This window comes from Takifugu rubripes, chromosome 17, assembly GCF_901000725.2.
Source record: "Takifugu rubripes chromosome 17, fTakRub1.2, whole genome shotgun sequence".
Lineage (NCBI taxonomy): Eukaryota > Metazoa > Chordata > Actinopteri > Tetraodontiformes > Tetraodontidae > Takifugu > Takifugu rubripes.
The window spans coordinates 247,795-316,377 of NC_042301.1; the positions used below are offsets into that span (position 1 = coordinate 247,795).

General features: G+C 49.6%; 7 protein-coding genes across 12 annotated transcripts in view; 4 read left to right on the forward strand and 3 right to left on the reverse strand.

The window, feature by feature from the left end:
* The window catches only part of LOC115253236 (stonustoxin subunit beta-like), a 4,408-nt gene extending 1,459 nt beyond the window's left edge, over nt 1-2,949 (forward strand). The window contains exons 2-3 of the mRNA XM_029850592.1: nt 1,449-1,718; nt 1,829-2,949. Of these exons, the coding sequence (XP_029706452.1) occupies nt 1,449-1,718; nt 1,829-2,394 (836 nt within the window). The 3' untranslated portion in view covers nt 2,395-2,949. The remainder of the gene's footprint in view (nt 1-1,448; nt 1,719-1,828) is intronic.
* A 6,764-nt stretch (nt 2,950-9,713) lies between these two features.
* Nucleotides 9,714-42,879, forward strand: LOC105419903 (NACHT, LRR and PYD domains-containing protein 3-like). The gene is made up of 7 exons (XM_029850217.1): nt 9,714-10,044; nt 32,112-33,975; nt 34,715-34,888; nt 37,599-37,772; nt 40,959-41,132; nt 41,609-41,655; nt 41,766-42,879. Exons 1-7 carry the CDS (start codon nt 9,771-9,773, stop codon nt 42,350-42,352), a joined length of 3,294 nt encoding a protein of 1,097 aa, XP_029706077.1. The 5' UTR covers nt 9,714-9,770; the 3' UTR covers nt 42,353-42,879.
* A 1,756-nt stretch (nt 42,880-44,635) lies between these two features.
* Nucleotides 44,636-46,899, forward strand: LOC115253189 (sodium-dependent phosphate transport protein 2B-like). Its single transcript, XM_029850334.1, has 2 exons — nt 44,636-44,918; nt 45,118-46,899. The coding sequence occupies exons 1-2, from the start codon at nt 44,880-44,882 to the stop codon at nt 45,646-45,648; spliced, it is 570 nt and encodes a 189-aa protein (XP_029706194.1). The 5' UTR covers nt 44,636-44,879; the 3' UTR covers nt 45,649-46,899.
* Nucleotides 46,900-47,088: 189 nt separating this feature from the next.
* bglapl (bone gamma-carboxyglutamate (gla) protein, like) lies at nt 47,089-51,928 on the reverse strand. 2 transcript variants are annotated; one of them, XM_029850333.1, is made up of 4 exons: nt 51,796-51,928; nt 47,500-47,814; nt 47,313-47,403; nt 47,089-47,224 (listed from the first exon to the last, which is right to left on the reverse strand). In XM_029850333.1, exons 1-4 carry the CDS (start codon nt 51,800-51,802, stop codon nt 47,122-47,124), a joined length of 516 nt encoding a protein of 171 aa, XP_029706193.1. In that variant the 5' UTR covers nt 51,803-51,928; the 3' UTR covers nt 47,089-47,121. The 2 variants fall into 2 exon arrangements, with proteins under 2 accessions (XP_029706193.1, XP_029706192.1); XM_029850332.1 differs by lacking the exon at nt 51,796-51,928 and adding an exon at nt 48,013-50,844.
* Nucleotides 51,896-56,573, reverse strand: erp27 (endoplasmic reticulum protein 27). The gene is made up of 7 exons (XM_029850325.1): nt 56,418-56,573; nt 55,830-55,915; nt 54,838-54,975; nt 53,222-53,338; nt 52,914-53,039; nt 52,636-52,833; nt 51,896-51,985 (listed from the first exon to the last, which is right to left on the reverse strand). Exons 1-7 carry the CDS (start codon nt 56,473-56,475, stop codon nt 51,944-51,946), a joined length of 765 nt encoding a protein of 254 aa, XP_029706185.1. The 5' UTR covers nt 56,476-56,573; the 3' UTR covers nt 51,896-51,943.
* Nucleotides 56,574-59,036: 2,463 nt separating this feature from the next.
* On the forward strand, nt 59,037-60,107 carry LOC101074909 (retinal cone rhodopsin-sensitive cGMP 3',5'-cyclic phosphodiesterase subunit gamma-like). Its single transcript, XM_011621639.2, has 3 exons — nt 59,037-59,124; nt 59,609-59,732; nt 59,835-60,107. Exons 2-3 carry the CDS (start codon nt 59,623-59,625, stop codon nt 59,950-59,952), a joined length of 228 nt encoding a protein of 75 aa, XP_011619941.1. The 5' UTR covers nt 59,037-59,124; nt 59,609-59,622; the 3' UTR covers nt 59,953-60,107.
* Nucleotides 60,108-63,523: 3,416 nt separating this feature from the next.
* rbfox2 (RNA binding fox-1 homolog 2) overlaps nt 63,524-68,583 on the reverse strand; it is a 23,071-nt gene continuing 18,011 nt past the window's right edge. For 3 of the 5 annotated variants that reach the window (XM_029850275.1, XM_029850274.1, XM_029850277.1), the window contains 6 exons: nt 68,432-68,488; nt 68,212-68,359; nt 67,679-67,724; nt 65,392-65,480; nt 65,197-65,281; nt 63,524-64,881 (listed from right to left, as the gene is read on the reverse strand). In XM_029850275.1, the coding sequence (XP_029706135.1) occupies nt 64,837-64,881; nt 65,197-65,281; nt 65,392-65,480; nt 67,679-67,724; nt 68,212-68,359; nt 68,432-68,488 (470 nt within the window). In that variant the 3' untranslated portion in view covers nt 63,524-64,836. Of the gene's footprint in view, nt 64,882-65,196; nt 65,282-65,391; nt 65,481-67,251; nt 67,289-67,678; nt 67,725-68,211; nt 68,360-68,431; nt 68,489-68,583 lie in introns of those variants that run through there. The other 2 variants (XM_029850276.1, XR_003891460.1) reach the window with 2 other exon arrangements.

Genomic DNA, 68,583 nt, shown 5'->3' on the forward strand with positions numbered 1-68,583 from the left:
TGGATCAACTGGAGGCTTCTTAAAGAGTTGTTTGGACACCCTGATAATAAAGAGTTACAGTAGTCCAGCCTGGAAGTAACAAAAACATGAATTAACACTTCTAGAGACTAATTTAATGTGTGAGTTGAAGGAGAGATTTTGATCAAAAGTTACTCCTAGATTCCTCACAGAGAGACTAGATGTTAATGAGATACCATCTAGAGTGATCATGTGATCTAATCTGTCCCTGAGAGGTTCAGGACCAAACACCATGACCTCAGTTTTTCCTGGGTTAAGGAGGAGGACATTTGAAGACATCCAGGACTTTATGTCTTTAAGACAGGTCTGGAGCTTCACTAACTTCTCTGTCTCCTCTGGTTTCATGGATAAATAAAGCTGAGTGTCATCAGCATAACAATGAAAATTTAGCCCATGCTGCCGAATAATGTTCCCTAAGGGAAGCATGTACAAGGTGAAGAGGATTGGTCCAAGTACAGAACCTTGAGGAACCCCGTGGCTAACCCTACTGTATGAAGAGGGAACACCATGGACATGAGCAAACTGGTATCTATCAGATAAATATGATCTAAACCAGTCTAGTGCTGTCCCTTTAATCCCAATCACATGTTCCAGTCTATGTAACAGGATGCTGTGATCAACTGTATCAAAACCAGCACTGAGGTCCAGCAGAACCAGCATAGAGACCAGTCCATGATCGGAAGCTATGAGAAGATCATTAGTGACTTTAAGAAGTGCTGTTTCTGTGCTGTGGTGAGCTCTGAAGCCTGACTGAAACATCTCAAACAGGCTGTTCCTCTGCAGGTGCTCCAGTAACTGAGTCACCACCACCTTCTCTAGAACTTTAGAGATAAAAGGAAGGTTGGATATTGGCCTATAATTTGCTAAGACATCAGGATCCAGTGATGGTTTTTTAAGCAACGGCTTAATCACTGCCACCTTGTAGGACCGGGGTCCATAACCTGACACTAAAGAACCATTGATCTGGTCCAGGATAGAACTGCCTATCAATGGTAAAACATCCTTCAACAGGTGTGTTGGGATGGGATCTAAAGGACACGTGGTGGTCTTGGATTTCTGAATTAGCAAAGACGCCTCAGAAAAATGTATAGGGCTGAAGGAGTTTAAGGGCTCGTTGGAGACCCTGTATGTTCCCACAGTCGGCACATCTGGTGATGGTCCAGTTGTTGGGATGGCCTGGTTAGCTTTCTCTCTGATAGCTAGAACTTTATCAGTGAAGAAGCTCATGAAGTCTTCACCACTAAGGGAAGAAGGGATACGTGGATCTAAAACACTGTGACTCTTGGTTAATTTGGCCACAGTGCTGAAAAGAAACCTGGGGTTGCTCTTATTTTCCTCAATCAAAGAAAAATAAGCTGTTCTAGCCTTGCGAAGGGCCTTTTTGTAAACTAATAGACAGTCTTTCCAGGCTTCCAGCCACTGCCTGTGAGGGAATCCTGAGAGAGAAATAGGCAAAGTTCTCCTCCATGACGTTTGCATATGGAGAAATGTCACAAATCCAGCTCTGAGGTTCACAAATCGAATCAAGAGCAAACCGGTTCAGGCCGACCCAAAGTCAGGGACGAACAGTGTAGAGCTCAAGGTTGAGGTGGCATCTGTTGAACCTCTGTCCTGCCTTGGATTTCATTTCCTCTGTGTCTTCTCCCAATCCAGACTGGACCATTGTGGGAAAGAGAGACTTAAGTGTGGTGTGAAGAAGTGTAAGTGATCAACTTGATGCGTCAGCACGTCACGCTCTGAAAAAAGCAGCAGTTAGTGGACTCAGTTGTGTTTCATGAGCTGGTTCCTGGTTCCTCCTCTCTCCCTTTAGATCACTGTCAGCTCAGCGTGGACATCAACACCGTCCACAGGTCAATCCAAGTGTCCAACAACAGGGTGATGAGGAGAGTGGCCGAGGACCAACCATATCCAGCCCATCCAGAGAGGTTTGAGGACTGTCCCCAGCTGCTGTGTAGCAACAGCCTAACTGGTCGCTGTTACTGGGAGGTGGAGTGGACAGGATTTGTTTACATTTCTGTGGCATACAAAAAGATCTGGAGACATGGAAGCAGTCCCCAAAGGTGGTTTGGAAGGAATCAGCAGTCTTGGAGCCTTGTGTGTTCTGACAGCGGTTACTCTGTCCTCCACGATGACAAAAGGTTACACCTCCCCGCCTTATCATCCACTGATCCTCAGAGAGTTGCCGTCTATCTGAACTACCCCGCTGGCACTGTGACCTTCTACAGATTCACCACCAACACCCTGGTCCACCTCTATACCTTCAAAACCACATTCACTGAACCGCTGTTCCCCGGCTTTGGCTTTGGTTCATGGTCTTGGTTCTCGCCTGGTTCCTCGGTGCATTTGTGTTCGACCGCAGGAGAAGCTTCCGTCTGAAGAAACACGAGGGTTGAGCTCACGGCCTGAATATGATTTCTAGACCTGCTGGATGTTCATCATGAAGGTCCCGTCTGTCCAACCAACCTCATCTTTCCTATTGCTGATTCCACAGGTTGTCAGGAGACAGCAACGTGATCCTAGGAAAACTGGCTGTTTTTCTACACCTTTGTCCTTTATTTTTAATTTTCCTGTTGAGATTAAACCTCTTTTTCCAAAGCGACTCAGCCAAGTTGGCCTCATCCTTCATGATCACCATGAGAACTCACAGATGTAAACAGTAACATAGATCCCAAGAGGAGACAGAGAGCTTAGAACGGAGAAGAGACAAAATTAACATCCAACATAAGAAAAGCAATGTCAATTCTCACTCAGATACATTTTTAAGGGTCTTGAATTGTCCAAGCGTGAACTATGGGGTGTTTAGAATGTTATTCCACAGTCAGCTAAATAATCATAGAGCTCTGGAAAGGCTGCCATCTAGTGGAGCAAATGTTGTAGGCACCATATAACACAACTGTGATCATCAGTATAAATCTGTATTCTAAAAAACAAGCATCTTCAGAGTCGCCCTTGACTTAAAAATAATCTCATGGTGAATCACAATACAAGAGGAAGCAGCATCTGCATGTTGTCAAGAGGACATTTCTGATATTCCAATATTTATGTTTTTAACTGTCGTGCTGATCATGGCCATGCTGGGGGGGGTGAGGGTCTAGAACGGCACCAGACTCGTGACTAAAGACGACACAAAAGCAGTCCGGGATGTTTGACCACAATTCCAATGAAGCAGGAATCAGAAATCAACTGGATCACAGTGGGATTGTGGAGCACGTCTGAGATGTTCAGCCATCGTAGCTCTGGTGCAGTAAAGATGAAGTATTCTACATATACGGCTGAATATATAGTTAGAACTAAATGCATCAGTGAGGCCTTCCTTCCTCTCACAGCATCATTAACAGCTTCACAGGCTGAAACAGGCCATTGATATTTAGACTATTGATCAACGGCTGCTCCTATTAGGAGAATCAATAGAAAAATCAGGTCGTCAACGCTGTGCCGCTCCGCCCCCATGGTGACGGCGTCCGCGGTCTGCAGCCTCCACCCGTCTCAACGCTGTGCCGCTCCGCCCCCATGGTGACGGCGTCCGCGGTCTGCAGTCTCAACGCTGTGCCGCTCCGCCCCCATGGTGAGGGCATCCACGGTCTACAGCCTCCACCCGTCTCAAAGCTGTGCCGCTCCGCCCCCATGGTGAGGGCGTCCGCGGTCTGCAGCCTCCACCCGTCTCAACGCTGTGCCGCTCCGCCCCCATGGTGACGGCGTCCGCGGTCTGCAGCCTCCACCCGTCTCAACGCTGTGCCGCTCCGCCCCCATGGTGACGGCGTCCGTGGTCTGCAGTCTCAACGCTGTGCCGCTCCGCCCCCATGGTGAGGGCGTCCGCGGTCTGCAGCCTCCACCCGTCTCAACGCTGTGCCGCTCCGCCCCCACGGTGAGGGCGTCCGTGGTCTGCAGCCTCCACCCGTCTCAACGCTGTGCCGCTCCGCCCCCATGGTGACGGCGTCCGTGGTCTGCAGTCTCAACGCTGTGCCGCTCCGCCCCCACGGTGAGGGCGTCCGCGGTCTGCAGCCTCCACCCGTCTCAACGCTGTGCCGCTCCGCCCCCACGGTGAGGGCGTCCGCGGTCTGCAGCCTCCACCCGTCTCAACGCTGTGCCGCTCCGCCCCCACGGTGAGGGCGTCCGCGGTCTGCAGCCTCCACCCGTCTCAACGCTGTGCCGCTCCGCCCCCACGGTGAGGGCGTCCGCGGTCTGCAGCCTCCACCCGTCTCAACGCTGTGCCGCTCCGCCCCCACGGTGAGGGCGTCCGCGGCCTGCAGCCTCCACCCGTCTCAACGCTGTGCCGCTCCGCCCCCACGGTGAGGGCGTCCGCGGTCTGCGGCCTCCACCCGTCTCAACGCTGTGCCGCTCCGCCCCCATGGTGAGGGCACGCCGTCCCATCTAGAGCGGAGCGTGAACATCTGTGAGGGCTTTGAAGAGTTCCTGTGTGAGACACCTGGTGATGTGACCAGCGTCACCACTGTGTCCTCCACAGCCTTGATGGGGCTGAAGATCAGGTGACCCGACAGCATGGATCCGCTACACCTGCCTCAGGTAACCGTCTTGGTGTCGTCGCTCTAGAACGGAACCGTTTCATTCAGGGTGGCGCCGACGGCGATATGAAGCTGTTCAAACTGTCGACGGCAGAGCGGAGTGTGTTTGGGTCATGGTGGTGGAATTTTACTGCTGCTGGACCCTCGAGTGATCGATATCCTAGTGAGTGTGTGTGTGTGTGTGTGTGTGTGTGTGTGTGTGTTAGCTGTCCTCAGTCTGCGCTCCACTGTGGTGTTGATGGAAGCTGAGACGCAGGAGTCCGACCGGTGGGACGTCCCAGAGCTGCAGGACGCTGGTGTCCCCTGGTCAGGTATCACTTGGAACCTGCACAGGTGTTTTCAGGGATCCGACTACGGAATCGTAACAACGTGCATTTCCAGCATTTCCAAAACTTTCCAGGGTGACCCACAATTCTTCTTAATAAAGAAGAATTTATGCCCCAAAACAAAGGACGTAATCATCACTTTCTTTTACAGGAACTTTCCTCCCTTTCATACTCAATAGTTGTAATCTGAGGACAGAACCCCATAATAATCCATCCGAAGGACCACCGTGAACCTATTAATAATCAGCTATTCCAGGACTATTCCTTAAATCTCAAGATCTGGAATTGTGCCCCTGAAGCCTGACACAAAATGGCGCCCAGAGCAGTCGCCTTGGCGTCTCGCTGCGTTCTTGTTTGTCTATTTTTGTTTGTTAATTGTGTGTCTGCCTGCTCTTACACCCATGAAGAGCTATTAAACATCAGAACTCTCACCCCCACGGACTTACTTCCAGTTTTTCTGGCTCCTGCAGCCGACCTGGTTCACTTTTTGGCCCAAAAGGTGAGACGGCGGAGGAGAGGAAGACGGGCCGGTGCCCTGGCGAGACGACGCAGGAGAGGCTCGCGCACGGCGCTGCCTGGGATCTTTCTGTCCAACGCCAACTCACTTTGGAACAAAATGGACGAGCTGAAGTTGCTGATGCGGATCAAAGACTTCTCCACCTCGTGTGTTGTCTGCTTCACTGAAACCTGGTTCAGGAAAGAGACACCGGACAGCGCGCTCCTCCTCGGGGGGTTCCGGCTGCTCCTCCTCGGGGGATTCCAGCTGCTCCTCCTCGGGGGATTCCAGCTGCTCCTCCTCGGGGGATTCCAGCTGTTCCTCCTCGGGGGATTCCAGCTGCTCCTCCTCGGGGGGTTCCAGCTGTTCCTCCTCGGGGGATTCCAGCTGCTCCTCCTCGGGGGGTTCCAGCTGCTCCTCCTCGGGGGATTCCAGCTGTTCCTGGCGCTCTCTGGGGAGAGAGCAGGCGGTGCAGTCTGCTTCTCCATCAGCAGCGACTGGTGCACTGATGTGACCGTGATCTCCCAGCACTGTTCTCCTGCTGTGGAACACCTCTTCATCAACTGCAGACCCTTCTATTCTCCGCGTGAGTTCGCTTCATTCATTCTGGCCTCTGTTTACATCTCGCCAGACGCGGACGTGCGCGAGGCTCAGCGCACGCTCGCGGACTGTATTCAACAAGTGGAGCGGACCCATCCCGACGCTCTGGTTATCGTGCTTGGCGACTTTAATCAGAGCAACCTGAGTTACGAGCTCCCCAGGTACAAACAGTTTATCAAATGCCCCACCAGAGCAGAGAACACGCTGGATCACTGCTACACCACGGTGAAGGACGCGTATCGGGCCGTCCCCCCTGCTGCACTAGGACTGTCTGATCACGTGATGGTCCACCTGATCCCCACATACAGACAGAAACTCAAACTAACAAAGCCATCCGTGAGCACCACGAAGAGATGGACCAGTGAGGCTGTGGAGGAGCTGCGCACGTGCCTGGATACAACTGACTGGGACATGTTTAAAGGGGCCACACATGATCTGGATGAGTACACGGACACTGGGACCTCATATATCCACTTTTGTGAGGAGCGCATTCTACCAACGCGCACTAGGGTGAGTTACTCCAATGACAAGCCCTGGTTCACTCCCAGACTCAGACAGATCAGGAAAGAAAAGGAAGCAGCGCTGAAAAGTGGAGACAGAGACTGCTACAGAGAGGCCAAATACCGGTTTAGCAGGGAACTGAGGAGAATCTGTGTGTTGGGAGAGACTCCAGCAGCAGTTCACTGCTAACGACTCTGCTTCTGTGCGGAGGCCTGAGGCAGATCACCGACTACAGGCCTCAGGCTTCAGAGGGTCAGGACGAGGAAGCCCTGTCAGAGCCTGTCCCTCCACTATGCCCAACACCTCCCCTCCCCCCAGTGCCACTGCCCCCATGGACCTCACTCCATCAAAGGCAGTTCCCCCCTCCTCCCCCCCTTCATTCACCATCAGTGAACAGGATGTGCGCAGGCAGTTCGCCAGGTTGAACAAGGCCCCTGGCCCGGACGGCGTGTCTCCCTCCACCCTGAGGCACTGCGCAGAGGAGCTGACTCCTGTCTTCACAGACCTCTCCAACTCCTCCCTGGAGTCGTGCCAGGTGCCAGCCTGCCTCAAAACCTCAACCATCGTCCCTGTCCCCAAGAAGCCACGGATCACCGGGCTTAACGACTACAGACCTGTGGCGCTCACCTCTGTAGTCATGAAGTCCTTAGAGCGCCTGATCCTGCCACACCTCAAGTCCATCACCACCCCCCTCCTGGATCCACTGCAGTTCGCCTACAGAGCCAACAGATCTGTGGACAACGCGGTCAACCTGGCCCTTCACTCCATCCTGCAGCATCTGGACTCCCCGGGAACCTACGCCAGGATCCTGTTCGTGGACTTCAGCTCTGCGTTCAACACCATCCGCCCCGCTCTGCTACAGGACAAGCTGTCCCAGCTTAGTGTGCCTGACTCCCTCTGCAGGTGGATCACTCACTTCCTGACGGATCGGAGGCAGCATGTGCGGCTGGGGAAGAGTCTCGGACTCTGTCTCCATCAGCACTGGATCACCCCAGGGCTGTGTACTTTCCCCCCTCCTCTTCTCCCTGTACACAAACTGCTGCACCTCAAGCCACCAGTCTGTCAAGCTGATCAGGTTTGTGGATGACACCACCCTCATCGGGCTCGTCTCCAATGGAGACGAGACTGCCTACAGGAGGGAGGTGGCTCGACTGGTGTCCTGGTGCGGACACAACAACCTGCAGCTGAAGGCTCAGAAGACAGTGGAGATGATTGTGGACTTCAGGAAAGTCACAGCCCCTTTGCCCCCCCTTGCCCTCATGGACTCCCCCATCACCATCGCGGACTCCTTCCGCTTCCTGGGCACCACCATCACCCGGGACCTTAAGTGGGAGCCAACCATCAGCTCCCTCATCAAGAAGGCCCAGCAAAGGATGTTCTTCCTACGGAAGCTGAGGAAGCTCAAACTGCCTCCCAGGATGTTGGCGCAGTTTTATACGGCCATCATGGAGTCCATCCTTACCTCCTCCATCCTCACCTCCTCCATCCTCACCTCCTCCATCCTCCCCTCCTCCATCCTCCCCTCCTCCATCCTCCCCTCCTCCATCCTCACCTCCTCCATCCTCCCCTCCTCCATCCTCCATCCTCACCTCCTCCATCCTCACCTCCTCCATCCTCCCCTCCTCCATCCTCACCTCCTCCCTCCTCCATCCTCCCCTCCTCCATCCTCACCTCCTCCATCCTCCCCTCCTCCATCCTCCATCCTCACCTCCTCCATCCTCCCCTCCTCCATCCTCACCTCCTCCGTCCTCACCTCCTCCGTCCTCCCCTCCTCCATCCTCACCTCCTCCATCACCGTGTGCTATGCTGGTGCCACCATCAGGGACAGACTGAGGCTGAGGTAGGTGATGGGCTGCAGGCTTCCATCCATCCAGGACCTGTATATCTCCAGGACCCGGAGGTGTGCAGGTCGGATCACGGCCGACCCTTCCCACCCTGGTCACGGACTGTTTTCCCCCCTCCCCTCAGGCAGGAGACTACGGTCCATTCGGACCAAAACCTCCCGCTACATGAACAGCTTCTTCCCCTCTGCCATCAGGCTGCTGAACACCAAGTGACTCATCACTAAGCACCATGAACAGCAGCCAGTCGGACCCATGAACAATACATCACATTACTCCTGCACTATTTCTTACCATTTATGTATGTACTGTATATATGTCTTATTTTATTTATCTTATTCTTGTGTTGTCTTCTTTATGTTGAATGTCGCAGCGTCACACCAAGACAAATTCCTAGCTTGTGTAATACTGTGTATTACATGAACAATGGCAATAAATCTGCTTCTGATTCTGATTCTGATTCTGACTGATCCTCAGAGAGTCGGCGTCTATGTGAACTACCCCGCTGGCACTGTGACCTTCTACAGATTCACCACTGACACCCTGGTCCACCTCCATACCTTCAAAACCACATTCACTGAACCGCTGTTCCCCGGCTTTGGCTTTAGTTCATTGTCTGGGTTCTTCCCCGGAGTGAGTGAGTGTGAGTGTGAGTGTGTGTGTGTGTGTGTGTGTGTGTGTGTGAGTGTGTGAGTGTGTGTGTGTTTGTGTGGTGTGTGTGTGTGTGTGTGTGTGTGTTAGCTGTCCTCAGTCTGCGCTCCACTGTGGTGTTGATGGAAGCTGAGACGCAGGAGTCCGACCGGTGGGACGTCCCAGAGCTGCAGGACGCTGGTGTCCCCTGGTCAGGTATCACTTGGAACCTGCACAGGTGTTTTCAGGGATCCGACTACGGAATCGTAACAACGTGCATTTCCAGCATTTCCAAAACTTTCCAGGGTGACCCACAATTCTTCTTAATAAAGAAGAATTTATGCCCCAAAACAAAGGACGTAATCATCACTTTCTTTTACAGGAACTTTCCTCCCTTTCATACTCAATAGTTGTAATCTGAGGACAGAACCCCATAATAATCCATCCGAAGGACCACCGTGAACCTATTAATAATCAGCTATTCCAGGACTATTCCAGAAGCTACTCCTGCTGCTCGCCTTCCTCTACGTCTTCATCTGCTCCCTCCCTTCCTCTCCCTCCCTCCCTCTCTCCCTCCCTCCCTCTCTCTCTTCCTCCCTCCCTTCCTCTCCCTTCCTCCCTCCCTCCCTCCCTCTCTCCCTCCCTCCCTCCCTCCTTTCATGTCCCGTTACTGACAACCAACTTTGAACCATCGTAAATGACTCATTCAACCTTTAAACCATCTCCTGTACGATGGTGTTTGGTGACGGAGACTCTAAAGAGAAGGTGCGAAGTTCACTCCTGAAATGTTCCTTCACTCACTTGATTGCAGGTCTACTGCCAGCAGGACGCTACAATGGCCCGAGAGATCCTACTGAATGTTCTGGAGGATTTAACTGAGGAAGAATTCGCTAAATTCAAATTTTACCTGAAAGATCCTGGAATCATGGGAGGCTTCAACCTGGTTAAAAACTACCAACTAGAGACCAGAGAGAGGACGGTCGTTGTGGATTTGATGGTGAAGGCTTACAAAGATCAAGGAGCCGTGGAAGTCACCAAGAAGATTTTAGAGAAGATACCTCGGAACGACATTCTGCAAAATCTTTCAGCTGTCAGTTCAGATCCAGAAGGTCAGTTTCTGTTCTAAAGCCTTTAATACAGGAGAGGTTAAAGGTTAAACTGTTTCTCTAGTTCGTTATCAGTGTTGCTGAGAATAAAGTGCTGAACGGAGAACAGAAAGCTCAAAACACGTCGGGTAAAACATCTTTACACTAAAATGTTTCAGAGAACTCTAGAGTTGTTTCATGATGATATATTCATAAAGCACTTTAAAAACAATCATCCATCCATCCATCCATCCATCCATCCATCCATCCATCCATCCATCCATCCATCCATCCATCCATCCATCCATCCATCCATCCATCCATCCGTCCTCTACCACTTATCCGGGGTCGGGTCTCGGGGGCAGCAGGGCCTCTCCCGAGCTACTTCTTCCAGCTCGTCCGGGGGGATCCCCAAACGTTCCCAGGCCAGTCGAGAGACATAGTCTCTCCAACGTGTCCTGGGTCTTCCCGGGGGTCTCCTACCGGAGGGACATGCCCTGAACACCTCACCAGGGAGGCGTCCAGGGGGCATCCTAACTAGATGCCCAAGCCACCTCATCTGGCTCCTCTCAACGTGGAGGAGCAGCGGCTCTACTCCGAGCTCCTCCAGGATGCCAGAGCTTCTCACCCTCATCTCTAAGGGAGAGCCCAGCCACCCTACGGAGGAAGCTCATTTGGGCCGCTTGTACCCGTGATCTTGTTCTTTCGGTCATTACCCAAAGCACATGACCATAGCTGAGGGTAGGAATGAAGATCGACCGGTAAATCGAGAGCTTCGCCTTTTGGCTCAGCTCTCTCTTCACCACTACGGACCGGTGCAGAGTCCGCATTACTGCGGACGCCGCACCGATCCGCCTGTTGATCTCCTGCTCCATTCTTCCCTCACTCGTGAACAAGAACCCGAGGTACTTGAACTCCTCCCCTTGGGCCAGGATCTCCTCCTTGACCCGGAGGAGGCACTCCACCTTTTTCCGGTTGAGAACCATGGCCTCGGATTTGGAGGTGCTGATTCTCATCCCAGCCGCTTCACTCTCGGCGGTGAACCGATCCAGTGATAGTTGGAGGTCACGGGCCGATGAAGCCAACAGGACCACATCATCTGCAAAAAGCAGAGACCCGATTCTGAGGTCACCAAGCCGGACCCCCTCAACACCATGACTGCACCTAGAAATTCTGTCCATAAAAGTTATGAACAGAATCGGTGACAAAGGGCAGCCCTGGCGGAGACCAACCCTCACCGGAAACGAATTTGACTTACTGCCAGCAATGCGGACCAAACTATGACACCGATCATACAGGGAGCGCGACGGCCCGTATCAGCAGGCCCGACACCCCATACTCGCGGAGGACCTCCCCACAGGACCCCCAAAGGGACACGGTCGAATGCTTTCTCCAAGTCCACAAAACACATGTGGACTGGTTGGGCAAACTCCCATGCACCCTCGAGGACCCTGCTGAGGGTGTAGCGCTGGTCCACTGTTCCACACCCAGGACGAAAACCACATTGCTCCTCCTGAGTCTGAGGTTCGACTATCCGGTGGACCCTCCTCTCCAGTACCCCTGAATAGACCTTAACAGGGAGGCTGAGGAGTGTGATCCCCCTATAATTGGAACACACCCTCCAGTCCCCTTCTTAAAAAGATGGACTACCACCCCAGTCTGCCAATCCAGCGCCACCGCCCCCGATGTCCACGTGATGTGGCCGAGTCGAGTCTACCACGACAGCCCTACAACATCCAGAGCCTTAAGGAACTCCGAGAGGATCTCATCCACCCCCGGGGCCTTGCCACTGAGGAGTTTTTTGACTACCTCAGCAACTTCAGCCCCGGAGATACGAGAGCCTGTACCCAGGTCCCCAGGCCCTACTTCCTCATTGGAAGGCGCGTTGGTGGGATTAAGGAGGTCCTTGAAGTATTCCTTCCACCGATCCACAACATCCCGAGTTGAGGTCAGCAGCACACCATCGCCACTTTACACAGCGTTGACAGTGCACTGCTTCCCCCTCCTCAGACGCCGGATGGTGGTCCAGAACCTTTTCGAAGCCGTCCAGAAGTCGTTCTCTGTGGCCTCACCGAACTCTTCCCATGCCCGGGTCTTTGCCTCAGCAAATGCCGTAGCTGCACTCTGCTTAGCCTGCTGGTACCTATCTGCCTCCTCAGGAGTCCCACAGGCCAGTAAGGCCCGATACGACTCCTTCTTCAGCCTGACGGCATCCCTCACCGCTGGTGTCCACCAGCGGGTTCGGGCATTGCCGCCACGACAGGCACCAACCACCTTGCGGCCACAGCACTGGTCAGCCGCCTCAACAATGGAGGCACGGAACATGGTCCATTCGGACTCAATGTCCTCCGCCTCCCCCGGGACATGGTCAAAGCTCTCCCGGAGGTGTGAGTTGAAGCTCCTTCTGATGGGAGACTCTGCCAGGCGTTCCCAGCAGACCCTCACAATACGTTTGGGTTGGCATCTGTCCGGCATCCTTCCCCACCATTGGAGCCAACTCACCACCAGGTGGTGATCAGTTGACAAAACAATCATTAGAATTATAAAGTACCTCAGATAAAAATAGGTAGGTATAAAGGTATAAAAGAACACGGAAGAAAAACAACACAATAAAAGCAGGATCAAAGTCTCATAGCTGGAAAATGGTGCATTTTAAGAGGGCTTTTAAAAATGTGGAGTAAAGGGGGCTGTCTAACGTCCGATGGCAGATGGCTTCATGATTTAGGAGCAGCACTCCAGGTGGTTCTGCTGAGATTCTGGTGCCTCCGGGAGCCGATCAGCCGCCCTGAGGCTGAGAATATGGGAACGGGCAGGAGACTACAGACGGGCTTTACAGTAATCCAGCTGATAGAGGTGTAATAAAGGCATGGATAGAAGTGTGATAAAGGCATGGATGGAGGTGTGATAAAGGCATGGATAGAGGTGTAATAAAGGCATGGATAGAGGTGTAATAAAGGCATGGATGGAGGTGTTATAAAGGCATGGATGAGAGCTTCAAAGTGCAGCCGTGAGATGTTTTCACCGCCTGCAGCCAAGCACCATCATAACCACTAACGTCATTAAAATGTCATAAATTTAGAGTTAACTGTTACCAAGACACACAGGAAGTGGTCTGACTGAGGAGGCATGCTTAGGGTTAGGGTTAACCCATCCTTCCAGATGAAGCTGCACCGCCTTTTCTTGGAATGGAGGTTTGTCTCCTATCAAGTTCAGAACTCATGATCAACCCTTCGGACCTGCTGAGACCCACCACCACTTTCATTGTTTTTCCTGATGTGGAATCAGTGAAACTTGATCCAGTCTGAAACTTTGAGCGTCAGATCTCAACAGCAGCATCAACAGCAAATTGCTGCAGCGTCAGTCTGAAAGAATTCCAGTCGTACCTGCTTTAAAAGCTCTTCTGAGTTCCTTACTTAAGTTTTTGGGATTGTTTTACTCCAGTGATGCTGTTCTTGTCTTTTTGAAATGTGAAGCCCAACTGGACCTGAGAAGAAGATAAACTGTAAAACATCAGCTCAAAGCACTCTGGAATAAATATATAATATATTCATATCTGCTGGATATATCGACTAACACATGTGCATGTATATTTTGCTTTAAGGTCCCACATGTGAACACGACCCCATCGGCTCTTATCAATCAAACCTTCAGTCAAACCTGAAGAGCAGGTTTATGTGTGTGCAGGAAGGCTGCGATGAGAAGGCAGACGAGCAGCGGCTGGACGACGTCTACACACAGCTGTACGTCACCACCGGTGGCGACATACACATCAATGCTCAGCACGAGGTCACTCAGATTGACATGGTTGGGAACCCTTCAGACACAGAACAACCCATTAGTCCCAGTGACCTGTTTACACCTCCAGCTGGGAAATATAAACCCATAAGAACTGTTCTGACCAACGGAAATGCAGGAATTGGCAAAACCTTTCTAATCCACAAGTTTGTGTTGGACTGGGCAGAACAACGAGCCAATCAAGACGTGCATCTCATATTGCCGTTCACCTTTCGCCACCTGAACCAGTTGAGGGGGACACGCCTATCCTTGGCTCAACTCACTCATGAGTGCATCCAAGAGTCCAGGTCCATTCAAATAGAGGCTCTTAACAGCATCTTTACAGCTCTGCAGTCATCAGGAGTCACCAATTTTGACAATTGTAAATTCAAGCTTCTGTTTATCTTGGATGGGCTGGATGAGAGCCGACTAAAAATGGACACCAGAACCAGTAAATTCCAGGAGGCGGATATAGATGTGAAGGCACCGTGCTCGGTGGAGGTCCTGCTCACAAACCTCATTAACAGAAGTCTTCTCCCCTCCGCTCGACTCTGGATAACCACGAGGCCCGCGGCAGCCAATCAGATCCATCCGGATTTTGTGGACATGAGGACAGAGGTGCGAGGGTTTACTGACGTGCAGAAGGAAGAGTACTTTAGGAGGAAGTTCAAGGAGGAGGAGCAGGCGCGCAGAATCATCTCTCACATCAAGGCATCTCGAAGCCTCCATACCATGTGTCACATCCCAATCTTCTGCTGGGTCACTGCAAAGGTTTTTGAGGATGTGTTGAAGATGCGAGAAGAGCTGCCCAAGACTCTCACAGCGATGTACATCTCCTTCCTGGTTGTTCAGTCCACACCGAAAAACAAGAGAGGAGACGGGAAAGCTCCACAATGGAGTCCAGAGAGCTGTGAGATGATTCCAATTCTGGCAAAGCTGGCATTTAAACAACTGCAGAAAGGCAATGTGATCTTCTACGAGTCCGATCTAAGAGACTGTGGCATCACCGTCAGGTCGGCTGATGCCTACTCAGGAGTGTTCACGCAGATCTTCAGAAGGGAGCGAGGACTGTTCAAGAAGGAGGTGTTCTGCTTTGTCCATCTGAGTGTTCAGGAGTTTCTCGCTGCTCTTCATGCACATTTGAAATTCACTAATTCTGGCACCAACATACTGTCACAAAAAACAACCTTATTACATTATTTAGGCTCTAAATTGTGCAAAACCAAAATCAAACAGGCTGATTTTTACCAGTGTGCGGTGGACGAGGCCTTGCAAAATGAAAAAGGACACCTGGACCTGTTCCTGCGGTTCCTTTTGGGTCTTTCTCTGCCGACCAATCAGGCTCTTCTACAAGGTCTAATTTATGGTGAAGGTAGCTCAGAGCCCAATCAGGAAATCATTGGCTACATCAAGGAGAAGATTGGAGAGAATCTGTCCTCAGAGAGAATCATCAACCTGTTCCACTGTCTGAACGAGCTGAACGATAGTTCACTGGTCCAGGAGGTTCAACAGAACCTCAGATCCGGAAAACTGACAACAAACTTGCTCTCCTCTGCTCAGTGGTCAGCTCTTGGCTTCATATTACTGTCCTCAGGACAAGACCTGGAGATGTTTGACCTGAAGAAATACTCTGCTTCAGCGTGGGTTCTTCTGAGGCTGCTGCCAGTGGTCACAGCCTGCAGAAAAGCCCTGTAAGTGTTCTGCAGGTGTTCTGCAGGTGTTCTGCAGGTGTCTGCAGGTGTTCTGCAGGTGTCTGCAGGTGTTCTGCAGGTGTCTGCAGGTGTCTGCAGGTGTTCTGCAGGTGCAGGTGTTCTGCAGGTGTCTGCAGGTGTTCTGCAGGTGTCTGCAGGTGTCTGCAGGTGTCTGCAGGTGTTCTGCAGGTGTTCTGCAGGTGTCTGCAGGTGTTCAGCAACACGCATCACATCTGGCAGCGTTTTAGGCAGTCGCAGTAGTTACTCCAAGAACTGATTTCATTCCGTATCATTGCACCTTCCGTCCTCATAAAGGTCAACTAAAGAAATAAGCCTGCGTCCCTGATTGTGCAGGAGAGAACCAGAAGGATTTTCTCCTTTCTTCTTCTTTTCTTTTTTCAGGTTGAGTGACTGCAATCTGACGGAGAGGAGTTGTGAAGCTCTGTCCCCTGTCCTCAGCGCCTCCTCCTCTAGTCTGCTAGAGCTGGACCTGAGTAACAATGACCTGAGGGATTCAGGGCTGAACCAGCTCTCTGTTGGTCTGAGGAGTCCAAACTGCCGGCTGGAGATCCTCAGGTTAGTACTCCTTATCAGCATCATCAGTTTTTCTAAATGGCAGCTTGAAATTTTGGTTATCTTCCAAAAGAGGAAATATCTTTACCAAAAATGCCGACCAGCCGACCACTGTTCACTCCCACAGCTTTTAAAATGACTTAGTCTGGTTCTGGTTCCTGTGCTTCGCTCCCCAGTCAGGTCCAGGCCCCGACACAGGACCCAGAACTTTGCATAAATGAGCTGTTAATTAGTGAGGAATGTGTGTGTGTGTGTGTGTGTGTGTGTGTGTGTGTGTGTGTGTGTGTGTGTGTGTGTGTGTGTGTGTGTGTGGTGGATGTGCTTGCATGCAGGTTATCGGGCTGTCTCATCACAGCAGAAGGATGTTCTTCTCTGGCCTCAGCGTTGAGGTCCAACCCAACCCATCTAAAAGAACTGGACCTGAGCTTCAACCATCCTGGAGATGATGGAACAAAGCAGCTCTCTGCTGTTCTGGAGGATCCAGAGTTGAGCCTGGAGGTTCTCAGGTAGATGCAAACACCCTCCCTAAAATGAAGACCTGATACTATTTATTGATGAGCATGGAGACCTTCCAGACGTTCGGTGGTTCAAGCAGCACATTGTGAGATCTGAACCACCTCTGAGCAGAGAGATGTGATGCTTTCTGGACCTTCAGGGTACGAGAACCCACATAAGGGAGAATAAAAGGGTCACGTCAGAGATACAAAAAGATCAGGTGATGCCAGCACAACCATCTGGCTGCAGCCACTGCCTGTAAGGGAATCCTTAGAGAGAAATAGGCAAAGTTCTCCTCCATGACGTTGGCATATGGAGAGATGTCACAAATCCAGCTCTGAGGTTCACAAACCGAATCAAGAGCAAACCGGTTCAGGCAGACCCAAAGTCAGGGACGAACAGCGTAGAGCTCAAGGTTGAGGTGGCATCTGTTGAACCTCTGTCCTGCCTTGGATTTCATTTCCTCTGTGTCTTCTCCCAATCCAGACTGGACCATTGTGGGAAAGAGAGACTTAAGAGTGGTGTGAAGAAGTGTAAGTGATCAACTTGATGCGTCAGCACGTCACGCTCTGAAAAAAGCAGCAGTTAGTGGACTCAGTTGTGTTTCATGAGCTGGTTCCTGGTTCCTCCTCTCTCCCTTTAGATCACTGTGAGCTCAGCGTGGACACCAACACCGTCCACAGGTCAATCCAAGTGTCCAACAACAGGGTGATGAGGGCAGTGGCCGAGGACCAACCATATCCAGCCCATCCAGAGAGGTTTGAGGACTGTCCCCAGCTGCTGTGTAGCAACAGCCTAACTGGTCGCTGTTACTGGGAGGTGGAGTGGACAGGACGGGTTCACATTTCTGTAGCATACAAAAAGATCCGGAGACATGGAAGCAGTCCCCAAAGCTGGTTTGGAGAGAATCAGCAGTCTTGGAGCCTTCTGTGTTCTGACAGAGGTTACTCTGTCCTCCACAATAACAAAAGGGTACACCTCCTCACCTTCTCATCCACTGATCCTCAGAGAGTCGCCGTCTATGTGAACTACCCCGCTGGCACTGTGACCTTCTACAGAATCATCACAAACACCCCGGTCCACGTCCATACCTTCAAAGCCACATTCACTGAACCGCTGTTCCCCGGCTTTGGCTTTGGTTTATGGTCTTGGTTCTTGCCCGGTTCCTCGGTGCATTTGTGTTCGACCGCAGGAGAAGCTTCCCTCTGAAGAAACACGAGGGTTGAGCTCACGGCCTGAATATGAGTTCTAGACCTGCTGGATGTTCATCATGAAGGTCCCGTCTGTCCAACCAACCTCATCTTTCCTATTGCTGATTCCACAGGTTGTCAGGAGAGAGCAACGTGATCCTAGGAAAACTGGCTGTTTTTCTACACCTCTTTGTCCTTTATTTTTAATTTTCCTGTTGAGATTAAACCTCTTTTTCCAAAGCGACTCAGCCAAGTTGGCCTCATCCTTCATGATCACCATGAGAACTCACAGATGTAAACAGTAACATAGATCCCAAGAGGAGACAGAGAGCTTAGAACGGAGAAGAGACAAAATTAACATCCAACATAAGAAAAGCAATGTCAATTCTCACTCAGATACATTTTTAAGGGTCTTGAATTGTCCAAGCGTGAACTATGGGGTGTTTAGAATGTTATTCCACAGCCAGCTAAATAATCATAGAGCTCTGGAAAGGCTCCCATCTAGTGGAGCAAATGTTGTAGGCACCGTATAACACAACTGTGATCATCAGTATAAGATTAAGATGTACTTTATTCATCCACGTGGGGAAATTGAATTATATTATAGTAGCAACCTATACAAAGTATAGAAACAGAATAAATAAATACGGATAAGATTAGAACGTTATAAGCATATATACAGCATATATTATAAGCATATATATATAATATATACATAATATAATGTATACATATTATAAGCATTATAAGCATATAGACATAAATATAGAATAAAATAGAAATAAAATTACAACATAAACATTACACAGTTACTGTTACTGGCTTGGTTAGGATGAGTTATACAGTCTGATGGCGGACGGCAGGAAGGACTTCCTGTAGCGTTCCTTAGAGCAGCGAGGCTGCAGGAGTCTGCTGTGTTATGGGGGGGGGGGGGGGGGGGGGGGGGGGGGGGGGGGGGGGACTGTCCATGATTGTCCATAGTTTCAACACCATCCTGTCCCTCACCACCTCGTCTAAGTTTGCAGGTCTACAGCCAACAACAGACCCTGCCTTTTTAATGAGTTTGTTGAGTCTGTTAGCATCCTTAGTTTAGCCTGCTCCCCAGCACACTACAGCACAGAAGATGGTGCTAGCCATGACAGACTGGTAGAACATCTGGAGCATCCTGCTGCAAACACTGAAGGACCTGAGTCTCCTGAGGAAGTAGAGTCTGCTCATGGCCTTCTTGTAGACAGCATCGGTGTTTGTGGACCACTCCAGTTTATTGTCCAGCTGAACACCCAGGAACCTGTAAAATGAAACTATTTCCACATCTTTCCCACTGATGCAGACTGGGGAGGGTGGGGACTTGCTTTTACTAAAATCCACCACCATCTCCTTCGTCTTGGTCACGTTGAGCTGCAGAAGGTTCTCCCTGCTCCACCTGACAAAACTCTCCACAAGGTCCCTGTATTCATCCTCCTGTCCATTCTCCACACACCCGACTATGACTGTGTCATCCGAGTACTTCTGGAGATGACATGTCTCAGAGTGGTACTGGAGGTGACGTGTCTCAGAGTGGTTCTGGAGATGACGTGTCTCAGAGTGGTTCTGGAGATGACGTGTCTCAGAGTGGTACTGGAGATGACGTGTCTCAGAGTGGTACTGGAAGTCAGCTGTGTAGGTGGTGAACAGAAAGGGGGAGAGCACAGTTCCTTGAGGAGCTCCTGTGTTGCTCATCAGGGGGTCGGACACACAGCTCCGCAGTCTCACAACCTGTGGCCGACCTGTCAGGTCGTCCTCGATCCAGGAAACAAGGGGAGCATCCATCTGCATCTTCTCCAACTTCGCCCTCAGCAGTCTTGGCTGGATGGTGTTGAAGGCAGAAGAGAAGTCGAAGAACATGACCCGCACTGTGGTGTTTAGTCTGTCCAAGGAGGAGTAAGCCCTCTGTAGCAGGTATATCACTGCGTCATCAACCCCCACCTTGGGCTGATAGGCAAAATGCAGAGGGTCCTGAAAGGGGCTCACCAGAGGTCTGAGGTGTGACAGCACCAGCCGCTCCATGACCTTCATAATGTGGGAGGTCAGTGCTATTGGCCTGTAGTCACTCGGTGCCACAGGATGGGTCTTCTTCGGCACCGGGACCAGGCAGGATGTCTAAATCTGTATTCTAAAAAACAAGCATCTTCAGAGTCGCCCTTGACTTAAAAATAATCTCATGGTGAATCACAATACAAGAGGAAACAGCATCTGCATGTTGTCAAGAGGACATTTCTGATATTCCAATATTTATGTTTTTAACTGTCGTGCTGATCATGGCCATGCTGGGGGGGTGAAGGTCTAGAACAGCACCAGACTCGTGACTAAAGACGACACAAAAGCAGTCCGGGATTTTTGACCACAATTCCAATGAGAAGCAGGAATCAGAAATAAACTGGATCACAGTGGGATTGTGGAGCACGTCTGAGATGTTCAGCCATCGTAGCTCTGGTGCAGTAAAGATGAAGTATTCTACATATACGGCTGAATATATAGTTAGAACTAAATGCATCAGTGAGGCCTTCCTTCCTCTCACAGCATCATTAACAGCTTCACAGGCTGAAACAGGCCATTGATATTTAGACTATTGATCAACGGCTGCTCCTGTTCGGAGAATCAATAGAAAAATCAGGTCGTCAACGCTGTGCCGCTCCGCCCCCACGGTGAGGGCGTCCGCGGTCTGCAGCCTCCACCCGTCTCAGCGCTGTGCCGCTCCGCCCCCACGGTGAGGGCGTCCGCGGTCTGCAGCCTCCACCCGTCTCAACGCTGTGCCGCTCCGCCCCCACGGTGACGGCGTCCACGGTGTGCAGCCTCCACCCGTCTCAACGCTGTGCCGCTCCGCTCCGATGGTGAGGGCGTCCGCGGTCTGCAGCCTCCACCCGTCTCAACGCTGTGCCGCTCCGCCCCCATGGTGAGGGCGCGCCGTCCCGTCTAGAGCGGAGCGTGAACATCTGTGATGGCTTTGAAGAGTTTCTGTGTGAGACACCTGGTGATGTGACCAGTGTCACCACTGTGTCCTCCACAGCCTTGATGGGGCTGAAGATCAGGTGACCCGACAGCATGGATCCGCTACACCTGCCTCAGGTAACCGTCTTGGTGTCGTCGCTCTAGAACGGAACCGTTTCATTCAGGGTGGCGCCGACGGCGATATGAAGCTGTTCAAACTGTCGACGGCAGAGCAGAGTGTGTTTGGGTCATGGTGGTGGAATTTTACTGCTGCTAGACCAGGGGTGGGCAAACATTTTGATTCGTGGGCCACAATGGGTTCTAACATTTGACAAAGGGGCCGGACCAGGAGCAGATGGATGGATGGAGTGCTTTGGTAACCTCACCTCATTGGAGAAAAAATACACATCTTGGGATATGGAGAAAACATGTGCTTTCATTTCAAATGAAAATGAAGAGAAGCATTACAACAAAATATCTGACTTTGGAATGAGTCTTAAAACACTTAAAATCAAATGAATAAAATGTGCCATTTTCAACCATTTCTATTTTAAAGCACTGAAAGTTCTGTTATCCTTCAGGATATCACCATCACTCTCCTCCTGACTGTCTTTTTTCTAGTGGGAAAACACCAGAATTGCAGTGAAAATTTAACATTAACAAGGTTTATTCATTTAATTTTTCAAGTTTGGCGGGCCGGATTAAAACGTTTAACGGGCCGCGTGTGGCCCCCGGGCCTTAGTTTGCCCATGCCTGTGCTAGACCCTCGAGTGATCGATATCCTAGTGTGTGTGTGAGTGTGTGAGTGGTGTGTGAGTGTGAGTGTGTGAGTGAGTGTGTGAGTGAGTGTGTGAGTGTATGAGTGGTGTGTGTGCGTGTGTATGAGTGGTGTGTGTGTGTGAGTGTATGAGTGGTGTGTGTGTGTGTATGAGTGGTGTGTGTGTGAGTGTATGAGTGAGTGTATGAGTGGTGTGTGTGTGTGAGTGTATGAGTGGTGTGTGTGAGTGTATGAGTGAGTGTATGAGTGGTGTGTGTGAGTGTATGAGTGAGTGTATGAGTGGTGTGTGTGTGTGTGTGAGAGTGTGTGTATGAGTGGTGTGTGTGTGTGAGTGTATGAGTGAGTGTGTGAGTGGTGTGTGTGTGTGAGTGTATGAGTGGTATGTGTGTGAGTGAGTGTGTGAGTGGTGTGTGTGTGTGAGTGTATGAGTGGTGTGTGTGTGTGAGTGTGTGTATGAGTGGTGTGTGTGAGTGTATGAGTGAGTGTATGAGTGGTGTGTGTGAGTGTATGAGTGAGTGTATGAGTGGTGTGTGTGAGTGTGTGTGTGAGTGTGTGTATGAGTGGTGTGTGTGTGTGTGAGTGTATGAGTGGTGTGTGTGAGTGTGAGTGTGAGTGTGTGAGAAGAATTATTGTTATTGTTGTGATTAGTATTATCTTTAAATGCTATTGTATGCAGATTTTGAGTGTTTGAGGAACGTTGACAGGAAAAGCAGAACATGAGAGTGTTTCGTAAAAGTGCTGAAGCTGCTGACCAGCACCCAGATGTGTCCTGTTGGTCAAGATTAGAGAAGTTTGTTAAGATGGGAGCAGAGGTCAGAAGACAATGAGTGATGAGATCCTGTTTGCACCAATAAAAGAGGTGAGCGAGCAGCAGACGAACAGAGTTGAACTGCTGCTCGACTCTCTAGCAAGGAACTCCTGTTGTTTGTGTGGTTGATCTGAGTCTGGTGAACGAACAGCGCGGGTGAGCAAAACTTCACCCTCACAAGTCTGAGTATGAGTGTGTGTGAGTGAGAGTGTGAGTTAGTGTGTGAATGTGTGTGTGTGTGTGTGTGTGAGTGTGTGTGTGAGTGTGAGTGTGAGTGAGAGTGTGAGTTAGTGTGTGAATGTGTGTGTGTGTGAGCGTGTGTGTGTGTGTGTGTGAGTGTGAGTGTGAGTGAGAGTGTGTGTGTGTGAGTGGTGTGTGTGAGTGTATGAGTGAGTGTATGAGTGGTGTGTGTGAGTGTATGAGTGTGTGTATGAGTGGTGTGTGTGTGTGTGTGAGAGTGTGTGTATGAGTGGTGTGTGTGTGTGTGAGTGTATGAGTGAGTGTGTGTGTGAGTGGTGTGTGTGTGTGAGTGTATGAGTGGTGTGTGTGTGAGTGAGTGTATGAGTGGTGTGTGTGAGTGTATGAGTGAGTGTATGAGTGGTGTGTGTGAGTGTATGAGTGAGTGTATGAGTGGTGTGTGTGAGTGTGTGAGTGAGTGTATGAGTGGTGTGTGTGTGTGTGTGTGTGAGTGTGTGTATGAGTGGTGTGTGTGTGAGTGTATGAGTGAGTGTATGAGTGGTGTGTGTGTGTGTGAGTTTGCGTGAGTGTATGTGTGAGTGTGTGAGTGGTGTGTGAGTGAGTGTGTGAGTGAGTGTGTGTATGAGTGTGCTGTATGAGTGGTGTGTGTGCGTGTGAGTGTGTGTGTGGGTGTGTGAGTGTGTGTGTGAGTGTGTGTGTGGGTGTGAGTGTGTGAGTGTGTGTGTGGGTGTGAGTGTGTGAGTGTGTGTGTGTGTGCTGTACATTCTAATATCAATATCAGATCGATGTTTTTGTTTGTTCCTGTTTGTCATCAACAATGCCGCCTTGTCTCCAGATCCCTCAGAACTACTTGAGTCGCCCTGATCACAACTGTTTCATGCAGCTTTGTTCTTTTCTTTGATTCTAGACAACGTGCTCGTGTTCTTTGATGATCTGTGCTACTGTATCAGAACCTGCTACTAATCACGACCCTGGAAAGATGCAGCTCAATGGCACATGTGCTGCCTTTGTTCCTAAAGTCTTTGATGTCTTCTGTCATATGTTTCTTTAGGCTGATTCTGAAACTTTGGCTTTTGTCCACTTTCGTTGGTCCACGTTACTAATATGAGTATTATGGGCTGTCCCAGTCCCGGTCGTTGGCCTGTCAAATGTCACTTTTGAGCGTGTGATCTACCCACCACAAAAATGCAAAACATTAATTATTTTCAAATGTATTGAGGATTATTTGTATGTACAGTTGATGTACTTTGCTTAACTGAATGAGCCAATATGGCAAAACACACATAATAATTAACTATTAACCTTTTTTGTAATTACCTAAGTTCACTTTGCTGACGTGCACTGAACTGAACCAGCCAGGGAGGCACAGGGACCGTAGCTGCTGACAGCCTCACCCACACCTCCAGATGTTCATCAGTCACCGTGCAACGCTTTTTGGACTTCATCATCTTCATGTAGAAAGTAGATGTTTGCACTGGCCGATATGAAAGTGATCTGTTTTTGTCTTCTTACTTGGTCCCGCTCCCTCAGTCATTTTGATGACCATCAGCTTTAGCGGTGGCTTAAAATCAGAGGTAATTGGCTGGATAGTTTAGCGCTTCTGATTGGCTGCCCTGTATGTCAATCAAGTCACGGGACTGCTGATAGGCTGACGTCGTTCTGCTGCACTTAGCGCTGTTGTTTGCACGTGATTGGTCGCCTGATTGTCAACTTCAGTTGTCATCTCACTGGCTGCCCTGTACATCAATCACGTGACGGGATGAATGATAGGCTGATATTTTTAAATGTCACACCGCGATCGACGTAATGAGCACTCCTGCTCTAAAGAGAAGACGGACGCTACAATGGCTCAAGAGACCCTGCTGAATGTTCTGGAGGATTTAACTGAGGAAGAATTCAATAAATTCAAATTTTACCTGAAAGATCCTGGAATCATGGGAGGCTTCAACCCGATTAAAAGCTACCAACTAGAGACCAGAGAGAGGACGGTCGTTTGTAATTTGATGGTGAAGGCTTACAAAGATCAAGGAGCCGTGGAAGTCACCAAGAAGATTTTAGAGAAGATACCTCGGAACGACATTCTGCAAAATCTTTCAGCTGTCAGTTCAGGTCCAACAGGTCAGTTTCTGTTCTAAAGCCTTTAATACAGGAGAGGTTAAAGGTTAAACTGTTTCTCTAGTTCGTTATCAGTGTTGCTGAGAATAAAGTGCTGAACGGAGAACAGAAAGCTGAAAACACGTCGGGTAAAACATCTTTACACTAAAATGTTTCAGAGAATTCCAGAGTTGTTTCATGATGATATATTCATAAAGCACTAAAAACAATCATTACAATTATAAAGCAGCTCAGATAAAATAAGTATAAAAGAACACGGAAGAAAAACGACATAAACGAAAGCAGGGTGTTGGAGAGGAAGTGATGAGTTTCCTTCCTGTGCTGTTGCCATCAGAGGAAGCTGCGGTTTACTTGCTGCTAGGGCCACTGCACGTCTGCAGTGTAGCTACCAGTGTGGGCCCTGGGGAGGTTCATTTTTTATACTAGCACACGAACATGTAAGATTACAATACGCGTAAGGGTAAGCATCATATGATAAAGCATAAGCGTCACAAGATAAAACAAAGCATGATATACAGAAAGGAACATATAAGAAAATGGGGGATGGATGGTCAGGTTGTCTCCTGCTATCCTGAGGTGATAGAACATCAGCTAAAGCAGGTCAGGGTTCTGGTCAGGAGTGACAATAAGTAGTTACAGCATTTTTAAATGAACAGTTTGAACCTGACACAGGATCAAGGTGCATTTTGAGATGGCTTTTAAAGATGTGGAGTAAAGGGGGCTGTCTAACGTCCGATGGCAGATGGCTTCATGATTTAGGAGCAGCACTCCAGGTGGTTCTGCTGAGATTCTGGTGCCTCCGGGAGCTGATCAGCCGCCCTGAGGCCCAAAATCACCAGATTGCTGCATCAGAGGACTTTACAGGCTGCACAGGTGTGACGTCCTCCGTCCTTAGGCCCTCAAACCAGGTCAGGAAAAACCTGGAGAAACCTGGAGGAGATCCACAGCTGAGGGATCCGTCTCCCTGGGACGGGCAGACGTGCAGCAGAGGCCACGTGCACAGAGCACATCAGCATTAACAGTAATATACCAGGTCCAGGTGCATCTTCAGACGTCCTCATCAGAGATGTGGCCCACCTTCATCCTCCGGGTCCTGATGGAGCGAATCCAGGATCAGCAAGACCAGAGAAAACCAAGACCGGCAATATGTGCATTTATGTAGGAGAATATGGGAACGGGCAGGAGAGGACAGACGGGCCATGCTGTAATAAAGGCATGGATAGAGGTGTAATAAAGGCATGGATAGAGGTGTAATAAAGGCATGGATAGAGGTGTAATAAAGGCATGGATAGAGGTGTTATAAAGGCATGGATAGAGGTGTGATAAAGGCATGAATAGAGGTGTAATAAAGGCACGGATAGAGGTGTTATAAGGCATGGATAGAGGTGTTATAAAGGCACGGATAGAGGTGTAATAAAGGCACGGATAGAGGTGTTATAAGGCATGGATAGAGGTGTTATAAAGGCATGGATAGAGGTGTAATAAAGGCATGGATAGAGGTGTAATAAAGGCATGGATGGAGGTGTAATAAAGGCATGGATAGAGGTGTAATAAAGGCACGGATAGAGGTGTTATAAGGCATGGATAGAGGTGTTATAAAGGCATGGATAGAGGTGTAATAAAGGCATGGATAGAGGTGTAATAAAGGCATGGATAGAGGTGTAATAAAGGCATGGATGGAGGTGTAATAAAGGCATGGATAGAGGTGTAATAAAGGCATGGATGGAGGTGTAATAAAGGCATGGATAGAGGTATAATAAAGGCATGGATAGAGGTGTTATAAAGGTATGGATAGAGGTGTAATAAAGGCATGGATGGAGGTGTAATAAAGGCATGGATAGAGGTGTAATAAAGGCGTTGATAGAGGTGTAATAAAGGCATGGATAGAGGTGTAATAAAGGCATGGATAGAGGTGTAATAAAGGCACGGATGGAGGTGTAATAAAGGCATGAATAGAGGTGTAATAAAGGCACGGATAGAGGTGTTATAAGGCATGGATAGAGGTGTTATAAAGGCATGGATAGAGGTGTAATAAAGGCATGGATAGAGGTGTAATAAAGGCATGGATAGAGGTGTAATAAAGGCATGGATAGAGGTGTAATAAAGGTATGGATAAAGGTGTAATAAAGGCATGGATAGAGGTGTAATAAAGGCATGGAGAGAAGTGTAAAAAAGGCATGGATAGAGGTGTAATAAAGGCATGGATACAGGTGTAATAAAGGCATGGATACAGGTGTAATAAAGGCATGGATAGAGGTGTAATAAAGGCATGGATAGAGGTGTAAAAAAGGCATGGATAGAGGTGTTATAAAGGCATGGATAGAGGTGTAATAAAGGCATGGATAGAGGTGTAATAAAGGCATGGATAGAGGTGTAATAAAGGCATGGATAGAGGTGTTATAAAGGCATGGATGGAGGTGTAATAAAGGCATGGATGGAGGTGTAATAAAGGCATGGATACAGGTGTAATAAAGGCATGGATAGAGGTGTAATAAAGGCATGGATAGAGGTGTAATAAAGGCATGGATAGAGGTGTAATAAAAAAATAAAATAAAAATAATAATAGATTTTATTTCAAAGCACCTTTCAAGACACCCAAGGACACTTTACAGTACATCTATGCAACAGTTAAACACTATTTAATTTTGTACAGTGCTGTATGTGCTGTACGTTTTTTTGGAGATGCTAATTTCCCTAATGGACACCCCCTAAAGAGATCAATAAAGTACTCTGATTCTGATTCTCTGATTCTGATTCTATTTACAATTTAAAATCATAGGTCGGCTTCACAGTTAAGATTTCAATAACAATTTCAATAGCAGCAATTACAACAAAAAATAGTCAGTAGGTGAAACATACATACATACATAAGATCAACAAAGCAGCATGTAATCATAAACCTAAACAAAGAAAACAATTAAGGGTGGTGCAGTGAGTAAGCCAGACGAAAAAGGTGTGTTTTGAGGTTTGATTTAAATACGGGGAGAGAGTCGGTATTTCGAATGTCTGGTGGTAAGGAGTTCCAAAGGTGAGAGGCAGAGCAACTGAAAGCTCTGGCCCTCATGGTCCTGAGGTAGACAGGGGGCACAGTGAGGTTGGGGGAGGAGGAGGATCTGAGGGGGCGTGTTATGGCAATGTGGAGGAGGTCAGGCGAGTTTATGGATGGCTCTGAAGGTGAGTAGAAGGATTTTGTACTGGATCCGGAAAGTGATGGGAAGCCAGTGGAGTTGTTGTAGGATGGGGGAGATGTGGTGGGAAGATGGGGTTCTGGTGATGATGCGGGCAGCTGAATTGTGGACCAGTTGTAGCTTGTGGAGAGATTTTTGAGGGAGACCGAAGAGGAGGGAGTTGCAGTAATCTAAACGTGAGGTGACAAGACTATGGACGAGGATGGAGGTGGTGTTGGGGGAGAGGGAGGGACGAAGTCGATTTATTTGTCGGAGATGGAAATAGGCGGCCCGAGTGGTATGGCTGATGTGGGATTTAAATGAGAGAGTGCTGTCGAGGATGACGCCCAGTCTCTTAACTTGAGGGGAGGGGGAGACCAAGGAGGTGTCAATGGGAATGGAGAAACTGGCAACTTTTGAGAGTGATGATTTCGTCCCTACGAGGAGCACTTCAGTTTTATCACCGTTTAATTTAAGGAAGTTGGACGAGAACCAGGCTTTGATTTCAGCTAAGCAGGTGGGGAAGGAGGAGGGTGGGAGTGAGGAGTTAGGCGAGCTTGAAAGGTACAGTTGAGTGTCATCTGCATAACAGTGATATTGGATGTTGAATTTGCGGAAGATGGCGCCAAGGGGAAGAAGATAGATGATGAATAGCAAGGGTCCCAGGACTGAGCCCTGTGGCACGCCTGAAGTGACTGGGGAGAGGTTGGACTTGAATGATTTGAGCTGGATGAACTGTGTGCGGCCTGAGAGGTACGAATGGAACCACTGAAGGGGGGTCTTGGCAAGGCCGATGGAGGAGAGTCTACGGAGTAGAATGGGGTGGGAGATGGTGTAATGCTGCAGTAAGGTCGAGGAGGATAAGGATGGAAAGTGAACCAGAGTCAGCTGCTGTGAGAAGGTCGTTGGTTATTTTTATGAGAGCAGTTTCAGTGCTGTGGCGGGGGCGGAAAACAGATTGGAAGGGGTCATAAAGGGAGTTATGTGCTAGGTGGGTGTGTAGTTGAGAGGCGACTACTTTTTCAAGGATTTTGGAAATGAAAGTTAGATTAGAAATGGGACGATAATTATTGGGGTTTGTTTTTTTCAGGATTGGGATGATGGCTGCCGTTTTGAGGGATGAGGGAACAGTTCCAGTCGAAAGTGACGATTTAATGGTGGCAGAAATGAGGGGGAGCACAGCAGGGGAGATTTGACCAGATTGGTGGGTAGGGGATCCAGCTGACATGTTGAGGGTTTGGATTTCCGGATAAGAGCATCGATGTCAGGATTTTTAGGGAGAAGAAAACTGGAGAATTGATGGAGGTGAGGCAGATTAGTTGGTGGGCTGGGAGGAGGTCCGGGTTGGAGAGCGGGAAGTGAGCCGGTGTCTAGGTGATGGTGAATGTTTAGGATTTTGTCCTTGAAAAACTGCATTAGGGAGTTACAGGTGTCAGTTGAATACAGGTGTGGAGGTAGGGAGTCAGGTGGCTGGATCGTTTTGTTGAGAAGTGTGAAAAGAGATCTGGTGTTTCCTTTGTTGGAGGAGATCTGGGCAGAGTAGTATTTTGTCTTGGCTTGGTGAATTGCGTCCTTGTATTGGTAGATGTGGGCAATGTAGTACATTTCCTTGTGGATCAAAAGTCCAGTTTTCTTATAAAGTCTTTCCATTTGACAGCCTTTGGTTTTCATGGAGCGGAGATGAAGGGTAGTTGAGGATGTTCTTTAAACTAGTATTGTAGTGGGATGTGATTTCGTCGGTGGTAGTAAAACAGTCTGGGATGATAATATCATTAATGTGGGAACTAAGGGTGTCAATGTTGATGTTTTTCAAATTGCGGAATGAGATAAAGCATGGTGACTTAACTCTGAAGTGGCGGAGTGCAGTGCTGAAAGAGATGAGGAAATGGTCGCTGACATGGAGATCATCAGCAGTGCAGTAGAGGGGGATGAGACCAGAGCAGCAGAGAAGGTCTAGAGTGTGTCCTTTAGTGTGCGTTGGGAAGTTGATAAAATTACGCAGTCCAAAGCTCTCGAGGCATGATAAGAAGTCTCTGGTGAGAGGCAGATTGGTATTGTCCATGTGGAAATTGAAGTCCCCTAGTATTGTTATGTTTGGAGATAGTGTACATAGATGGGTGAGCAAGACAGCAAAGTCATTTAGGAAGTCGCTGTGGGGCTTGGGGGGGCGCTAAATAGTGGCAATGATGGTGGGAGTGGGTCCAGAGAGTGTAAGTGCCAAATGTTCAAATGAGGATGATGGAAGCAACAACAGCGGAAGGATCTTCCACTTCTGGTGGTGAATCACTGCGATACCACCACCACGGCCGTGGGACCGGGGGTGGGAAAATATGTATAGTCCGGTGGGGTGGAGTCGTTGAGTGAGGAGAAGTCATTTGGTTGTTGCCAGGTTTCCGTAATACAAAGAAAGTCGAAATTGCGGTCAGTTAGGAGATCGTGGATGAGGTGTTCCTTGTTCGTGAGTGAGCGGATGTTAAGAATCCATTAAGTAATAAAGGCATGGATGGAGGTGTAATAAAGGCATGGATAGAGGTGTAAAAAAGGCATGGATAGAGGTGTAATAAAGGCATGGATGGAGGTGTAATAAAGGCATGGATGGAGGTGTAATAAAGGCATGGACAGAGGTGTAATAAAGGCATGGACAGAGTGTAATAAAGGCATGGATGGAGGTGTAATAAAGGCATGGATAGAGGTGTAATAAAGGCATGGACAGAGGTGTAATAAAGGCATGGACAGAGTGTAATAAAGGCATGGATGGAGGTGTAATAAAGGCATGGATAGAGGTGTAAAAAGGCATGGATAGAGGTGTAATAAAGGCATGGATGGAGGTGTAATAAAGGCATGGATGGAGGTGTAATAAAGGCATGGATAGAGGTGTAAAAAAGGCATGGATAGAGGTGTAATAAAGGCATGGATGGAGGTGTAATAAAGGCATGGATAGAGGTGTAAAAAAGGCATGGATAGAGGTGTAATAAAGGCATGGATGGAGGTGTAATAAAGGCATGGATAGAGGTGTAAAAAAGGCATGGATAGAGGTGTAATAAAGGCATGGACGGAGGTGTAATAAAGGCATGGATAGAGGTGTAATAAAGGCATGGACAGAGGTGTAATAAAGGCATGGATAGAGGTGTAATAAAGGCATGGGCAGAGGTGTAATAAAGGCATGGATAGAGGTGTAATAAAGGCATGGAAAGAGGTGTAATAAAGGCATGGACAAAGGTGTAATAAAGGCATGGATGGAGGTGTAATAAAGGCATGGATAGAGGTGTAATAAAGGCATGGACAGAGGTGTAATAAAGGCATGGACAAAGGTGTAATAAAGGCATGGATGGAGGTGTAATAAAGGCATGGATAGAGGTGTAATAAAGGCATGGACAGAGGTGTAATAAAGGCATGGATAGAGGTGTAATTAAGGCATGGACAGAGGTGTAATAAAGGCATGGATAGAGGTGTAATAAAGGCATGGATGGAGGTGTAATAAAGGCATGGATAGAGGTGTAATAAAGGCATGGATGGAGGTGTAATAAAGGCATGGATAGAGGTGTAATAAAGGCATGGATGGAGGTGTAATAAAGGCATGGATAGAGGTGTAATAAAGGCATGGATGGAGGTGTAATAAAGGCATGGATAAAGGTGTAATAAAGGCATGGATAGAGGTGTAATAAAGGCATGGATAGAGGTGTAATAAAGGCATGGATAGAGGTGTAATAAAGGCATGGATGAGAGCTTCAAAGTGCTGCCGTGAGATGTTTTCACCACCTGCAGCCAAGCACCATCATAACCACTAACGTCATTGAAATGTCATAAATTTAGAGTTAACTGTTACCAAGACACACAGGAAGTGGTCTGACTGAGGAGGCATGCTTAGGGTTAGGGTTAACCCATCCTTCCAGATGAAGCTGCACCGCCTTTTCTTGGAATGGAGGTTTGTCTCCTATCAAGTTCAGAACTCATGATCAACCCTTCGGACCTGCTGAGACCCGCCACCACTTTCATTGTTTTTCCTGATCTGGAATCAGTGAAACTTGATCCAGTCTGAAACTTTGAGCGTCAGATCTCAACAGCAGCATCAACAGCAAATTGCTGCAGCGTCAGTCTGAAAGAATTCCAGTCATACCTGCTTTAAAAGCTCTTCTGAGTTCTTTACTTAAGTTTTTGGGATTGTTTTACTCCAGTGATGCTGTTCTTGTCTTTTTGAAATGTGAGGTCCAACTGGACCTGAGAAGAAGATAAACTGTAAAACATCAGCTCAAAGAACTCTGGAATAAATATATAATATATTCATATCTGCTGAATATATCGACTAACACATGTGCATGTATATTTCGCTTTAAGGTCCCACATGTGAACACGTCCCCATCGGCTCTTATCAATCAAACCTTCAGTCAAACCTGAGGAGGAAGTTTATGTGTGTGCAGGAAGGCTGTGATGAGAAGGCAGACGAGCAACGGCTGGACGACGTCTACACACAGCTGTACGTCACCACCGGTGGCGACATACACATCAATGCTCAGCACGAGGTCACTCAGATTGACATGGTTGGGAACCCTTCAGACACAGAACAACCCATTAGTCCCAGTGACCTGTTTACACCTCCAGCTGGGAAATATAAACCCATAAGAACTGTTCTGACCAACGGAAATGCAGGAATTGGCAAAACCTTTCTAATCCGCAAGTTTGTGTTGGACTGGGCAGAACAACGAGCCAATCAAGACGTGCATCTCATATTGCCGTTCACCTTTCGCCACCTGAACCAGTTGAGGGGGACACGCCTATCCTTGGCTGAACTCACTCATAAGTGCATCCAAGAGTCCAGGGACATTCAAATAGAGGCTCTTAACAGCATCTTTACAGCTCTGCAGTCATCAGGAGACACCAATTTTGACAGTTGTAAATTCAAGCTTCTGTTTATCTTGGATGGGCTGGATGAGAGCCGACTAGAAATGGACACCAGAACCAATGAATTCCAGGAGGCGGATATAGATGTGAAGGCACCGTGCTCGGTGGAGGTCCTGCTCACAAACCTCATTAACAGAAGTCTTCTCCCCTCCGCTCGACTCTGGATAACCACGAGGCCCGCGGCAGCCAATCAGATCCATCCGGATTTTGTGGACATGAGGACAGAGGTGCGAGGGTTTAATAATGAGCAGAAGGAAGAGTACTTTAGGAGGAAGTTCAAGGACGAGGAGCAGGCGTGCAGCATCATCTCTCACATCAAGGCATCTCGAAGCCTCCATACCATGTGTCACATCCCAATCTTCTGCTGGGTCACTGCAAAGGTTTTTAAGAATGTGTTGAAGATGCGAGAAGAGCTGCCCAAGACTCTCACAGCGATGTACATCGACTTCCTGTTTGTTCAGTCCACACAGAAAAACAAGAGAGGAGACGGGAAAGCTCCACAATGGAGTCCAGAGAGCTGTGAGATGATTCCAATTCTGGCAAAGCTGGCATTTGAACAACTGCAGAAAGGCAATGTGATCTTCTACGAGTCCGATCTAAGAGACTGTGGCATCACCGTCAGGTCGGCTGATGTCTACTCAGGAGTGTTCACGCAGATCTTCAGAAGGGAGCGAGGACTGTACAAGGAGGAGGTGTTCTGCTTTGTCCATCTGAGTGTTCAGGAGTTTCTCGCTGCTCTTCATGCACATTTGACATTCACCAAGTCTGGCACCAACATACTGTCAAAAAAAACAACCTTATTACATTATTTACTCTCTAAACTGTTCAACATCAAAATCAAACAGGCTGATTTTTACCAGTGTGCGGTGGACGAGGCCTTGCAAAATGAAAAAGGACACCTGGACCTGTTCCTGCGGTTCCTTTTGGGTCTTTCTCTGCCGACCAATCAGGCTCTTCTACGAGGTCTAATTAACGGTGAAGGCAGCTCAAAGCCCAATCAGGAAATCATTGGCTACATCAAGAGGAAGATTGGAGAGAATCTGTCCTCAGAGAGAATCATCAACCTGTTCCACTGTCTGAACGAGCTGAACGATAGTTCACTGGTCCAGGAGGTTCAACAGAACCTCAGATCCAGAAGATTGACAACAGAATGTCTCTCCCCTGCTCAGTGGTCAGCTCTTGGCTTCATATTACTGTCCTCAGGACAAGACCTGGAGATGTTTGACCTGAAGAAATACTCTGCTTCAGAGTGGGTTCTTCTGAGGCTGCTGCCAGTGGTCAGAGCCTGCAGTAAAGCCGTGTAAGTGTTCTGCAGGTGTCTGCAGGTGTTCTGCAGGTGTCTGCAGGTGTTCTGCAGGTGTTCTGCAGGTGTCTGCAGGTGTCTACAGGTGTTCTGCAGGTGTCTGCAGGTGTTCTGCAGGTGTCTGCAGGTGTCTGCAGGTGGTCTGCAGGTGTTCTGCAGGTGTTCTGCAGGTGTCTGCAGGTGTCTGCAGGTGTCTGCAGGTGTTCTGCAGGTGTCTGCAGGTGTTCTGCAGGTGTTCTGCAGGTGTCTGCAGGTGTCTGCAGGTGTTCTGCAGGTGTCTGCAGGTGTCTGCAGGTGTTCTGCAGGTGTTCTGCAGGTGTCTGCAGGTGTTCTGCAGGTGTTCTGCAGGTGTCTGCAGGTGTCTGCAGGTGTCTGCAGGTGTTCTGCAGGTGTTCTGCAGGTGGTCTGCAGGTGTCTGCAGGTGTCTGCAGGTGTCTGCAGGTGTTCTGCAGGTGTCTGCAGGTGTTCTGCAGGTGTCTGCAGGTGTTCTGCAGGTGTCTGCAGGTGTCTGCAGGTGTCTACAGGTGTCTGCAGGTGTCTGCAGGTGTTCAGCAACACGCATCACATCTGGCAGCGTTTTAGGCAGTCGCAGTAGTTACTCCAAGAACTGATTTCATTCCGTATCATTGCACCTTCCGTCCTCATAAAGGTCAACTAAAGAAATAAGCCTGCGTCCCTGATTGTGCAGGAGAGAACCAGAAGGATTTCCTGCTTTCTTCTTCTTTTCTTTTTTCAGGTTGAGTGACTGCAATCTGAGGGAGAGGAGTTGTGAAGCTCTGTCCCCCGTCCTCAGCGCCTCCTCCTCTAGTCTGCTAGAGCTGGGCCTGAGTAACAATGACCTGAGGGATTCAGGGCTGAACGAGCTCTCTGTTGGTCTGAAGAGTCCAAACTGCCGGCTGGAGATCCTCAGGTTAGTGCTCCTTATCAGCATCATCAGTTTTTCTAAATGGCAGCTTGAAATGTTGGTTATCTTCCAAAAAGAGGAAATATCTTTACCAAAAATGCCGACCAGCCGACCACTGTTCACTCCCACAGCTTTTAAAATGACTTAGTCTGGTTCTGGTTCCTGTGCTTCGCTCCCCAGTCAGGTCCAGGCCCCGACACACGACCCAGAACTTTGCATAAATGAGCTGTTAATTAGTGAGCAGTGTGTGTGTGTGTGTGTGTGTGTGTGTGTGTGTGTGTGTGCGTGTGTGTGTGTGTGCGTGTGTGTGGTGGTTGTTTGTGTGTGTGTGTGTGTGTGTGTGTGTGTCTGTGTGTGTGGTGGATGTGCTTGCATGCAGGTTATCGGGCTGTCTCATCACAGCAGAAGGATGTTCTTCTCTGGCCTCAGCGTTGAGGTCCAACCCAACCCATCTAAAAGAACTGGACCTGAACTTCAACCATCCTGGAGATGATGGAACGAAGCAGCTCTCTGCTGTTCTGGAGGATCCAAAGTTGATCCTGGAGGTTCTCAGGTAGATGCAAACACCCTCCCTAAAATGAAGACCTGATACTATTTATGGATGATCGATGTACATCGACTTCCTGGTTGTTCAGTCCACACTGAAAAACAAGAGAGGAGACGGGAAAGCTCCACAATGGAGTCCAGAGAGCTGTGAGATGATTCCAATTCTGGCAAAGCTGGCATTTGAACAACTGCAGAACGGCAATGTGATCTTCTACGAGTCCGATCTAAGAGACTGTGGCATCACCGTCAGGTCGGCTGATGCCTACTCAGGAGTGTTCACGCAGATGTTCAGAAGGGAGCGAGGACTGTACAAGGAGGAGGTGTTCTGCTTTGTCCATCTGAGTGTTCAGGAGTTTCTCGCTGCTCTTCATGCAAATTTGAAATTCACCAAGTCTGGCACCAACATACTGTCAGAAAAACCAATCTTATTACGTTATTTACGCTCTAAACTGTTCAACACCAAAATCAAACAAACTGTTTTTACCAGTGTGCGGTGGACGAGGCCTTGCAAAATGAAAAAGGACACCTGGACCTGTTCCTGCGGTTCCTTTTGGGTCTTTCTCTGCCGACCAATCAGGCTCTTCTACGATGTCTAATTAACGGTGAAGGCAGCTCAGAGCCCAATCAGGAAATCATTGGCTACATCAAGAGGAAGATTGGAGAGAATCTGTCCTCAGAGAGAATCATCAACCTGTTCCACCGTCTGAACGAGCTGAACGATAGTTCACTGGTCCAGGAGGTTCAACAGAACCTCAGATCTGGAAGATTGACAACAGAAAGTCTCTCCTCTGCTCAGTGGTCAGCTCTTGGCTTCATATTACTGTCCTCAGGACAAGACCTGGAGATGTTTGACCTGAAGAAATACTCTGCTTCAGAGTGGGTTCTTCTGAGGCTGCTGCCAGTGGTCACAGCCTGCAGAAAAGCCCTGTAAGTGTTCTGCAGGTGTTCTGCAGGTGTTCTACAGGTGTTCTGCAGGTGTTCTGCAGGTGTCTGCAGGTGTCTCCGGGTGTCTGCAGGTGTTCTGCGGGTGTCTGCAGGTGTTCTGCAGTTGTTCTGCTGGTGTCTGCAGGTGTTCTGCAGATGTCTGCAGGTGTCTGCAGGTGTTCTGCAAGTGTCTGCAGGTGTCTACAGGTGTTCTGCAGGTTTCTGCAGCTGTCTGCAGGTGTATGCATGTGTATGCAGGTGTCTGCAGGTGTTCTGCAGGTGTATACAGGTGTCTGCAGGTGTTCTGCATGTGTATGCAGGTGTCTGCAGGTGTTCTGCAGGTGTTCTGCAGTTGTTCTGCAGGTGTCTGCAGGTGTTCTGCAGGTGTCTGCAGGTGTTCTGCGGGTGTCTGCAGGTGTACTGCGGGTGTCTGCAGGTGTTCTGCGGGTGTCTGCAGGTGTTCTGCAGGTGTTCTGCGGGTGTCTGCAGGTGTACTGCAGGTGTTCTGCGGGTGTTCTGCAGGTGTTCTGCAGGTTTCTGCAGATGTTCTGCAGGTTTCTGCAGGTGTTCTACAGGTGTCTGCAGGTGTCTGCAGGTGTCTACAGGTGTCTGCAGGTGTTCTGCAGGTGTTCTGCAGGTGTCTGCAGGTGTTCTACAGATGTTTTGCAGGTGTCTGCAGGTGTTCTACAGGTGTTCTGCAGGTGTTCTACAGGTGTCTGCACGTGTCTGCAGGTGTCTGCAGGTGTTCTGCAGGTGTCTGCAGGTGTCTGCAGGTGTTCTGCAGGTGTCTGCAGGTGTTCTGCAGGTGTTCTGCAGGTGTTCTACAGGTGTCTGCAGGTGTCTGCAGGTGTTCTGCAGGTGTCTGCAGGTGTTCTGCAGGTGTTCTGCAGGTGTCTACAGGTGTCTGCAGGTGTCTGCAGGTGTCTGCAGGTGTTCTGCAGGTGTCTGCAGGTGTTCTACAGGTGTCTGCAGGTGTCTGCAGGTGTTCTGCAGGTGTTCTGCAGGTGTCTGCAGGTGTCTGCAGGTGTCTGCAGGTGTCTGCAGGTGTCTGCAGGTGTTCAGCAACACGCATCACATCTGGCAGCGTTTTAGGCAGTCGCAGTAGTTACTCCAAGAACTGATTTCATTCCGTATCATTGCACCTTCCGTCCTCATAAAGGTCAACTAAAGAAATAAGCCTGCGTCCCTGATTGTGCAGGAGAGAACCAGAAGGATTTCCTGCTTTCTTCTTCTTTTCTTTTTTCAGGTTGAGTCACTGCAATCTGACGGAGAGGAGTTGTGAAGCTCTGTCCCCCGTCCTCAGCGCCTCCTCCTCTAGTCTGCTAGAGCTGGACCTGAGTAACAATGACCTGAGGGATTCAGGGCTGAACAAGCTCTCTGTTGGTCTGAAGAGTCCAAACTGCCGGCTGGAGATCCTCAGGTTAGTGCTCCTTATCAGCATCATCAGTTTTTCTAAATGGCAGCTTGAAATTTTGGTTATCTTCCAAAAAGAGGAAATATCTTTACCAAAAATGCCGACCAGCCGACCACTGTTCACTCCCACAGCTTTTAAAATGACTTAGTCTGGTTCTGGTTCCTGTGCTTCGCTCCCCAGTCAGGTCCAGGCCCCGACACACGACCCAGAACTTTGCATAAATGAGCTGTTAATTAGTGAGCAATGTGTGTGTGTGTGTGTGTGTGTGTGTGTGTGTGTGCGTGTGTGTGTGTGTGGTGGATGTGCTTGCATGCAGGGTATCGGGCTGTCTCATCACAGCAGAAGGATGTTCTTCTCTGGCCTCAGCGTTGAGGTCCAACCCAACCCATCTAAAAGAACTGGACCTGAGCTTCAACCATCCTGGAGATGATGGAACGAAGCAGCTCTCTGCTGTTCTGGAGGATCCAGAGTTGAGCCTGGAGGTTCTCAGGTAGATGCAAACACCCTCCCTAAAATGAAGACCTGATACTATTTATTGATGGGCGATGTACATCTACATCCTGGTTGTTCAGTCCACACTGAAAAACAAGAGAGGAGACGGGAAAGGTCCACAATGGAGTCCAGAGAGCCTTAAGATGATTCCAATTCTGGCAAAGCTGGCATTTGAACAACTGCAGAAAGGCAATGTGATCTTCTACGAGTCCGATCTAAGAGACTGTGGCATCACCGTCAGGTCGGCTGATGCCTACTCAGGAGTGTTCACGCAGATGTTCAGAAGGGAGCGAGGACTGTTCAAGGAGGAGGTGTTCTGCTTTGTCCATCTGAGTGTTCAGGAGATTCTCGCTGCTCTTCATGCACATTTCAAATTCACCAATTTTGGCACCAACATACTGTCAGAAAAAACAACCTTATTACGTTATTTACGCTCTAAACTGTTCAACACCAAAATCAAACAGGCTGATTTTTACCAGTGTGCGGTGGACGAGGCCTTGCAAAATGAAAAAGGACACCTGGACCTGTTCCTGCGGTTCCTTTTGGGTCTTTCTCTGCCGACCAATCAGGCTCTTCTACGAGGTCTAATTAACGGTGAAGGCAGCTCAGAGCCCAATCAGGAAATCATTGGCTACATCAAGAGGAAGATTGGAGAGAATCTGTCCTCAGAGAGAATCATCAACCTGTTCCACTGTCTGAACGAGCTGAACGATAGTTCACTGGTCCAGGAGGTTCAACAGAACCTCAGATCTGGAAGATTGACAACAGAAAGTCTCTCCCCTGCTCAGTGGTCAGCTCTTGGCTTCATATTACTGTCCTCAGGACAAGACCTGGAGATGTTTGACCTGAAGAAATACTCTGCTTCAGAGTGGGTTCTTCTGAGGCTGCTGCCAGTGGTCACAGCCTGCAGAAAAGCCCTGTAAGTGTTCTGCAGGTGTTCTGCAGGTGTTATACAGGTGTATGCAGGTGTTCTGCAGGTGTCTGCAGGTGTCTACAGGTGTTCTGTAGGTGTTCTGCAGGTGTCTGCAGGTGTCTGCAGGTGTTCTGCAGGTGTCTGCAGGTGTCTGCAGGTGTTCTGCAGGTGTCTGCAGGTGTCTGCAGGTGTTCTGCAGGTGTCTGCAGGGGTCTGCAGGTGTCTGCAGGGGTCTGCAGGTGTCTGCAGGTGTCTGCAGGTGTTCTGCAGGGGTCTGCAGGTGTTCTGCAGGTGTCTGCAGGTGTTCTGCAGGGGTCTGCAGGGGTCTGCAGGTGTCTGCAGGTGTCTGCAGGTGTCTGTAGGTGTTTTGCAGGTGTTCTCTAAGTGTTCTGCAGGTGTTCTGCAGGTGTCTGCAGGTGTTCTGCACGTGTCTGCAGGTGTCTGCAGGTGTTCTGCAGGTGTCTGCAGGTGTTCTGCAGGTGTTCTGCAGGTGTCTGCAGGTGTCTGTAGGTGTTCTGCAGGTGTCTGCAGGTGTTTGCAGGTGTCTGCGGGTGTTCTGCAGGTGTTCTGCAGTTGTCTGCAGGTGTTCTGCAGGTGTTCTGCAGGTGTTCTGCAGGTGTCTGCAGGTGTCTGCAGGTGTTCTGCAGGTGTTCTGCAGGTGTCTGCAGGGGTCTGCAGGTGTCTGCAGGTGTTCTGCAGGTGTTCTGCAGGTGTCTGCAGGTGTTCTGCAGGTGTCTGCAGGTGTCTGCAGGTGTTCTGCAGGTGTCTGTAGGTGTTCTGCAGGTATCTACAGGTGTTCTGCAGGTGTCTGCAGGTGTTCTGCAGGTGTTCTGCAGGTGTCTGCAGGTGTTCAGCAGGTGTCTGTAGGTGTTCTGCAGGTGTCTGCAGGTGTCTGCAGGTGTTCTGCAGGTGTCTGCAGGTGTTCTGCAGGTGTCTGCAGGTGTTCTGCAGGTGTTCTGCAGGTGTCTGCAGGTGTTCTGCAGGTGTTCTGCAGGTGTCTGCAGGTGTCTGCAGGTGTCTGCAGGTGTTCTGCAGGTGTTCTGCAGGTGTCTGCAGGTGTCTGCAGGTGTTCTGCAGGTGTCTGCAGGTGTTCTGCAGGTGTTCTGCAGGTGTCTGCAGGTGTTCAGCAACACGCATCACATCTGGCAGCGTTTTAGGCAGTCGCAGTAGTTACTCCAAGAACTGATTTCATTCCGTATCATTGCACCTTCCGTCCTCATAAAGGTCAACTAAAGAAATAAGCCTGCGTCCCTGATTGTGCAGGAGAGAACCAGAAGGATTTTCTCCTTTCTTCTTCTTTTCTTTTTTCAGGTTGAGTGACTGCAAACTGACGGAGAGGAGTTGTGAAGCTCTGTCCCCCGTCCTCAGCGCCTCCTCCTCTAGTCTGCTAGAGCTGGACCTGAGTAACAATGTCCTGAGGGATTCAGGGCTGAACAAGCTCTCTGTTGGTCTGAAGAGTCCAAACTGCCGGCTGGAGATCCTCAGGTTAGTGCTCCTTATCAGCATCATCAGTTTTTCTAAATGGCAGCTTGAAATTTTGGTTATCTTCCAAAAAGAGGAAATATCTTTACCAAAAATGCCGACCAGCCGACCACTGTTCACTCCCACAGCTTTTAAAATGACTTAGTCTGGTTCTGGTTCCTGTGCTTCGCTCCCCAGTCAGGTCCAGGCCCCGACACACGACCCAGAACTTTGCATAAATGAGCTGTTAATTAGTGAGCAATGTGTGTGTGTGTGTGTGTGTGTGTGTGTGTGTGTGTGTGTGTGGTGGATGTGCTTGCATGCAGGTTATCGGGCTGTCTCATCACAGCAGAAGGATGTTCTTCTCTGGCCTCAGCGTTGAGGTCCAACCCAACCCATCTAAAAGAACTGGACCTGAGCTTCAACCATCCTGGAGATGATGGAACGAAGCAGCTCTCTGCTGTTCTGGAGGATCCAGAGTTGAGCCTGGAGGTTCTCAGGTAGATGCAAACACCCTCCCTAAAATGAAGACCTGATACTATTTATTGATGAGCATGGAGACCTTCCAGACGTTCGGTGGTTCAAGCAGCACATTGTGAGATCTGAACCACCTCTGAGCAGAGAGATGTGATGCTTTCTGGACCTTCAGGGTACGAGAACCCACATAAGGGAGAATAAAAGGGTCACGTCAGAGATACAAAAAGATCAGGTGATGCCAGCACAACCATCTGGGCTGCAGCCACTGCCTGGGAGGGAATCCTTAGAGAGAAATAGGCAAAGTTCTCCTCCATGACGTTGGCATATGGAGAGATGTCACAAATCCAGCTCTGAGGTTCACAAACCGAATCAAGAGCAAACCGGTTCAGGCCGACCCAAAGTCAGGGACGAACAGTGTAGAGCTCAAGGTTGAGGTGGCATCTGTTGAACCTCTGTCCTGCCTTGGATTTCATTTCCTCTGTGTCTTCTCCCAATCCAGACTGGACCATTGTGGGAAAGAGAGACTTAAGAGTGGTGTGAAGAAGTGTAAGTGATCAACTTGATGCGTCAGCACGTCACGCTCTGAAAAAAGCAGCAGTTAGTGGACTCAGTTGTGTTTCATGAGCTGGTTCCTGGTTCCTCCTCTCTCCCTTTAGATCACTGTGAGCTCAGCGTGGACACCAACACCGTCCACAGGTCAATCCAAGTGTCCAACAACAGGGTGATGACGACAGTGGCCGAGGACCAACCATATCCAGCCCATCCAGAGAGGTTTGAGGTCTGTCCCCAGCTGCTGTGTAGCAACAGCCTAACTGGTCGCTGTTACTGGGAGGTGGAGTGGACAGGATGGGTTGACATTTCTGTGGCATACAAAAAGATCCGGAGACATGGAAGCAGTCCCCAAAGCCGATTTGGAAGGAATCAGCAGTCTTGGAGCCTTGTGTGTTCTGACAGAGGTTACTCTGTCCTCCACGATAACATAAGTGTCGACCTCCTCACCTTCTCATCCACTGGTCCTCGGAGAGTCGCCGTCTATGTGAACTACCCCGCTGGCACTGTGACCTTCTACAGATTCACCACCGACACCCTGGTCCACCTCCATACCTTCAAAACCACATTCACTGAACCGCTGTTCCCTGGCTTTGGCTTTGGTTTATGGTCTGGGTTCCCGCCCCATTTCTCGATGCATTCGACTGCAGAAGATTCTGTCAGAAGAAACGCGAGGGTTGAGCTCACGGCCTGAATATGAGTTCTAGACCTGCTGGATGTTCTTCATGAAGGTCCCGTCTGTCCAACCAACCTCATCTTTCCTATTGCTGATTTCACAGGTTGTCAGGAGAGAGCAACGTGATCCTAGGAAAACTGGCTGTTTTTCTACACCTCTTTGTCCTTTATTTTTAATTTTCCTGGTGAGATTAAACCTCTTTTTCCAAAGCGACTCAGCCAAGTTGGCCTCATCCTTCATGATCACCATGAGAACTCACAGATGTAAACAGTAACGTAGATCCCAAGAGGAGACAGAGAGCTTAGAACGGAGAAGAGCCAAAATTAACATCCAACATAAGAAAAGCAATGTCAATTCTCACTCAGATACATTTTTAAGGGTCTTGAATTGTCCAAGCGTGAACTATGGGGTGTTTAGAATGTTATTCCACAGCCAGCTAAATAATCATAGAGCTCTGGAAAGGCTGCCATCTAGTGGAGCAAATGTTGTAGGCACCATATAACACAACTGTGATCATCAGTATAAATCTGTATTCTAAAAAACAAGCATTTTCAGAGTCGCCCTTGACTTAAAAATAATCTCATGGTGAATCACAATACAAGAGGAAACAGCATCTGCATGTTGGCAAGACGACATTTCTGATATTCCAATATTTATGTTTTTAACTGTCGTGCTGATCATGGCCATGCTGGGGGGGGGGGGGGGGGGGGGGTGGGGGTGAAGGTCTAGAACAGCACCGGACTCATGACTAAAGTCATCACAAAAGCAGTCCGGGATGTTTGACCACAATTCCAATGAAGTAGGAATCAGAAATAAACTGGATCACAGTGGGATTGTGGAGCACGTCTGAGATGTTCAGCCATCGTAGCTCTGGTGCAGTAAAGATGAAGTATTCTACATATACGGCTGAATATATAGTTAGAACTAAATGCATCAGTGAGGCCTTCCTTCCTCTCACAGCATCATTAACAGCTTCACAGGCTGAAACAGGCCATTGATATTTAGACTATTGATCAACGGCTGCTCCTGTTAGGAGAATCAATAGAAAAATCAGGTCGTCAACGCTGTGCCGCTCCGCCCCCACGGAGAGGGCGTCCGCGGCCTCCACCCGTCTCAACGCTGTGCCGCTCCGCCCCCACGGTGAGGGCGTCCACGGTCTGCGGCCTCCACCCGTCTCAACGCTGTGTCGCTCCGCTCCGATGGTGAGGGCGTCCGCGGTCTGCAGCCTCCACCCGTCTCAACGCTGTGCCGCTCCGCCCCCACGGTGAGGGCACGCCGTCCCGTCTAGAGCGGAGCGTGAACATCTGTGATGGCTTTGAAGAGTTCCTGTGTGAGACACCTGGTGATGTGACCAGTGTCACCACTGTGTCCTCCACAGCCTTGATGGGGCTGAAGATCAGGTGACCCGACAGCATGGATCCGCTACACCTGCCTCAGGTAACCGTCTTGGTGGCGTCGCTCTAGAACGGAACCGTTTCATTCAGGGTGGCGCCGACGGCGATATGAAGCTGTTCAAACTGTCGACGGCAGAGCGGAGTGTGTTTGGGTCATGGTGGTGGAATTTTACTGCTGCTGGACCCTCGAGTGATCGATATCCTAGTGAGTGTGTGTGAGTGTGTGAGTGTGTGTGTGTGTGTGTGAGTGTGAGTGGTCCTCCCTCCTTCCCTCTTCCCTCTCCCTCCCTCCTTCCTCTCCCTCCCTCCCTCCCTCCCTCCTTCCTCTCCCTTCCTCTCTCTTCCTCCCTCCTTCCTCTCCCTTCCTCCCTCCCTCCCTCCCTCCTCTCCCTTCCTCTCTCTTCCTCCCTCCTTCCTCTCCCTTCCTCCCTCCCTCCCTCCCTCCTTCCTCTCCCTCCCTCCTTCCTCTCCCTCCCTCCCTCCTTCCTCTCCCTCCCTCTCTCCCTCCCTCCTTCCTCTCCCTCCCTCTCCCTCCCTCCCTCCCTCCCTCCCTCCTTCCTCTCCCTCTCCCTCCCCCTGGTGGCCGTCGGTGTGATCCTGCTGGCTCTGTCTCTGCTGGTGCTCTGCTCCGGCCTCGTCCTCATCGTCAAGCTGCTCGGCTCCATGCTGAAGGGGCAGGTGGCCCCATGGTCAAGCAGATCCTCAACACCGGTTAGCAGCAGCACCGTGTTGCTAGAAGCGTGTGTTGCTCCTGTGGATGTTGAGGGGTTGCCTGTGCTGGCAGGTTTCCCTTTTCCCTTTGGCTGGGTCACAGGTTACGTTGCCATCTTGGTCGGAGCGGGAATGACGATCATTGTGCAGAGCAGTTCGGTTTTCACGTCGGCCATCACTCCACTTGTTGGTTAGATCGTTACTCATCATTCTAAACGTGCATAGATGCCACCTAGATACTCTGCTTTTATTCAGAGGTTGAATGGAACACAAGATGGAGGCACACGTGCACACATTGCCCCACGTGCTAATACTAAAGATAACTTCTTATTCACATATGTTTTGTGTTTACTCCTGGAATTGGTGTGATCAGCATTGAAAGAGCGTACCCGTTGTCTTTGGGTTCAAATATCGGCACCACCGCGTCTGTGCTGGCGGCTATGGCTAGTCCTGGAGACAGACGGGCTAATGCTCTGCAGGTCAGGCTCTCACACAACAGCAGCCACTAACTATAAATCTAAATATATATATATATGAACAGATGACAACGACATCAAGGACCTGCTGTCAGCTGAAATCACATAAATTCAGTATGAAACTTTACCTGCATTTCCAGGAACAACAGGGTTTCTATTACAGGAGGATGCGACTCACAACATCTTTCAATCATCTCTTTAGATTTCCCTTGTCCACTTCCTGTTCAACATCTCCGGCATCCCGCTGTGGTATCCAGTCCCGTGCACCCGCATTCCCATCAGACTGGCCAAAGGCCTGGGCAACGTCACCGCATCCCACCGCTGGTTTGCTGTGGTCTACATCGTCCTTTGCTTCTTCCTTCTGCCGCTCGTTGTCTTCAGCCTGTCTTTGGCTGGACGTTCAGTGCTGGTGGGTGTGGGAGCACCTCTGCTCACCATGCTGCTCATCATCCTGCTCATAAACATCCTTCAGAAGAGGAAGCCAGTGTTTCTGCCGCCTGGATTACGATCCTGGAGCTTCCTGCCCCTTTGGGCCCGCTCCCTGGATCCCTGGGACAGAGTAGTTGAGGTGTTCACAGCCATGTGTTGTTGCTGGTGCAAATGTTGCCACCTTGCTGCTGCGGTGGAGCAGGAACGCCCAGAACAAAGAGCTGCAGAGAGAGAGCAGCAAGAAAGGCAACAGCGAGGTGGACATGAGCCCTGCGATGTGGGCAGGGACGCAGGGGGGAAATGAGACAGAGATAGAGGAGAGAGTCTGACAATGACACCACTGTGAATGTTGCGAGGCGTCAAAATCATAACAAAGTGGAGTTTGTGTAAAAATGATTTGGGCTGTTGATGGTTAGACAAACAGATTTAGTGATGTCAAACATCACTACTACATTAGCATAGTAGCATATTCAGCATGAGTGAGCTAGCATGTTAGCACTAATCAGAAAACACATGATGCCTTAAGAGGTTTCAGGGATTAAGCTAAAGGATAAATGCATTTGATCTCAATGGTCGTAGTGGCACTGAGGAGATTTGCCTAATGTTAAACGCATCGTTTAAAGATGTAAATAATGTAATTTAAAATGTTCGCTGTGAAAGCAGCTGAATGTACATATGACTAATTATGTCACATTAAACAAACCCCCCAACAATGTTTTTCTCCTCCATAAACCTCGTCAGCAGCATTTTTACTGTAAGAACTCCCAGAATTCTGCATGTTCTCTGAGGTCTCAGCACTGTTGCATGTGTCCGGGCCACGTGCACAGGAAATGAGATGGAATATCAATAAGTCATTATTGAGCGCTCTTAGCAGCAACTAGCCAGATCAGCTGGTGCTCACGCTGCTGCGTGCGTGTATGGAAATACCATCCCCTCTTGAAAGCGAATGAATGAAAATTAGCTCCAAAACATTCTCATCTAAACAATTATTGAAGACAATTATTCAAGGCCATAAAAGCTTTTCAGTTCTTTTTTTTTAATCTCTGAGATTCAGCTGATGAACTTTCCCAGTTTTAGACCTTGACCTCCAGTAAACCCGATGACCTCTGCTGACTCGTGCACGATGTGACACAGCAGCAGCAGCAGCAGCACAGTGGAGGCCATGAAAGGTTGTTAACGTGGTTGCTAACGAGTCGCTGCAGCGCCACGCTAACCTCTGCGGAACTGGACATTAGCTCGTAATTAGTCAACGATGCAACACTACTAACTGATGGTTTACTGGTAAATCAGCAGAGGAAACGATTCCACACGAAAAATAATTTATTACCTTCAACCCAGAGGCACTTTGTGGTTACAGAACTGGCAGATAACTGTTGTACACACACTAGACACTAGAGTAGAACTACAATACTTCTAATAACTCACCACTACGCTGGACTATGAGTGAAAGTAACATATAAAACATCCATATAATACATACAATACATTTGCTCTGGTAGCACCATTGACTTTATACTGCAGAGATTAAGAATAATTTACTCTTCTGTTGGCTGCGACATCGTTCGTGAGCTTCGGTTCCCTCGTCTCCACTCTACTCAGAACCACCGGAGCTGCTCACTTGTGCCTAAACGTAATCATCTCACAAGCACAGGGTCATTTTTTGATGATTTGTGTCCCGGTCCCTCAGATGGATCCAAGGGTGATATTCTGTTGTTCTGTTAGTAACCGGCAGAGAAAAGAGAACCCAGGAAGGAGCGGTGAAGGCGGAGCGGTCCACCTAGAAGGGTGGGGGGCCGTAGTAGGCAGCGTATGCAGCAACGATGCCGGCCGTGTCTGCCATTTCGTCACAGGCGATATTTAACTCGCACACCTCCCTGAGGCTGAATGGGTGGACGCAGACAGAGCGATGCTGTGAGGTCGACACCATAAGGTAGCAAAAATGGGCATTCAAACACATCCTCGGTTTACCTCTCCAGCTGTTGAGGGGTAGGTTCTCCTGGAGCCCTTCTTCTCCTCAGGAGAACAGCAGCCAGGTCTCTCTTCATCACCACCTGAGGTGCTGTTGGGACAAAGATCCAGCGTCATTCATCTGCATTAGAAACAAGCTTCTGGAGGAGAAATGTCTTCAAATCTGCCCATTTAAAAGGCTGCGTACCCTCAGTGCTGGCAGATTCTGATGAAGATGAGGAGGATGAAGAAGAAGAAGAGTCAGAAGCAGACTCGGAAGACTCGGAGGACTCGGAGGACTCGGAAGATTCCGAAGCTTCAGAAGATTCAGAGGATGAGGATGAATCGGAGTTGGACTCAGAAGAGGAGGACGAGTTGGAGTCAGATTCAGAGGACGAGGACGAGTCGGACTCCGAGTCTGAATCAGAGGCTGAGGAGGAGGAATCGACCGCCGCAGCTTCGGTGGGAGAAGCTTCATCAACTGTGTCGGCTTCAGGGTCCACGATGACCTCTGGCTCAACAGCTGCAGACGACAGGTCATAAAACATTAACAGACAGACAGACAGACAGACAGACAGACAGACAGACAGACAGACAGACAGGCAGGCAGGCAGGCAGGCAGACAGGCAGGCAGGCAGACAGTCAGACAGGCAGGCAGGCAGACAGACAGACAGACAGACAGACAGACAGACAGACAGACAGACAGACAGACAGTCCTTACCCCCCATGGACCAGCACACCGACACAAAAGCACAGATGCAGAGGAGAGTCAGGGTCTTCATGATGCTGCTCACGTGGGGGCTCTGTAGACCAACTCAGTCTTCTCGGATGTCCTGGATGTTTGTTCTGTTCCTTTGCCTCACATTGGGCTTCATTATATATGGTTTTCCACCTCCTTGGTCTGACCAGACCCCCACGGACAGATCAGCCTCTGATTGGCCGACGTATCAAATGTCAATACTTCCGCTCCTGGTTGTCATGAAAACTCCCATAAACACCCACACATCCCTGGCAGGAGTGTAAAACTCTCCTTCAGCCATACCCAGACAGCCACAAACCATCCCTGGCATCCGTGCTCGTGCCGTGTACGTGCAGGCTGGAAACCATGTTTGAGCTGATGTAAGTGTGTAGCGTCTGTATGTAAGCCGTCACACGTGATTAATGTTGTCCCACTGCAGGGCGACGCAGAGCTCTAATGCAGCGGCGCAGAGCTCTAATGCAGCGACACAGCTCTAATGCAGCGACGCAGAGCTCTAATGCAGCGACGCAGAGCTCTAATGCAGCCACGCAGCTCTAATGCAGCCACGCAGCTCTAATGCAGCCATGCAGAGCTCTAATGCAGCCGCGCAGAGCTCTAATGCAGCCACGCAGCTCTAATGCAGCGATGCAGAGCTCTAATGCAGCAGCGCAGAGCTCTAATGCAGCAGCGCAGAGCTCTAATGCAGCAACGCAGCTCTAATGCACCGATGCAGAGCTCTAATGCAGCGATTCGGAGCTCTAATGCAGCCACGCAGAGCTCTAATGCAGCGATTCGGAGCTCTAATGCAGCCATGCAGAGCTCTAATGCAGCCATGCAGCTCTAATGCAGCCACGCAGAGCTCTAATGCAGCCGCCCAGAGCTCTAATGCAGCGGTGCAGAGCTCTAATGCAGCCACGCAGCTCTAATGCAGCGATGCAGAGCTCTAATGCAGTGGCGCAGAGCTCTAATGCAGCAGCGCAGAGCTCTAATGCAGCAACGCAGCTCTAATGCACCGATGCAGAGCTGTAATGCAGCAATTCGGAGCTCTAATGCAGCCACGCAGAGCTCTAATGCAGCGATTCGGAGCTCTAATGCAGCCATGCAGAGCTCTAATGCAGCCACGCAGAGCTCTAATGCAGCGACATAGAGCTCTAATGCAGTGATGCAGCTCTAATGCAGCAATGCAGAGCTCTAATGCAGCGATGCAGAGCTCTAATGCAGCTCTAATGCAGCGATGCAGAGCTCTAATGCAGCGACGCAGAGCTATAATGCAGCGACGCAGAGCTCTAATGCAGCGACGCAGAGCTCTAATGCAGCTCTAATGCAGTGACACAGAGCTCTAATGCAGCGACGCAGAGCTCTAATGCAGCGATGCAGAGCTCTATTGCAGCGACGCAGAGCTCTAATGCAGCGACGCAGAGCTCTAATGCAGCGACGCAGAGCTCTAATGAGCGTTGGGCTCTAATGCAGCGACGCAGAGCTCTAATGAGCGTTGGGCTCTAATGCAGCTCTAATGCAGCGATGCAGAGCTCTAATGCAGCGATGCAGAGCTCTAATGCAGCGATGCAGAGCTCTAATGAGCGTTGGGCTCTAATGCACGCGGGAAGTGAATTACTGAAAGGACATCTTAAAATAGTCTCCGTCTCTCCCTCTGGGCTTTGGGCTGAACTGAGCAGCACTTTTCCTCATGCTTTCTTCAACAAAAAACAAAATAATCCAACAATTTCCCCGTCAGTCATGGAAGGTTATGCTGAAGGATTTTAGACTTGTTTACTGATCCCGCACACCTTCTCGATTCCTGTTGCCCCGCCAGGACAACCACGCCACAAACGGGGAATAAATGAGAAAGGGAAAAACCCCCAAAGGGCCCAAACCAGCGGCGTCCCAGATTTCTGTAACTCGCCCCTGGATGTGATGGGGGGATAATGAGCGGGATCCGCTGCAGGCTCACCTCTTTAGCAGGAAGCCTGTTGTGCTCTGGCGATGCCCCAACTGTGATCTCCTTCCCCCACAAACCTCAAACTGAACACAGGCTACTAATCGAGTGACACGGAGCAGCAGCCGGCCGCATCGTGCCTCAGAGTTTAATTAGAGTGTTGCAGAGTCCCACTGTGACCACAGCCAGGCGCTATTTACAGATCCATCTCGGTTCACACTCCCGGCCAAATCCAGACTGGACCGGAGTTCTCCTGCACTCGCCACTTTATTTCAGTTTAAGCAAACGATGTATACAACTAAATATAGGCAAAGCCCGACGCGTTAGAATGCACGCTGGGCTGGATGCCGTGTTTTGTTTAGCTTTAGCTGCGGTTTACGGTTAAAAAATGTATCAGGGTGCTGAAAACATGAGAAAAAACAGTCTGCAAGTCTGCGACAGAGGCGAGTATTTAAAGGTTCATTTGTTGAGCGCTCAGTGTTGCTGCAGCCTGACCTCGATGTCCCCAGCTTCCAGGGCCAGCTTTATTTCTGGTGTCTGGGATTTGACCATGTAATTTCAATGTCTGGAGCATTTTTGTGAATGTGTTTCGATGCCTGAGGGACACAAAGGGAGGAAACAATTGCCACATCCCTCTGTGACCTCCAGGACGCTCGGAGCAGGATTCATCTGTTTGTTGGGGCATCCTGGTATCCTCAATCACTGTTTAGTGATCTTGATCTGGCTTCTATTGAGACCATGAAAAGCACAACCGTGCACAGCGAGGAGATAGCGTGCATGATTCCAATTGAGGCTGGAGAGGCGCCTACATTCACCTGGACAGAACCAAACGACCAATTCTGCTGATGTCGGCCTCGCTTCTTTCTTGAGGGACTTTAGGAACATGTAGGAATTGGATGGATCCAGGTTCCCCTGTACCCTTGAAAGCTTCACCACATCGATGGCTGCAACAGGGCGCCAGAGCATCATGGATCAGCCGCCTCATGGCTCCGGATGGTCCTGAGTGCCGCGTATGGAGACGGGACAGGTTGGCCTCGAGTCTCTGAGCTTGTTTTAAACCTACATACATCGTGTTGGCATCAGCAAAGTTGAGGCTGCAGTGCCGTAGTGGACTAAAGCATAAATATAAAGAACAGCTCATACTTTTGACTCCACTCAGCCATGAATCACGGCACCGTTGTGGAGAAACCAAAAACTGGGGTATTTCTGACAATTCATATTTAATTTAATGTCTCGCTGTCACCCGCGGACCTCCATCAGTGCTTTATGTAACAGTGTCTCTCTCACACACACACACACACACACACACACACACACACACACACACACACACCCACACACACCACACACACACACACACACACCCCCCCCCCCACACACACACACACACACACACACACACCACACACACACACACACACACACACACACACACACACACCACACACACACACACACACACACACACACACACACACACCACACGCACGCACGCACGCACGCACGCACGCACGCACGCACGCACGCGCACACACACACACACACACACCACACACACACACACACACACACACACACACACACAGCATTCTCTTGCCAGGCTTTCCCAGTTATGCTGGGTGCGAGCGAGACGACACCTCTAATTATAATAATCTCAGTCTGAAATTCTGACCGGGGAGTTTTGGAGTTTTTCAGAATAGTGCGTCTGTGTGTGTCGTGTTTGTAGCAAGATGCCCATTATGAGCAGCACTTCTGTGACGCGCGTCAACTTCCCCCCGTTCACTTCCTGTCTTCCTCTGACTGGTGGTTTGTAAACCAGCCTGGCTCACCTTTCATTGGCACACCGAGACAACATAGTGGGGGCTCCGTGCACACGTTCACATGCAAAGTGTTGGGTGTAACTGGTGTTGGACAGAGAGCAACATACAGGTGAGGCTTGCTCAGTTAGCCTTTAATGGATGCGCACTCCTCTCCAGACTACAGCTCAGTTTTGGCCTCCGCTCCTGCTTGTTCCACATCCTGAAAAACAAATGCAAGAAATAAGACAAAGCAGACAAAAACGTGGCCCAGTACAGACCATAATAAAAGGCTCTATGTTTTTGGATGCAGATCCTTCACATCTGTACATCATACAAGATCAGAGAGGTTTGACCCATAAGGACCCAAAGTCCTTCCCCTTAAAGGGAAAATATGGGAGAAAAGCTGAAGACAAAGAACACGTTTGCAATGTTTTCGTCCCTTAATCACTAATAATTCAATAATTAATCATTCAATTTCCCCCCTTTTTAAAGATATGTGTTGTTATATTATGGGCTGTAGCTTAGTGGCAGATATATTTCTCATTTAAGAATAAAAACAGAAGCGATTTTCCTGCTTGGTAACAGAAATTTGTTATAGTTGAACATAAAGTTTGAGTTTAGAGTAAAGATCCAGTTGAAGGCCTTCAGTGTGACAGTGATGTATGTTTTTAATGTGAAATTTATCATTAAACTTAACTTTTTAAAAGGGAAATGTCCAGGAAATTTGGAAATTTGTCAGTTCTTTGGAAATGCTAGACCACCAGGAATCCTCTTGCATTTACATTGAAAAGACAAAAAGACTTGGAAGATCTTTGTCTTTCTGCTGATGAATATGACGTAAAGAAAGCAACATTATCTCAGGCTGCTCACCTTTAACTCCCCACTCAGGAAAGACTGGCAGAATTCCCGCACACGTGCAGCAGAAATCTCCCCCTCGGGCAGAAGCCACTTCATGTCAGAGTTGCCGTCATAGATCCCAACCCGAGGGAGGTCCTTAGACTTGAGGCCAAAGTAGCCGAGGGGTCGCAAGTTGGACTTCACTGCTCCATTCATCAACACAAACAGGAACTGAAAAACAGGTTTTAAAGGAATTTACATGGATCTGACGGACATTTCCACATGTAAATCCCAATATAACCCTGGCTCACTTTGCCTGTGAACTCAGGAGCCAGAGGCCCCAGCTGGTCTTGGAGGTCGGTGTATTCTTTAGTCCCTCTGTTGGCAAAGATCACGAGGTGCGTCTTCACCTCAGAGTTGAACAGGCCCACTGCCGTCTCCAGAAGAAGACCAGAGCAGGAAATACAATTAAAACCAGTTATATGTGACACCACCACAGTAGAGGTCACGGCCCCTCAGGCACTACAGCGCGGTCAACGCGCCTGGACAAAGGGACGCTGTCGTGGATAAAGGAAGAAGCTACAGCTGCAGAGCAGCGTGATGAAGGTGGGAGACCTACCACTTGGTTGTATTCTGTGATGAATCGAACCTCGTTGATAGTGATGAAGTTCACAAGACCATCGGATTCGATCTTCTTGGCCTTGGCGAGATCAAGCTTCTCCTGGTGCTTGTCAACCTGCATCATCATCATCATCATCATCATCATCACCACCATCACCACCATCATCATCCTCACCACCACCATCATCATCATCACCATCACCACCATCACCACCATCATCACCACCACCACCATCATCATCACCACCATCATCACCATCATCACCATCATCACCACCATCATCACCACCACCATCATCATCATCACCATCACCACCACCATCATCATCACCACCATCATCACCATCATCACCATCATCACCACCATCATCACCACCACCATCATCATCATCACCATCACCATCATCACCACCACCATCACCACCACCATCATCATCATCACCATCACCACCACCATCATCATCACCACCATCATCATCCTCACCACCACCATCATCATCATCACCATCACCACCACCATCATCATCACCACCATCATCATCATCACCATCACCACCACCATCATCACCACCATCATCATCATCACCATCACCACCACCATCACCACCACCATCATCATCATCACCATCACCACCACCATCATCATCACCACCATCATCATCCTCACCACCACCATCACCATCATCACCACCATCATCACCACCACCATCATCATCATCACCATCACCACCACCATCATCATCACCACCATCATCACCATCATCACCATCATCACCACCATCATCACCACCACCATCATCATCATCACCATCACCATCATCACCACCACCATCACCACCACCATCATCATCATCACCATCACCACCACCATCATCATCACCACCATCATCATCCTCACCACCACCATCATCATCATCACCATCACCACCATCACCACCATCATCACCACCACCACCATCATCATCACCACCATCATCACCATCATCACCATCATCACCACCATCATCACCACCACCATCATCATCATCACCATCACCACCACCATCATCATCACCACCATCATCACCATCATCACCATCATCACCACCATCATCACCACCACCATCATCATCATCACCATCACCATCATCACCACCACCATCACCACCACCATCATCATCATCACCATCACCACCACCATCATCATCACCACCACCATCATCATCACCACCATCATCACCATCATCACCATCATCACCACCATCATCACCACCACCATCATCATCATCACCATCACCATCATCACCACCACCACCACCATCACCACCATCACCACCATCATCATCATCACCACCATCATCACCACCACCATCATCATCACCATCATCACCACCATCATCATCACCACCATCACCACCATCACCGTCATCACCACCATCACCATCATCACCATCACCATCATCATTACCATCATCATCATCACCACCACCACCATCATCATCACCACCATCACCGTCATCACCACCATCACCATCACCATCACCATCATCATTACCATCATCATCATCACCACCACCACCATCATCACCATCACCATCATCATCACCACCAGAACTCTGAGCTGTTGTGATGCACCTTTCTGAAAAGGACCAGGGTGTCTGAGGAGATGCTGTACTCGGCCCAAACTTCTTTCACCACACAGAGGGCTACGGGAACAGAGGACACTCGCTTTGCAGCTGCCAGCAGCTCCTGGTAGCCACGGCTCTCCTCTGCCTGAAGAGCAAAGCAGGGTGGAAATTTAGTAACAACAAGCTCATTTTGTTCAGAGCATCTGATATTGAGTAGATCAAAGGGTTTTTAATACCACAAAGGCAGGTTATATAAATATATAGGATATATATAATAATGGTAAGCTGCTGATTGTTCTTCACTGATATGTTCTGGGCAATTTGAGGAAATAACAATGAAAATATGGAAAAGTTGAGGAGGAACACGGATGAAGTGACAGAACAGGAAGGAACGAAGGCAGAAACTGTGCTTCATGTCTTCATTTGGAGCTAATGTTAGCTTCAACTAACCCTGTTAAAGGCTGTTAAAGGGTTCATTTCCACTCTTCTGGCTATTTTTGCCCTTTTGGCCAGCAGCCTCACAGTTCATGGGCTCCCTGCCTGTCTCTCTCCCCCTTACATGAACTTTCTGCCGTCCTCAGGAAGGTCAATAGTGCCAATCCCACAAGCCCTGGGATGCATACATATTTCCTGTGAAGCAGTGCACGCTCTCCCCCCGCACACAGAGTCTGGCCAGCGGCTTCGCCTCGGCTCCTTGCCTCAGTCCTCACAGCAGCAGTGCTGCCAAAGGTGTGGCTGCAGGAAAAACTACATTCTTCTTCGAAATCTATTCATGTTACCCTCATCTCCACGGCAGACGGCAAACAAATGCTGTATTTTGGGGCCAATTACAGTCCCGCTACTTGCTAATTAGTCTCATCATGTGGAGGCTGCTATATACACGTCTGCATAATAAACTGCGCCATAAAGCGGCTCTTGTGGGCATGTTTATAAGATGCCTGAAAGCATATTTTTGCCCTGTGTTCAGATGTTTCTCTCTAAGCAAGTGTCTCTTGTGACCTCCAGGAATCCAATGACGACCACTTCAGCAGAGTTGACGAATGCCTCAGCAGCCTTGGTGTCTGTCAGCCTGAGGAGGCCACCATCTGCAAGAGAAGGTCACGGACAATCAGCCCAACCACTCAAGCAGCTGAAAAGGCGTTCAAGGATGTTAGAATTATTAAAACATTAAATCTTTTTTTTCTTGACCATTTTATCCCTTTTGGGGTCCCCCCCCCCAAATCTTCCCCCCGCAAATTGGGCGAAGGCAGTCGCCAGCTCGTTACTTATTTGAGCAGTGAGAGTTCATTAGCTTGCTCAAAGGTACTTTGGCAACACTCTGAGGGTGTCCTGGCAGCTTCCTCTGTTACCAGAACATCTCCAAGTTTTGTTCACACCCGGTCTTGGACTGAGACCCCCCCACTCTGCCCAGTAACACACTGCCTGAGCCACCACCGCTACCCATAATAATGATAACATTTAGAATTCCCAAGGTCACAGGTTCACATGACAGACGGGATTATTCTGCTGCCCAGGCAGAATTGTCTCAGACAGGCACCGATGATCATGTACGAAGGTCAGATCTCCTTTGAGAAGAGGAACACTCACCCTTTTCTGTGGCTCTACCAGAAGACACCAGGAAGAGGAGGAAGAGAGTGATGAGCATATTTGATGTGGTTCCTCCGATGGGCCGTCAGGGAAGGAAATGGCTGAGCAACAGAACGGTGTTTAAGAGCAGCGGGGCCGGGTCACCCACATGGCCGCAGGCTGCAGAACCTTTCTGATTGGAAGGCTTCTTGTGAACAAACCAGGTGTTCCTGATAAGCGGAACGTTGGATTACGTGTCACTGTGAAAGAGGCCAGACTGGGTCTCAGCGCTGCCCTTTGGTGCTGGTCTGTGAGGTCCCGTCCTCCTGATGGTGGCTCCTGTGCAGCCCAGGTGGTCCAGCGCCGTTCTCCAGACCCGTCTGGATGCCTGTGCCATTGCACTTCACAGCACTCACCACAGGGGGGCTGCAACCGCCACCCATCCAACACCTTTCTGACCAGGAACCAGGGTGAAAAGCATTCAAAGTTCAGACCTTTCCATTGACGGGCTTCCTGTTCATCAGATTTTGGGTAGTTTCTGCCTTTTTTGGTGCCTTCTTAGTTTATAAGAATACAGTAAGAGACAAAAGAACTCTAGCTTGAAAAAGATTTGGGGATACCTGATTATATTAGGATCCGACTAGTTTCTTCCTCTTTTATTCAGACATTCTTTCAACTCAAAAACATGTGCTAAAAAAGGAGGAGAGTGCTGTTGAGTTATAGCTCGGTCAACCACCACGCAGAGACAAAGAGAATGAGCAGAAATAAACTGCATTGTTCTGGACCCTGGGAACTTGATTTTCTACCGTTAAAATATCGCCAGAGTCTCGCCCACAGAAGAATTCAGTTTATCTTCTAGTGTGGTTCCTGCAGCATCTGTTGACCAAGTTTGATCCCACCTGAACAGCAGACGACACCTTTTGTTCAACTAGTTTAAAAGATTGTAAAACCATCAACACTAATTGTTAAACTGCTAAAACCCCCGCTGAGTGAACACCTCTGCATTAGCATGGGACTCCTTTTGGAGGTGGAGATGAAGCTTCTTTCCATCTTGCAGGGTCCCAACTCAGCGGAACCTTCAGATTTAGTTATGCTTCACTCACCCTTGGAACCCCCCAACCCTCTGAAGAGGACCTCAGCGGAGTTAGAGCCAAACCAGTGCGTCCTTCCTGTGTAGGTTTTATGGTATCAGTAGTATCAGTAGTTGGAATCACGACAACTACGACAATAGTTGGAACTCAGAGCTGCTTTCACAACATTTAAAAGCAAATAATCCTTTTTCATTAGTTTTATGTCTTTTCTTTTTTTTTAACTTATATATAATGTTGTACATCTCCTTTCTAATATACCTCTTCAAGACTTCAAAGCAGGCTGTTCTATTTTTAGCCATCTAACACTAAACATATTTATAGTAAAGGCTGAGTTATAAAAAGCCTCAGTGATAGTGGGTGATGGGTGGTGTTGGTGAGGCTGGTGGGGCATTAGGGGTGTTGGTGGGGCATTAGGGGCGTTGGTGGGGCATTAGGGGCGTTGGTGGGGCATTAGGGGTGTTGGTGGGGCATTAGGGGCGTTGGTGGGGCATTAGGGGCGTTGGTGGGGCATTAGGGGTGGTGGTGGTGGGCCTGGGCTCCTCCCTGCTCAGGTGCTTCTCCCTGCTGCCCTGATCTCTTAATCCCCTTAGATGTTCCGTCCATCTTTGGTGACCGACTTCTTTTCTGTAAAGCTCAGCCACAAATAGGAGGGATAAAGGATAACGAGATAGTCAAAAGCAGGCTTCGATTTAAGGGTTTAAGAAATGGAATTTAGAAAGGTGACAGAACAGTGATTAACTCGAACATTTAGTTATTTGTTTGGCCCCCTTGTCCTCTGGTGTCAGACAGGTTCTTCTGCCAGGATGGGCCCCAGGAACCATCCTGGACCCTGATGAATATCAAGAATTCCTTTTTATGAGTGAATCTTGAACCCGGGAACCAAACCGAAACATTTACTTCCAGTCAGAAACGTGGGATGGTGCCCTCTCAAAGGCCACCGAGCTTTGTGCCACCTTCTCTTGCTACTTTCCCCACTTTTCTCCACCTGCTTCCGTGTTCTGACACAGCAAAATAAAAACGCCCTGATGGTGATCAATGATGTGACTCAGCACTTTGACACGAGCACAATTGTTTAGGCAGATTTCCACCTTTGTGTGGCGGCGGCGGCGGTGACGTAGGAGCGATCCTGTTTTGGTCTGTTTTGGTCCACACGAGGATCTGGAACATGTGATGTAAGAGGGGCAGCACCACGCAGGTGATGGTCACTTAGTGCCAGATAAGGCTCAGCTAGCTGGTCAGCTCTTAATCCGCTGCCTCATGGCCCCATGTGAGAGTCAAACCCTGAGCTCCACTCACACGTTTATGGTTCCATCCGAGATTGAGCTTCAGTAAAATAGCAGAAATGATTGTTGGCGGGAAGGAAGACCAAAGAAAAGGAGAAAGAACTGAGAGTTGATGATTCTCCTGTGCACCTGCGTCATGTTGTGGTTACATAAACCATCCAGCAGATCATTCTGTGCCTGAGCTAAACCCCTGAGCCCCCCCCGTAAGAGGAAAGGTGTCAGATCAAAACGACGGACACGTGCCAAGTCTGGATGAGCAGTTTAGGGGATTAAGTGTCGGGGTGGATATAAAGGGAGGGAGCGTCTCAGTCAGGACCACACCAACGCAGCAGACAAGCAGCCACTCAAACACAGGTAAGACCTCACACTCACCCAGCTTCCTTCCTCGGACCAGAACCGGTGCTCCTGTTGGGGCCTTTGTTTGGGGAAGAGCCTTTTTCCCTAATGATTGTCGTAGTTAGGCTGAACGTTACCTCACAAGTAACTTTAGTTTTTAGTAGAATTTGTCCTTTTTCCCCCGAGTTTTTGTTTTATTGTCTCTGTTTTGTAATATTTAAACGCCACCTTCTGTCCAGGAAGGACTTTATAAATCGCTAAACTACCGTGTGAACTACCAGCGGAATAGTGAGGACAGAGAGGGGAGAAGGAACGAGGTCTTGACACTAAACTGGGACTGCTGGCATTTAAACTTTGGGATTAAAGCGTTTCATAATCATTTGTTTAGTTTGAAATCTGCTTAGTGAGCGTTATTAGTTCCAGCGCCAACCACAACGGACCACAACTAGTCAAAGATGGGTAACTAGTGCTACACTTGACCTCTTCCTGGTTCTTCTCGTAGCAAACAAAGAAAAGATGGCCGACACAGCCGTTGCTACCCCCGCCGACAAGAAGGCTCCTCCCAAGTTCAAGCAGAGGACCGCTCGCACCTTCAAGAGCAAGGCTCCCAAACCAGGCCAGAAGGGGTGAGAGCTCGGCTCGGCTCGGCTCAGGCGGCTGCTAGCACGCGTGCAGCCAGAGCTGTTTCACATCTTGTTCAAAAAACTAAAAGCTTCTCTATTTTCCAGCTTTGGCGATGACATCCCAGGAATGGAGGGTCTGGGCACGGACATCACCGTGGTTTGTCCTTGGGAAGCGTTTGGGGACATGGAGCTGAGCGACCTGGCGAAGTACGGCATCGTGTAGAGCCCTCCTGGTGGCTTCACCCCCCCACCCCCTCAGCTATCTTTAATGTACAAATGTTTATAAGATAAAATCTATATATTTTTATGGTCTGAATGGAAATGAGCATTTATGGTTAGCTGGTCCTTAAAGATGAAATAAACACTTCCCCAAACTTCTGTCTGTGTTTCTGAGGCTTCTTCCAGCACCAACAGGGTCAGGGTCCGGGTCAGGGTCCAGGTTAGAGTCAGGGCCAGGGTCCAGGTTAGGGTCAGGGTCCGGGTCAGGGTCCAGGTTAGAGTCAGGGCCAGGGTCCAGGTTAGGGTCAGGTTCCGGGTCAGGGTCCAAGTTAGAGTCAGGGCCAGGGTCCGGTTCAGGGTCCAGATTAGGGTCAGGGCCAGGGTCCGGTTCAGGGTCCAGGTTAGGGTCAGGGTCCAGGGTCCGGGTGTGGAACGAGCTGAAGGTGATTCAAAAGGTTCAAAAACAGCAAAAATGGAAATTCAGAAAACAAGGCAGACTGTCCCCATCAACAAGATCCAGACTCCCAAAGCTGTGGGAAGAATCAGGAACAATCGTGGAGAGAGCCTCAACCAGAGCACGAGCACGTGCACGTGCACGAGCACAAGACAGACCAGAATGTAAAGAAAACACACAAGTGGGCTAATTCCCGCTTTGGCTCAACAATAGAAAAAACCTGAGAACAAAATCCAGAGATGGACAAACCCCCAGATAAGTTAGAGCGGGGCACGTGCACGTGCACGTGTTTCACCCAAACGACGACATTATTAAGAAGTTCAACGTAAATAAGGACGAGTTGAGTCTTTCATAATAACCTAAAAGCTGCATTTAAGTCCTGGAAACAATAATAAGTAGAATAAGAATATAATACAGAAAATATCCATAAACTACCTTAAATAACAACTATTTCCTCACGTGGGGCAGGGGCAGCTTTAGTCAGGGCAGGGGCAGCTTTAGTCAGGGCAGGGGCAGCTTCCCCAGTCTGGACAAAACACGGAAGCTTGGAGGGTGTTTTGTGTCGTGGGGGGATGCCAGAATACTGCCGAAGTGCCCACAAGCAAGGCACCAAACTACCAAATCAGCAACCCGTTCAGGGGTTTAGCCTGCTTACGCTCACGTGGAGCTGGGATCGGCCCCAGCTGCAACCAGACGTGCAGCCGTCGTCACGGCAACTCGCTCAAGTTTAAACCAGAACGGCCAAGAAAGGAGATTTAAGGGACCTTCTTTCTGTCCTAAAAATAGATTTTGTGGATGTGGCAGATGCGGATGATGGATCTAAAGATCTAAAGAGACCTTCTGCGCTCGCACTTCTGATCCTTTTCCTCGATTCTGACATTTGTTTAACGAGGTTTGAAGATGTTCCTCAAGGTCTCATCATCATAAAAGGGTTAGCGAGCGTTAGCATAGCCAGCAGCTCAGGGGGACGCGCACTCACTCGTCATTGACATGTTTATCACAGGATTTTCCCTGAGATTCCAAATGTTGTTAAAAAAATGAGGCTTAATCACGCTTAGGTCGACCTGCAGATCAGCAGGAAGATTCCAGCCTCCCAAATCTCCTCTTTTTCAACTCGACACAGCTTGAAACCCCCAACGACAGCAGCTATTTCTGGACTCTTCCTCCTTAATTCCCAGTAATATTCAGGACATTCAATGGACTGATGAAGGAAAGCAACTGAGAGCGGGATCACAACAAAACGTTTTTATATAAAGCATTTTATATGAACATTCAATAACAAAAAACAGTCATGGCAAGGTGTTTGGACATGACAGAAGGTTGCTAAAAAACCAGAGCAACTATGAAGAATCGATATCATTCACTATATTACATACGCAAGAATACCGTGACAGAAAAATGTTGGTGTTTTCAGCCATTTTGTGTCATCGGGCCTTTCCGCCAAACTGCCCTGTGCTCTCTGTTGTTGGCTAGCTTGCGTCTGCTAGCTTGCGTCTGCTAGCTTGCGTCTGCTAGCTGCCAGCTGCTGTAGACCAGGATGCACCTGGCTGGTCTGCACAGAAATCAAATATAAAGGACACAAGAGTCATGCAAAACTGTTTTCCTTAACTTGACGGGTATCACTCATGCTGGTTTGTCCATGCCTTCGCCTCCATCTGTGTTTCTGTCTCACGTCTGGTCGGTCTCGCCCGAAGGCTTCTGGTTAATCAGAGCATGCCGAGGACCTTTAGCATCTTTGGCTAGTTTTTTTTTTTTCTTCTTTTTATTCAGAACACATTCTATAGTAGACTACCATTGAGATATTTAAAAAGAAATGTTTAATGTCATGAATCTTTTTTTTTTTAAACAGAACATTAAATAGAAAAGACATTTTGAATTTGTGTCAGAAAAATATATCAGGCTTGAAAAAAAAAAAAAAAGGCAACAAACAAAAATGTCAACATCACAGATCGCGTCCCAGACTGTCCCGTTTATCTCCAGCTAAGCCGTTTATCTGCCTGCCTGCTAGTTAGTTGACGGTATATTTCAGGATAGTTGAGCTGATAACCAGAGTGGAGCCGACGGGTTTAACCACTGAAATGTGGGGACTCAAACGTAAGGACGGCGCACAGAACATGGGCGCTCACACCAGCACACGGGCCAGGGTCAGGGCCAGGGTCAGGGTTAGGGCCAGGGTCAGGGGCAGGGCCAGGGCCAGGGCCAGGGCCAGGGTCAGGGTCAGGGCCAGGGTCAGGGTTAGGGTCAGGGTCAGGGTTAGGGTCAGGATTAGGGTCAGGGCCAGGGTCAGAGTCAGGGTTAGGGTTAGGGTCAGGGTCAGGGCCAGGGTCAGGGTCAGGGCCAGGGTCAGGGTTAGGGCCAGGGTCAGGGTTAGGGTTAGGGTCAGGATTAGGGTCAGGATTAGGGTCAGGGCCAGGGTCAGGGTTAGGGTCAGGGCCAGGGTCAGGGTCAGGGTCAGGGTCAGGGCCAGGGTCAGGGTCAGGGTTAGGGTCAGGGTCAGGGCCAGGGTCAGGGTCAGGGCCAGGGTCAGGGTTAGGGTCAGGGTCAGGGTCAGGGCCAGGGTCAGGGTCAGGGTTAGGGTCAGGGTCAGGGCCAGGGTCAGGGTCAGGGCCAGGGCCAGGGCCAGGGTCAGGGCCAGGGTCAGGGTTAGGGCCAGGGTCAGGGCCAGGGTCAGGGTCAGGGTTAGGGTCAGGGCCAGGGTCAGGGCCAGGGTCAGGGTTAGGGTCAGGGCCAGGGTCAGGGTCAGGGTCAGGGCCAGGGCCAGGGTCAGGGCCAGGGTCAGGGTTAGGGCCAGGGTCAGGGTCAGGGTTAGGGTCAGGGTCAGGGTCAGGGTTAGGGTCAGGGCCAGGGTCAGGGTCAGGGCCAGGGTCAGGGTCAGGGTCAGGGCCAGGGGAGGCTCCTATGATCAAATACGCAGAAGCCACTTCAGCCAAATGGGAAAAAACTCAAACTGAGTCAGTTTTTCATTTTCCAAACACCTGATGGTCTCGTGCACGTACGTCACTATGGGTCTCGTGCACGTACGTCACTATGGGTCTCGTGCACGTACGTCACTATGGGTCTCGTGCACGTACGTCACTGTTGGCGCCAGCTTTCCTTATAAGGGAAACTTAAAAAAAGAGTTAAAAATACAACCTTAACTTTAATGAAATCAAATGAGATGAAAGAGTAAAGGAAGAGAAGAGGAATAGAATGATGGTGACAATCAATAATTAGAATAATCATAATCAAACAAAGATGATATATTTATACATACTGCAGAAAAATGTGCTTTCTACAAATCTTTGGAACGAAACAAAAGCCAAAAAAAGCCACATTTGGAAACGGAGAATACGAGAGACGGATGCACAGAGAAGAAGAGAAGAAGTCCAATGTTTTACTGTCTCCTGCTGCTCGTTATCTGCTGCATGAAGACGTTATCAAAAACGCTCGTTTCAGGAAGACTTTTAAAGTGTCGGACTTTTATCTACGGGGGGGGTTAATCTCTACCATAAACCATTAACGGATACTTGAACCTCCAGGTTACCAGCAGAAAGTTTAGAGTCTAAAGATAAAAAAGGTGGTTTGGGAGTTTAGTGCAGGTTTTCCTAGTGTTCCGGGGGGGGGGGGGGGGGGGGGGGGGTCTTGTGCAAGAGGAGGGTGAGGTGAGAGTACAGGTGTGTCACAATATTGGAAAGATGCATATTCTGATCTTCCACTGTTGAATCTACACGTTTCCTATAAACAGCAGCTGCTCAGTCACAGAAGGGTTGATAAGGAGGAGAATTCCCATAATAATCAGCTCGTTTCTTGGTTTCCTCTAAGCTAATTTCCTTGCATATCAGAACAATTTAAAGGTTCAACTTTCCCACATCCGAAGAAAACTTGAGGTAAGGAACAGCTCCGATGACTCTTCCTCCTCTCCGTCGTCCTCTTTCCATCTGAGGAGGAATCGCTGAGGTCCGGGGGGGGCGGGGCCGGGGCCCGGGGGGCGGGGCCCGGGGCCCGGGGGGCGGGGCCGGGGGCCCGGGGGTCGATGCTTTGTGGACAGTTTCTCTGTAAATGTCGAGGGGGTGCAGGAGACGCAGCAGCCAGATGTTTCACATGCATGGTTGAACATCTGGAATCCCAAGTCTTGTGCTCCCGGGGTGGTGGGGGTGGTGGGGGGTTATAATACAGCCTTGTGGTGGGGGAGGTGTCGTCTCTGGATCTTCTGTTCTTGCTAATCTCAAGGCCGTCTGTCAGTCTTTAATACATCGTTCTTCTACTGTGTAGTAACAGGAAAATGTAGGGATGGGGGGGTTGTTTGTTGGGGGGGGGGTTGTTGGAGGGGGGGGTTGATCTGAAATATCAGCGTTGTCAGTAAATCCACACTTTAAAATTGGTGCAGTCGTCCTCCATGGCAGAGGGGAACTCTGGGAGAGGAATTCCACGGAGCTCCTGGGAAATGTAGTGTCTTTAATAAGGGGCAAATCTACTGTAGCCCCCCCTGTAGAGTGTGGCCTGTGGGGGGGGGAAGGGGGGGGGAAGTTTCACATTTAAATCATGTAAACTGAAATACAAGTTGCAGCTCATGAACTGATGTACAAGAAATAACAACTCTACAAATAATAACTCTGTAATAACTCTGTAATAACTCTGTAACTATTAATAACTCTACAATAACTATAATAACTCCTCCCCTCCCTCCCCTCCCTCCCCCTCCCTCCTCCTCCTCCCTCCCTCCTCCCCTCCCTCCTATCCCTCCCCTCCCCCCTCCTCCCCTCCCTCCTCCCCTTGCTCCCTCCCCCCCTCCCTCATTCAGCCTTGAGGTCTCACCATGGCTCCGACGCCATAAGCGGCGGCGGCGGCAGCAGGGGTGAGCGCGGCGTGGTAGGGGTCCGCCGTGTAAACCCGCCCGTAACTGCAACAGAGAACATTGACACTGTTGAAGGTGAGGTGGGGGGGTGGGGGGGTGAGGTGGGGGGGGGGGGGGGGGGGGGTGAGGGCGTGCTGCTCCCACTCGTATCTCACCTGTCGCTGTACGCTGCCGCTGCAGCGGCGGCCGCCGCCGGGGTCGCTACGGCGGCCGGCTGGGCGTAACGATACGCTGCGTAGCCCCCCTGTGTGGTGGTAATGGGTCAGAGAGACGGGGGGGGGGAAAGATGTGATGGAGAACAAAGACAATGGGGGGGTGCAGAACAAAAGAGTGAATCCTTGTTACCAGTCAGAACTAGTTGGTAAAAACTAGCAGGCTAACAGTGAAGCTACTTGTTACAGTGTGAGGAAAACTGCTGAGGAAAGAGCGGAAGATTAACAAGCAGTCGGCACAACTGACTAGTCTGGTGCAGTCGGGCATTCACGGGGGTGCAGCTCAGGCTCTGGGTGGTTCTCCCCCCCCAGGACTGCTGATGCAAACGCATCTCACGCTAAACCAAACCAGCTTCATTACATCTAAAGTGCTTTGAGAGTGAGTTGCTGACGGAGGGAGAGAGACCAGATCCATCCGCCGAGCCCCGGCCCCCCCCGACAGTCATGGGGGGGGCAGGATGATTGCGTCAATATCTGAATGAACAGCTGATGAACGACACAAAATGAACTACAGGTGTAAGAAGTCAGCCGATCACACACGCACACACACGCACACACACACACACACACACACGTGCGTTCCCAAGCCTCAGAACAGTGATTAGCTTCATTTTTCTCCTTCAAAGAATAAAACAAACACACACCAACCACTCTACCCTAGAGGATCAGTCATGACCAGGTCCCCACATTCAGGAGCAACAGTTGCTATGTGAGGGAGGCGGGGGGGTGGATGGGGGGGGGGGGGTGCAGAGGAGGAGGGAAGGAGCATATAAGGAAAATCAGGAGACGGAAAAGAGCAACGGCTGCTTCCGTTTCAGTTCTCAACTGGAGTAGAAATCAACAGCAAACGAGTGAAATAAAGACTACTGACAGAGGGGGGGTGGGGGGGGGGGGTCAGCCTGGTCAGTACTCAACATGCCAACACTGATTCAGTTAGCATGCCACAGGTGAAACACAGGGAGGTTCCTGGAAGGGGTTTGGATGGGCAGATGATAAGTCCAGCCTGGTTTCCTCCACTTCTCTACGTCCTACGGAGCCGGATCACGGCCACAGCTCACGTGCACATCACACCGCGGGTCCGTTACCACGGTCGCCGTCTCCGCCCCCCAGAAGAGCGCGTGGACGGCGAGCCGGCCGAGGCGCCCTGCTGACCTGGAGGCAGAAGCTTCGGCGCCAGCGGCGGGGAGACGCCGCCCCGTGGCGCCACACCCGGGGCAACACGGCGCTCACGGGCACTCGGCGGCGCCCCAAGAGCACGGCGCAGGTCAACGCACGTGCTGCGCGTGTGCACGTGCAGGGGACGTGCGGTGTGACGTGCGGGCGACTTGTGGCAGCGATCTGACTCCATGTTCTTCATGTCAGAACGAGGGACCGTGGATCAAAGGGAAAACGCAGCTGATGTTGAATGAAAGCAGATTTTTAATTCCATCACGTTCGGGGAGGAACTCAAGAGAATTTGATTTACTCCTCAGAACAGAATAAAATGGGAGGCAGCCAGAAATGGGGATAAAAGCGGCGGCTTTTGCGCTCCACCAGAACCCTTAAAATCCCTATTCATCGACCTTTGATCTCGCCACGGATGCACGTCCGTCCCCGGAGCTCTAATGTGATCGGAGCGTTTAGGTTCCATCCCGCTTGATTCCTAACTCCCCCTTCCGCAACTCCACACATGTCAGAATCCAGTGAGTTAGTAGAAGAAGACAGATAAGGCATTTCAATCTCAGATGGTCAATAATGTCTAGCAGCACGCAGTCATTGAGACGAGGAGGATGCACACTGGCTCTCAGAGAGCGGAAACCCTACCTGGGCCAATCTGCCACTAATGTCCTGAAACACTAGTCTACAGAGAGAACAGAAACAGCTATTGTCAACCTGGTCTCACACACACGCGCACACACACCGTTACACATACAGATAATCACATTAGTACACACCAACTCACAAATGCACAGAAGCCAACCCTAGAGGAGTCTACTCGTGGACGAGCGCCGTCACCGGAGCGCCGACGCTCTCCCCGTAATCTGTGGAGATCACAGGAGCGCCTGTTGGCTTTGGAGCCTTTTGGAGCCATAAAGGTTTAAACGGCAAATTCCTACACGTGCAAAACGAAAAGACTGGGCAAGTATACGTCTCTACGGGTTTGGTCCTTCTGTCATTTCACACTTGAAAACCCACAGGCAACAGGGGGGAAACGGGGGTGAGGCCGTAGAGAGTGGAGGTATATACTTACATAGAGGTCAGCGGCACCGTAAAAGCCATCCTGATAGGCCATCACACTGAGAGAGAAGGAGAGAGGAGGAAGGGAAGGAGACAGCACAAAGGAACGGTGGTGGAGAGGCAAAGGAAGAACAAAAAAAAAAAGAGGTGTGATGCGCCACCGTGTGGCCGATGCGCGAAACAACAAATGAGAGTGACAAAAGAGGGGAAGGCGTGAAAAAAGTGCCAAACAGATTGTGAAAGAGAGAAGAGAAAAGAGAGTGAGATTATTACACACCGTGCAACATGCAAGGCAAAATACCACCTCTTTGTATGTAAATACAAGTACTGGAGTACTCATTTATACGTCTAGAAATATACGACTGCACTTATGACCACATGAGGTACAAGGAAATGGTATTTCAGCTGCGCCAGCTATCAATGTCTACATGTAAATTCAAATGTTTTCAATCACACAGCATGCACAATCATGAATTGAAGTGAGTTCAGACATGCACAGCGTCCGTCACTTCTATCTAAAGTCATGGGGGGCAGTCGTGTTTTTACCCTGGGTAAGTAGGGATGGCCGGCTGGGGCACCGCTGCCCTGACTGCACTGTAGACGGGCCGAGCACGACCCCGCAGGTGAGCTCCCCGGATGGTGGCGGCAGTAGTGGCAGCGGCAGCGGCAGCGGCGGAGTAGGGGAAGCCAGGTACTGATGGAGAGAAAGGCAGAGATGAAGATTCACCCGTCCAACGCAGCACGGCGGCCATTTCTGAGGTCACACCTGTGTAGAGTTCAGGACTGTACATGGCTCCGACCATGGGAGTCAGCTTCCATCCAGCTGTGGTCAACAGAAAAGAATGACACGCGTCAGGTCTGCGTTCGTGTATTCGCTCGGCTGACGCTAGCAAAGACGAGGGCAGCGAGCTGCAGGAC

Excerpts from the sequence above, each read along its gene's own strand:
- LOC105419903 (XM_029850217.1), top strand. The coding sequence starts at position 9,771 with ATGGCCCGAGAGATCCTACTGAATGTTCTGGAGGATTTAACTGAGGAA. Across the intron at positions 10,045-32,111 it reads TGTCAGTTCAGATCCAGAAG|GTCCCACATGTGAACACGTC; the intron begins GTCAGTTTCTGT and ends TTTCGCTTTAAG. Across the intron at positions 41,133-41,608 it reads TTGAGCCTGGAGGTTCTCAG|ACTGGACCATTGTGGGAAAG; the intron begins GTAGATGCAAAC and ends CTCCCAATCCAG.
- LOC115253189 (XM_029850334.1), top strand. The coding sequence starts at position 44,880 with ATGGCTAGTCCTGGAGACAGACGGGCTAATGCTCTGCAG. Across the intron at positions 44,919-45,117 it reads GACGGGCTAATGCTCTGCAG|ATTTCCCTTGTCCACTTCCT; the intron begins GTCAGGCTCTCA and ends TCATCTCTTTAG.
- bglapl (XM_029850332.1), bottom strand. The coding sequence starts at position 48,073 with ATGAAGACCCTGACTCTCCTCTGCATCTGTGCTTTTGTGTCGGTGTGC. Across the intron at positions 47,404-47,499 it reads AGAATCTGCCAGCACTGAGG|CACCTCAGGTGGTGATGAAG; the intron begins GTACGCAGCCTT and ends TTGTCCCAACAG. Across the intron at positions 47,225-47,312 it reads ACCCCTCAACAGCTGGAGAG|CCTCAGGGAGGTGTGCGAGT; the intron begins GTAAACCGAGGA and ends CCACCCATTCAG.
- erp27 (XM_029850325.1), bottom strand. The coding sequence starts at position 56,475 with ATGCTCATCACTCTCTTCCTCCTCTTCCTGGTGTCTTCTGGTAGAGCC. Across the intron at positions 55,916-56,417 it reads TGGTAGAGCCACAGAAAAGG|ATGGTGGCCTCCTCAGGCTG; the intron begins GTGAGTGTTCCT and ends CTTCTCTTGCAG. Across the intron at positions 53,339-54,837 it reads CCCTGGTCCTTTTCAGAAAG|GTTGACAAGCACCAGGAGAA; the intron begins GTGCATCACAAC and ends ATGATGATGCAG.
- LOC101074909 (XM_011621639.2), top strand. The coding sequence starts at position 59,623 with ATGGCCGACACAGCCGTTGCTACCCCCGCCGACAAGAAGGCTCCTCCC. Across the intron at positions 59,733-59,834 it reads CCCAAACCAGGCCAGAAGGG|CTTTGGCGATGACATCCCAG; the intron begins GTGAGAGCTCGG and ends TCTATTTTCCAG.